This window comes from Paroedura picta, chromosome 4, assembly GCF_049243985.1.
Source record: "Paroedura picta isolate Pp20150507F chromosome 4, Ppicta_v3.0, whole genome shotgun sequence".
NCBI classification, from domain to species: Eukaryota; Metazoa; Chordata; class Lepidosauria; order Squamata; family Gekkonidae; genus Paroedura; species Paroedura picta.
In genome coordinates this window covers 122917546-122989129 of record NC_135372.1, presented here as the reverse complement: position 1 = coordinate 122989129, position 71584 = coordinate 122917546, and the positions used below count along the sequence as shown (strand labels likewise).

Below are 71584 nucleotides of genomic sequence, written 5' to 3'. Positions count from 1 at the left end.
AAGATTTTGCTTCCCCACAAAGCCTTTATACAAATAGAAAATGTACCGTAAGTCTCAGGAGTAACACAGGAAGGCTTGGGTAAAATTAAGTCCAGGAACTAAGACCCCAGTCCTGAGCACCCTTGCCCTGAAGGAAGCAGCTTTGAACACTCAGGAGTTTGCTTTCAGATCAGCATCCTTGGAATTGCGCTGCATTGTACAATTTATGCTGCAATCATGTGCACACTTACATGAAAAAAGCCTCATTGAACAAAACGGGGCTTAGGTCTGAATCAACATGCCTAGACCCAGGCCTCATTTGCACATGCTCCTTAAAGAGCTAGTCAGCCCCTCTCTCAGGTGGAGAGCTGAGCTCAGCTGGCAGGCAACAGGCAAAGCAGGTTTCATCCCCTGAACTGCAATATGCAAAGAACCCAGTAGGTGGCAGAGTGGGATATCCTCAGATTTGGTACGAATGTTGAGGAGGGAGTTCCATTTTGCCTTTCATGAAACAGATAAAAACACACCCAGCGTCCCACAGGAAATTAGAGCAAATGGTCTAGCAAAGATCCCCTGCCACTGAGAAGCATCTTATACATTGCGCATATTTAAATATTTGGAGGCATATAGCATTACTCTGACATTGCAAGAAAACAGTTATGAAACACCCTGTATTGGGTCTGAGTGTGTTTTGAACCCAGGCACCTTATTTATTTATTTTATTATATTTATATACCACCCTCCCCTGAGGCTCTGGGTGGCTTACATCGAACTTAGCGGAACAGGGAACAGTATTGTCATGTAGATCCATTTGCTTGTCTCAAGCTGTTTTGGGTTGTTTTGGCATAACAGCATTCCTTTGAAGGGATTTATTTCGCCGGAAAGGTGCGTTTTATTTAGCTACGATTCTTCTTCAATTTTGTAAATTTTAAAAAAGCGAAAATTTTGTGAATCAGCAAAAAATGTCAAAGAACATACCTGAAAGCACCATATTTGCTCTAAGTACAATTCAAAATGCCGGTTCTTATCTTTAACAGCATTTACAGGTTGGAGTCAGGGTGCATGAAGGACTAATTCCTCCTATACTGTCCAGCACACCAGTTAAGATCTTCCTTACAAGCCTTCAGAGAAGAGGCAGGTGGCAACCAGAGATAATATAAACCTGACATAGATATCCTAAACTAGGGGTAGTCAACCTGTGGTCCTCCAGATGTTCATGGACTACAAATGCTGGCAGGGGCTCATGGGAATTGTAGTCCATGAACATCTGGAGGACCACAGGTTGACTACCCCTGCTAATTCAGTTTATCAGTATTCAGAAGCTAAGCAAGGTTCATCCTGATTAATATTTGGATGGCAGACCACCAAGGAAGATGAAGACGGCAACCTGGACTTTCGATTCAGAAATGGAACATTTAAATGTGTTTAAATTTTACAACATGTTTCTTGCCTGAAAACTGTTTTCGATACTTTGTTTTTCCTTGTATTACCCCCCCCCCCCCCAGTTCTTCAATCCTAGCCCCACGGCATTTTTTATGCATGAGAGATCTTTGCTGTTTCATTGAATTGTTTTATCATCATATTTTATAATCCACCTTGAGTCTCAACGAGAAAGGCAGGCTGTGACTGAAGTTAATGAGGCTGCTGCATAGTTTAGGCTGTTTGTATGCTGGTCCTAGGCTTTATTTAAGAGTCTCTTGTGGCGCAGAGTGGTAAGGCAGCAGACATGCAGTCTGAAGCTCTGCCCATGAGCCTGGGAGTTCGATCCCAGCAGCCGGCTCAAGGTTGACTCAGCCTTCCATCCTTCCAAGGTCGGTAAAATGAGTACCCAGCTTGCTGCTGGGGGGTAAACGGTAATGACTGGGGAAGGCACTGGCAAACCACCCCGTATTGAGTCTGCTAAGAAAACGCTAGAGGGCGTCACCCCAAGGGTCAGACATGACCCAGTGTTTGCACAAGGGATACCTTTACCTTTACCTAGGCTTTATTTAATAGTGACGTCTTTTATGATGCTTATGTTTTTATTATGCCTTACTTTGTAAACTGCCTTGATTAGGCTGTATGAAAAGGTGACATAAGAACTGGCTGAATAAATAACGATCTGTCATGAGATATCCAGTGAAGCATAAAAGGATAGGAACAGAGCCAAAGGTGGAACAAGGTTCACCAGGGCTATGCAAGAATAGCAATGACAAACAGGGTGAGAACCAGGGAGGGATGCCAGCCTCCAGGTGGGAACTGGAGATCCATCAGAATTACAGCTCTTCTCCAGACTACAGAGATCTGTTCCCCTGGAGAAAATGGCTGCTTTGGAGGGAGACCTCTATGGCCTTGCACCCCACTGAGGTCCCTGTCCTCCCCAGGTTCCCCAAATTTACAGGAGTTTTCCAACCTGGATCTGGCGATCCTAACCCCATTCCCTACTGGTGGCCAGGTGGAGCCAGGCACGTCTAAAGCCAGTGGTAGAGTGTGTGTAAAATAACACTGGGGAGAGAATCTCGTCTCTCAGAACCTCATGCTCAAGAGCAGGGGTAGTCAAACTGTGGCCCTCCAGATGTCCATGGACTACAATTTGCTGGCAGGGGCTCCTGGGAATTGTAGTCCTTGGACATCTGGAGGGATGCAGCCTGACTACCCCTGCTCAAGAGAATGCTCAGCAGAACACTCATCCCCAACCAGTCCCCTCCAATGGCACCCCTAGAGGTACATCAGGAACCATGCTAAGGAGGCCCCAAGACCCTCAATGAGGCCAGGTGGGCAACCAGGATCAAATGACCAACTGTGTCAAATGCCATTGATAAGTTCAATAATATCAGCAGCACAGACCCCCCCTCCTATCCAATTGATGGCAGAGACCATCCTCCACGGCTACTAGTGCTGACTCAGCTCCAAACCCTGGCCTGAATCCAGACTGCAAGGGATCAAGGGCTGATGTCTCCTTCAGAAACCCCTGAGGCTGTTCTGCTATTGCCCTCTCCATCACCTTCCCATGACAAGAAAGATTTGATATTGGGCGGTCACTGGCTAGGTCCACAGGATCTAAGACGGCTTTCTTGGAAAGGGGTCTAACTAGGGCCTCCTTCAAGGACCTAGGGAAGCAACCCCAGGAGAGAGAAAGATTAATAATTTCTCTCAGGCGGGTGCCAACCACTTCACAGCAGGGTTTAACCAGCCATGAGGGGCAGGGATCCTAAGGGTAAGTGGTTGGCTTTACAGCTAATGGGATCCTGTCAATGTCGGCAAGCAAGAACCGGTTGAAGTGGTCCAAAAAAGGCTCGTGATGCAAACAAGGACACGTCATTCACCGCTACACCAAGGAGAGCATCACTGGCTCAGTTCCCAAGAACTCAGCTTCTGTTAAAGGAAAAGGGTATTCTTCTCCAGGCCTGTTGGCAACCCTAACGTTTTCTGTACATTCCCCCTGTCAGCCATCATTTGCACAGCCACACCACAGGAGGACTGTCTGAGGACTTTTTAAATGACTGACACTTTCTAGCAAGGACCCTTTTTTTAAAGTCCACAGAAAGTCCTTTGGGGACCCTGTGCAGAACACGGTGGCCGGTTGGGCCTGCAAGAAGGGAAATGGTGCCAGTGATGGGTGGGGCATTAAAAATGTGCACTTTTCCTTCCAGAATGTGTGCTCACAAAGGTGGCAATTGCAAAGGTGGCAAAGGGGAGCAACTACCCTCACCAAGGTAGTCATCTGGTCAGAGAAACGCCCTGTCTCTAGAGGCTTAATGACAGTAAAGGGATAGCTGAAGCCATTTGTTTGTTTGTTTGTTTGTTTGTTTGTTTATATACTGCCATCCCTGAAGACTCAGCGCAGTTTACATAAGGCAGAAACGATACAGACAACTTAGTTTAACAATAATAAAGTGATAATAACAAGCAACATAGAACAATAGAAAAATATGGAGAGCATTAAATTAATGCATATTGATAGCCCAGTGGGTTGGGCGAAATTGTAGTGGGTGCCATAGGAGGGAGGCTCAGGGGGGGGGGCTGTGGGAAGTGGTGGTTCAGGTCAACCTCAACCCAGTGCTTGGTGGAGGAGCTCCCTTTTGCAGGCCCTGCGGAACTGTTCGTTTCATCCCATGAAAGTAAAGAACCTCACCTGGTAAATAATATCCCATTAAGCTTTCTTAAAGGGTCAGCTCTTTTAAAGGTTCCCCCAGACCAGTTTATCCTACACACATCAGCTTTTAAAGCGGATGGCTACCTCATCCAAAGAAAACCAAGCTCAGGTAGTATTCTCTCTTCCATGTCTCTTAACTCAGGGAAACAAATATCCTTACAACTATGGCGGCCAACTTGAGGAGAAAAAAAAAAGTCCTGTTCCTTTGTGTGTACATGAAGGGCCACCTATTTGCCACTGACTTATGGGGATCCCAGAGAGGTCAACAGAGAGAGTCAAGAGAGTCAACAGAGGTGGTTTTGCTGAGGCCTAACTCTGCATTGTGACCCTGGACTTCCTTGACAGTCTCCCACTATGACTACCAACCTCATGGCACCTGGAGATCTTCGATGGTTACAACTGATCTCCAAATGGCCAAGATCAGTCCCCCTGAAGAAAATGGCTGCTTTGGAGGGTGGACTCTCTCCTCCCCAGGCTCCATCCGAAAATCTCCACCCACTTCCCAACCCAGAGCTGGCAACCTGTTTCCCATCCAGGAGCTAGCCAGGCCCAGCTCTACTGAACAGCTAGAGCTTGTGGGATCAGGCTAGCATCGGCCACCCTGGCCAGGGCCCTGTTCTCTTAGTACAAGATAAATATCAGGGCCAAATAAGATCACCTGATAATTGCTATGCATCAAGCTGCTTTGGCAGAGACATCTAGAGAAATCTGTTTAATAGCTGGCAACCCTCATCACAGCAAAATTGCACCTATGGACCTAAACAACAGGTCCCTGGAATCTGCCTCTGCACCCTGTTTACTATAGATGTTTTTTTATATACTGAGAAGCATTCAATCATGCGAATGTCTATCTAATATCTCAGCAGTTTGACCATGTGTTCTGCTGATCGTGCAGTGCTCTGCCCTTTTAATGTTTATTCCCAAAATAGCTTTCCACAGGCCGGTGTCCTGATCTAAACAGGCCATAAAACCTTAAGGGCAGGGCAAGGTTCGGCTGCAGGCCTAGCAAGGCAAGGGCCTGGTGCCTGTTTATCAACAAACAGCATGCTGGGGCCTGTGCAGAAATGAGAGGTCACAAGGCCCTAAAGGCTGCCATTTAATAATTAAACATGGGCTGTTCCCAATGAAATAAAATATCTGGCACACCCCAGCAAACCAACATTTCTCACAAAGAACACACTACGAGTTATATTTCAGGGTGTAGCTGGCCCTGAATACTAAAAAGCATCTGTGCTTTCTTCTTCCGTTAAACATAACAAGTGTTTGGTTGCAAGGTGGAGAAAACAAATCCAGCATCCTAAGTATGTAGATGTATTTAATCGCTCCAACTGTACTATTCGGACTGCAAGGTTTTATAGTTTCACAGGACTCTTTCTCAGGCAGGCCCACTGGGAGCATCATGCCATTTGAAAGGTTGCTGTTTAGGGATGCCAGCCTCCAGGTGGGACCTGGGATCCCCCGGAATTACAGTTCATTCTAAGCAACAGAGGTCAGTTCTCTTTAAAAGTGGTCTTTTATTTGCCGTAGGTCTGAATTCTGAAATGTACACCCTGCCAGAGCAGAAGCAGAGCACAGATTTAGGTGCAGTAACGATACTCAAGCTTAGGATAAGCGGAATTGACACAAGTTTTTCTCTCCCCCCCCCCCCCTTGCTTTTCCTTCATGAAAGATTTTGTAGGGGCTACTTATTCCCAAACTTCCTGTACTTACTTCAGTATCAGAAAGATCAGCAAGGTGTCCCTTTTCTCTGTTGATGAGATCCCTTATTAGAAGCTGATACACACCACAGGAGTGATTCGGAGTCTCTTCCATCCATTTCCGGACTTCTAGATTTAGTGCACCAATCGAGGACATAGACCTGCTCCCCGCCTACGCTGATAGCTCCACATGAAAGAAGACAACTTCTCCCCCTCCAACCTTCACCCCTGGAGCTCCTGTTCTATCGAGCTGCAGCCAGTCAGTAACCAAAAGCCAAGGAGCTGCTCCACCTCTTGGATTGCAAGCAGCCGATGATAGAGCTCACTTCACTGGCCGAAAAATGACTCTCCAGAAACCAGTTTCATCATTGCAGCAGTACCTAATAGAGGAGCAAAAGCCACTGGCAACCCTCCTGAGACCCAGATTGGACTTTTTGTTTGAATGGGTCAATGCATGCATTTTCTGCGGCATCGGTAGGCAGAACTCATAGAATCATAGAATCACAGAATCATAGAGTTGGAAGGGGCCATACAGGCTGCTCAACGCAGGATCAGCCCTAAGCATCCTAAAGCATCCTAACTCCCCATATTTTTGAGGAAAAATGTTCGTGCAAACCAAAGCTGTGCACAATGAGAAATATGTCAGGTTGCCTAGTCACATAAAATGGTGACCGCACATATCAAGAGGATCACCTGCCAGGTGTGCGCCCATTATGGACAGTGGCAGTGCCCACACTGAATGTCTGGAAAGGGCTCAGCTTTTTTCACAGGTTTTCGTTTTTTTCCTCTCCGCTGTTTTGACAGCGCACTGGAAAAACAGCATGTAAACACTTCAAACCACACTTTAAATGAACCAAGTTTAAATGACAACTGCTGTGATCTCAGGGAGGGCTCCATGGTAGAACATCTGCTCTGAATGCAAGAGGGTGAAGGCTCTGTCCCCAGCACCTCCATTTGAAATGATCTGGTGGTGAGTGATGAGAAAAATATCTGCCTTAGACCCTGGACAGCCTCTGCCAATCCTAATGAACAATACAGGCCTGGATGGACCTCCTTGTATGGCCTGTTCCAACTCTATGGTTCTGTGAAATACAAGGCACGTAACGTCAGGAGAATAAGGAAAGGCCTACACCACATATCAGAGATTTAAAAAAATGGAGGGCCATTGACCAAATCCATCCTACAGACTGTGGCTAGTTTGCCTAGTGCTCCTCGATGCACATTTAGTACCTAAAAGGAAATCTCTTGCCAAGCTCTTCATAGCTACCCCTAGGAAGGAGAAGCAGGCAAACATCCAGCCAAAGCCTAAACACTGACTCAAAATTAATTCCCTCTGACACCACTTGCTTCCAAGAAAATATGCACAGGATTGAGCTGTCAACAAGTAATATATCTTCCCTGCAGTTATGGAGTTTAGCTCTATCAACGGCTATTCATTACAACAGTTAAAGTGAACTTCCAGGTGCAGTGACAGTATATCTCTGAATGGCAATTGCTGTGGGATAAAAAGACAGAGGAGAGCAGCAGCTAGGGTTGTCAGCTCCAGGATGGAGGAAACCTGGGGAAGTCGGGATTTGAGGAGGAGGACCTCTGTGTGGTATAATGCCACAGAGTCTACTTCCCAAGGCAGCAATTTTCTCCGAATCTCTGTAATTTGGAGATAAGTTGTAATTCTGGGCATCTCCAGGTCCCACCTGGAGCCTGGCAACCCTAGCACACACAACTGTAATTGCCTCATATTTTCTTTGACAGCAGGCCCTGAGAGCACCCTGATGTGATCACAAGTTAGTTGAGGTTACTCCTCAACTGAGAGAAGAAGAAAACCCATTCCCTTTGGGGCTCCAATCTGTTGGGTGAGATCATAATAGCCCTACTGGATCAGACCAGTGGTCCATCCTGTTTCACCCAATAGCCAACCAGTCGCCTTGGGAGACTAACAAACAGGGCATGGATGCCCAGGCTGCCCCCTGCTGTTGCCTCTTAGGCCTGACCTAAAGGTTCCCATTTGTTATCATGGACCACTTCTTCATGAATCTGTGGGATCCCCTCTCCAAGCCATCCATGCTTGCAGCTGTCACTACAGTCATTCAGAAGTCAAGGGTGGGCCTTCCTGGAGCTGATGTGGCCCAGAGGTGTCACTTGCATTCAGCCCAAACTCTATGGTTTTAACCAGAGAGAAAATTGCTAGAGCGTCGTTTGACAGGACGTCATCACATCCGGGTTATGCCAGAAGTGACACTGGGATGCTCCAGGGGATGGCAAAGCCTGCATTTCTTCCTGCGCCTTCCCCTCTCCACCCAGGTGATTTGGCAGTGGGTAGATCCAGCAGGGGTCGGACTGCCCTACCTACCTGGGACCCATGGAACAGGGGCCTCTAAAAGGCTGATTCTCAAGGCCCCAGGTTGTTTTGAACAGCTGCCACAAATACAGCAGCTACATGTTTCCCTGGCATGAAAATGCACCAGTGAGAACGAACACTGCCTCCCGAACAGCTCAGGTGTGAAAAACACTGGAAAGGGGCCAGCGGGTCTAGGAAGAAGCTGAAGAGGTGATGCTATTAAAGGTGGTGGGGAGGGCCACAGGGTGAAGTCACACCTTGCCAACTTGCAGTTCATTTCACACACACTTTATTGGCTAGGAAGAAAATACCCAGGCTCTGCCAACGTGTATCCGAAAGTGAGATGCAGGAGAGATGGCTGCTAGGGAACAGGGAGAAGGCGGGAGGGGGGTGGAGGGCTCCTAGCAATACCTCTGGGGCTGCCTGAGTTCGTCCTCCTCTCAGGATCAAATGAGGCCATCCCCATCCCAAAAGGAAAAGCAGATCCCTGTGAAGAGACACGTTCAGGAGAGGAGCAAGAACCGGGGAGAGAAGAGCAAGCAGGGGACCTGCAAGGACTCATGTGGGGGGGGGACACCCTCCTTGGTCTAACTCCACATTCTCCCTCTCCTCCGCCATTGCTCCACTTCTTTCCCTCTCCTCCCCATTCTCCTTGCTAGCTGCTTTCTCCACCTTTCAGTTCTACCCCTCTCCCCACAGCCTCTATGGTTTCTCCCCCCCCCCACTTCCCTACACTTTCTTCTGGTGGTAGCCATGGTCACTACCACAATACTAACTGCAATTTTTAGTTGCTATGACAATTCCAAATGTTCCAAATTTCAGGATCTCCCCAAGTCTGCAAATGCACAGGTTTCATTTTTATCATTTAGGGCAATTTTTATGCCAGTGGGAGGGAGGGGTTCTCAAAAGCTAGTTTTTACTGCGAATTTGGAAGCTCCCCTAGGTTTATCTCTCCTACATTTGCCTACGTCTTCCCTTGGCTGGTTGCATTATGCAGATTTTTTTGATCCCCCTGGACATCTATGACTATCCAAAGCTGTCTTTTAATGAAGCAGATTATGAAGTCAGACTGGCAGTTGATCTCCAGGGTTTCTGGTTAGGTGTTTGGCATCACCTGCTACTTGATCTACCTGGTGATGAACCTGCTGGACCACTCAGCCACTCTCTTGGCCCTACTCTTCGTCTATTGGATATCAAGTCCAGCAGAGCCGAATTTCACAGCTTCGTGAATAGTGAACATCTTGTGATAACACTGTCCATCTCTTCCATCCACTATTCTTATTCCGCATCCAGAGTCTAGTTACGCTCATGCAATCATTTCCCGAAAGTTCTGCACTAAAACTTTGCTCAGATGAGAGAGATGGAAAGGATCTCCTCTGTGTCCAGGCAAAGGAGAAGCTACTGAATTGCTCCTTTGTGCAGAACTGTGAGTCAAAAGACTGGCCATTCCAGGAACAATCAAGGCTGAAATGATTAGTTTTTCCCGTTAGGGAGCTGCAAACCTGAGAGTGATAAGGAAGCTTGACTAATTTTTCAGGAACGTTCCTAAAGTGGTGGGGGCAGAACACGTCTTTCCTGTTCACACCTGCACCATCCAGGTTTGTTTATGTTGTGTATCTGTTAGAGATACACCCCCAGGGACAGCTTAGAAATGCCTCCCAGGTTGTCGGCCAACCAGCCAGCTTACGAGCCAAAGCTGCTTATCTGTGGCCCTGGAGCTGCCTTGGGGAACTCAACTTCTTCTCTCATCTTCTCTCATCTTTCACCAGCCCATCCCATATGTTCAGAGAAATTCCTAAGCCGGATGTGACAAGGAGAGCTGTGGCCACAGAGACAGATGGCATTACGTTCTGAGACGCTACTCCCTGTGTGTCACGTCAATAAATCTGTCCATCTTTAAGGTGACCCAAGGCTCCTTTTGGTCCATGTTTCCATTGTTAACACATGCAGTTGCCTTCTACTTAATCAGTCTGTTGGTCCATCAAGGCCTGTATTGTCTACTCAGATTGGCAGCGGCTCTCCAGGGTCTCAGGTGGAGATCTGTCATATCTCCCAGGGCCTGGTCCAGTTAACTGAGGATGCCTGGGATTGAACCTGGGACCTTCTGCATGCGGCTCTTCCTCTGAGCCACAGCCCATTGTGCAATCCACTGGATGTTCAAAAACAGGTGAGCAGTATAGGGTATGCTTGAGGAAGGGAAGGCATTGCTCAGGAGGAAGTTGTAGTGTGACCACAGAGAAAAGAGAAAAACATGCTGGATCCAGGAATTGGGGGACTCTCAGGGAAGGGGCCTTCAGAGTGCCCTAAAGGAAATGAGCCCAAAAGTCACAAACTCTCTTGCCTTGCCTCTGACTTCCCTACTTGCTTTGGGAATGGAGACACTGCTGGGGGGTGGGGCTGTTGCCATTCCGGAGGCCCCAGAGCATGACTGGCATCACCATTATCTAGGTTTGGGCCAGGGAAAAGAGAGGGGATTCCTCTGGAAAGAACACAGTGGCATGTTGAGTCTATGGCATGAACTCCATTACCTCGACCGACCACGAATACTCCCAAATAACTTTAAATTTTTAAGATGATGAAGGTTCACGTTTATTTTCCCTGTACTTTGGATATGGGTCCCAGGCTCTAATTTTGCTGGGCAATGGAGGTCATTCAAGTCTTAGGGTAAAATGTTAGTACTCTGGCCTGGATGGCACAGGCTTGCCTGGTCTCGTCAGATCTCCAAAGCTAACTGGAGTGAGCCCTGGTTAGTACTTGGATGGGGGACTAACCAAGGAATACCAAGGTTGCTGTGCCAGGCCACCTCTGTTGGCCTCTTGAAAGCCCAGCAGGGTTGCCATAAGTCAGCCACGATTTGATAGCACTTCACATGCACAAAACGTTAAGAGTGGGATCAGCCTCTCTTTCACTAGGTGATTGATCTCTGGCAGAGCCAGAGGAAGGTCCAGAAGAGCCCTCATTGGACAGTGGAACATGATTTGCATGCATGCCTGTACACAAAAGGCTGTGTGTCATGTATAATGTTCAATTTCACACCCTGCTGCCACAGTATCTATTTTTAATTACTGATAAACTGTGCTAGACGAATTACCTTTCTCTAGTATACCTTTAACCAAAAAGAACAAACATGCTCTTCTCTGTTACAGGACAGCCTATCACAGAAGGAGGGGATGGAGCGTTCAACGAAGTACCAGCGTGTAATGCAGCCTTTCTCAACATTTTTTACCATTGGGAAACTCCTGAAACATTCCTCAGGCTTTGAGAAGCTCCAGAAGTGGCAGGATTGTGCAGAATATGGCTGGGAAACATAGCTATGTACACACACACCCTTCCCACCCCCTCCAGGCCCATCATTGGCCACTGGGGGGGGGCAGGTCAACATCACCATATATGGTCATATCACCCAATAAATGTTTAACATATTTTTAAAATATATTGAAAATTAATTTACTCCCACCCATTCTGGGCGGTCAAGAAACCCCAGGGCTTCGCAAAACGCTGGTTGAGAAAGCCTACTGTAACAGGAGGAAAAGGCAGAAGCAACAGGGTGTGAGGTCCCTCTTTTCATCTGTGTAATGCTGGAAGGCAGGCAGTGGGTCTTCCCAGGCGATCTTTTGCACAACTGTGTATCCCCTTGCACAAAACTGAATAACTGCAGGAGATCCAGGTATTTCTAAGAGGAGGACTTTTGTGGGATACACAAAATCAAGCAAAAGTCCAAGGCCATTGGAGGAAAAAAGAAATCCACAACTCATCCATTAAAACATGCAAAAAAAATCATTAAGAAAGCCTTAAAAAATACAGCTTGTCAAACCTTGGCAAAAAAATTAATCATTTCAGCCTGGTCTCTAACAGATGTCAAGGACAATGTCTAGTGCAGGGGTAGTCAAACTGCGGCCCTCCAGATGTCCATGGACTACAATTCCCAGGAGCCCCTGCCAGCGAATGCTGGCAGGGGGCTCCTGGGAATTGTAGTCCACGGACATCTGGAGGGCCGCAGTTTGACTACCCCTGGTCTAGTGAATACATCCGGGCAGGCATCTTACAGCAGAGGGCTACAGCCGAGAAAGCAGGTCCTTCCACTTGGCCTCCCAAGGAGAGTATACCTGACCAGAGCTTTCCAGGAAAGCTCTGACAGCCAGGCAGGTTCTTTCAGGAGAAAGCGTTCCTTTGCCCCAGATGAGGCCAGCCTTCTCAGCTTGCCTGTTAGTAAATAATTAGTGGAATGTCCTTGCGGGAGAGAATGTGGTTTTGCAAGCATCACAGGCCCTTTGACATCACATCTGCGAAGCGTGACATGCCCCCTCATGCCATTAGCCTTTTGTAACTTTCTCAGATGTTTGTTGTTGTTAGACAGTAGGTGGTCCTCACTGCGTCACTCTGGTGCTGGAATTCCAAGCAAAGATTTCAAGGGGGGAAAGGGGGGCAACAGCGAAGGACTGCTTCTCTTCTCCCTCTATGAAGAAGGGGAAGAGTGGGTTCTTTCTTATATGCCGCTTTTCCCTACCAGAAGGAGTCTCAAAGAAGCTTACAATCACCTTCCCTTTTCTTTCCCCACAAAGGGGAGGCTGAGAGAGCCCTGACAGAACTGCTCAGTCAGAGTGGCTCTAAGAGAACTGTGACCAGCCCAAGGCCACCCAGCTGGCTGCATGTGGGGGAGCGGGGAATCAAACCCAACTAGCCAGATTAGAAGCCGCCGGCGCTCTTAACCACTACACCAAGCTGGCTATCAGCTCCCATTTTTCAAATCTTTCTGCTGTTTCAGTGCTACTTTTCAGGGTCATCCATTCTATGCCTTTCGTGCATCACAGTGAAATGCCACCCTGTGAATTCTACAGGACAGATCTACTGGTCACCTTTAAAAGAAAGATCTGCCCTTTCTCCAAGGAATGCAGGGCCCCGTTTTATTCATAGTCACCCTGTGAGACTAGTTGGCTGAGTGGCCCAAAACCACCCACTGAACTCCAGGGGAGGATGAGAATTTGAACCTCTCAAGGCCCCCTGTCCGGTCTTCTAAAAAGAAGGCCACACAGGGTCCAAAATAAAACAAACAAAGCCATCTCATATCTTTACCTCCAAGGAGATGAAGGTTTACCTGAATAAGGGAGAGGAGATGGAAGAAAGAGGCAGACATATTGTGGTTGGGGAGGGGGGGGGGCACTGGATGGAGGGGTCTCCTGCCTCCAGCAAGGCTCTGGGAGAAGCATCTATGGGTAAAGGGCAACAGAGGTTCTTGTCAACTCCCCGGGGCAGGGCCGTCTTAACCACATTATAGGCCCCCAGGCAAAGCAGTACCCTGAGTCCCAACCAACACAACTACTCACAGGAATAAAAACATACATTATCGATAAAAATTAAAGTTATATTTGTAGGAACCTCCAAAAAAACCAGTGTTTAAACATTAATAAACATGCTGTACAGAAAACATGAACCATCACAGCTTGCCCCTTCACATATCACAAACTATCGACGCATACATAGATTAGCATGGAGCCCCTATGCTCATGGGGCCCCCGGGCATCTGCCCAGCGTGCCCCTGCATGAATTCAGCCCTGTTCCAGAGGTCATCTGGTTGATTTCTTGCAGGCTCCTTCTTACCCCCTTTAGCAATCATATCACTGGCACCAAATGGGACCTCCCCATTCAGAGGGAGTCTACCTCTGAATATCAGCTGCAAGGGACAATAACTGGTAAGGCTGGCAACTCCAGGTCGGGAAATCCCTGGAGATTTGGGAGTGGAACCTGGAAAGGTCAGTGTGGGAAGGTGAGAAGGAGAGCTCGGTGGGGAGGAGATGCCATCAAATCCATGATCGGCAGCCGCTGTTTTCTCCAGGCAACCTGCTCTCTGTAGTCCGGTCTGTCGTAAATCTGGGAGATCTTCAGGCACACAGGGGGATTTGCAACCCTAAGTGACAGGAGAGGTGGGGGTGGCCTAGGTCTCACCTGTGGGCCTTGCACATCGGGGCATAAGAGAAGCCCTGTTGGATCAGGCTGATGGCCCATTCAGCCCAACTCTCTGTGTCACACAGTAGCCGAAGTCCAAGGGCCACCAGCGGGGCCACAATAAAGCTGCCTCAGAGCATCAGAGCATCAGTATTGTCTACTCTGAACGGCAGCCGCTCTCTGGGATCTTCAGCAGTGATGGATGGAGGGGTCTTATCACTTCCTACCTGAGCCTTTTTAATGGTGGGGGGGGACAGAACCGAGGCCTTTCATTCTCCCAGCAAAGTCTCCACCACTGAGCCATCTCTCCTCACCCCACTTCCCCCGTTGCAAGACGGTCTGATCCAGCAGTGCTCTTCGCATGTGGAAATGCAAATAGGAGAGGTGGTGTTTTTTTCCAGGGGGTTTCCCATGGGGAAAGGCCCTCTTCCAAAAGAACCGAGAAGCCCAGACTTTCTCTGAAAGAGAAAAGGGAAGGCCGCTTCTCTGTATTCTCCCCCCCCCCCCAGTCTTCCTCATTTGCAAAGGGCACGGCGGAAGAGGTCGTCAGGCCCGGCCTAGAAAGCTCCCCCTCCCCCGTCCTCGCCCTTCCTGTTTCGGGAGAGGAGGGGCGTTGCGAAACCAGCAGGACAAAGCGTTTGGCGTGCGCAAACACGCCTTTCTCGCGGGGGCTCAGGCCGTAGAGCGATCGCCTCCCCCGCCTCCCTCCCGCGGGGTGGGTCCCCATGACGCCCGGAGCCAGCAGGGAAGCGCCGGGGACACTCCCCCCCAAAATTTCCTCCGGCCGCGGCAGGCGAGTGCGAGCCCCGCCAGCAGGGGGCAGCAGACTCCAAAACTGGCCGCTGGTCTAGTTGGGCGACAGTTCGCGATGTATTGATTTTGAAAAGTTTCTTTTTGTGTTCTCCCGTCCAAAACGCAGCGCGGCGGCTGTACGACGTGCGCTCCACGATCTCCGCCAGCCGAATTCAAGAGCCTCGAGGCTGTTGACGACATCTGCGTTTGCTGGCAAACACGTGTGATGCTGAGGCATAAAGCCCGGATCACAGCAGGCTAAGCCGCGTAGCTTTGGGGAGGCTCAAGCCGCCTTTCCCTGCTGCTGCTCCCCCCCCCCTTCCCACCTGTGACAAGCAAGCCGCCGCTGGAGGGCTCGCCTCCCGCCCCACCCTGGCTCCGATTTCGGTCACTTGCGCCGGGTCCTTGCTAGACTTTCCGTGCGACACGGAGAGGGAGGAGAAGCGTCGCCGTGTTGGTCGGAAGACTCCCTGCCTTAAGATGGGGTGACTCGGTAGCTTGGCAGGGCACTGGACACAGTCAAGGGCCAGAGGCCTGCTTGGTGGTCTCCTAGGGGCTGTGACTCAGGGGCAGAGCATCTGCTTGGCATGCAGAAGGCCCCACGTTCAATCCTCGGGGGTTTGAGACCCTGGAGAGCTGCTGCCAGTCAGAGTAGAAAATGCTGGCGTTCATGGGCCCAAAGGTCTAGTTCAGTATGAAGCCGTTTCCTATGTTCAGATGGAACCTCCCTGGATGGAGGCAGTGTACCATGAATTCCTAGTTCGTGCTCTCTTTCCAGGATTCCTAGGGGCATCCGTCAGACTGTTGTGTGAAAATACTGTCAGGTTGCAGCTGGCTTAGAGGTGGTTTGCTTTTGCTGGCCTCTCGCAAGGCTACCTTGAACTTCACTGGTGGCCTCCCATTGAAGGGCTACCTGGAGCAGCCCCTGCTTCAGTGTATCCGCATCAGGGATCTAGCATACCAGCCTCTTAGGTCCATAGGTATTTGGGCCCTGAAAGATACAGTGCTGGTGTTCCAGTGGGGAGGGACTAGGAGTTGTCGTGCTCAAGGATGGATTAAGACCAGCAAAGGATCTGAGTCAGGGGAGGCCAGCCTGGGACAGCCGGAGCTCAGGACCTAAGCAGGATCCGCCCTGGCTGGCGCTTGTATGAGGCACCACTGAGACAGACTCTGCAGAGGAAGGCAATGGCCACCCCTCTCGGCTTCCGACTTCCCTTGAAAGCTCTTTGCTGTGGTTGCCACAAGTTGGCTGCCAGCGCGGTTCGATTCTGCACTCCCTCACATGCAGCCAGCTGGGTGACCTTGGGCTCGCCACAGTGCTGATGAAGCTGTTCTGACTGAGCAGTACTATCAGGGCTCTCTCAGCCTCACCCACCTCACAGGGTGTCTGTTGTGGGGAGAGGAAAGGGAAGGCAAATGTAAGCCACTTTGAGACTCATTCAGGTAGAGAAAAGCGGCATATAAGAAGAAGAATTGGTTCTTATATGCCGCTTTTCCCTACCCGAAGGAGGCACAAAGCGGCTTACAGTCGCCTTACCATTCCTCTCCCCACAACAGACACCCTGTGGGGTGGATGAGGCTGAGAGAGCCCTGATATCACTGCTCAGTCAGAACAGCTTTATCAGTGCTGTGGCGAGCCCAAGGTCACCCAGCTGGCTGCATGTGGGGGAGTGGGGCTTGCCAGATTAGAAGTCCGCACTCCTAACCACTCCACCAAACTGGCTCTCCAAACCAAACTGATAAGAATCAAGTCTTCTTCTACCACTACTACTACTACTACTACTTAACGGCACTTTACACACACATGCACACACCTGGGGAAGCCAAACTATGTCTGATTTAAGACACTCCCCAGCAACACCCTAAAAGGTAATTCAGTAATTTTCTAGGTCGTCGTTTTTCTGAGGTATATTAGAATCCTATCATAATTTTTGCCCCTGAACTGTAGCTCACTTTGCTAACAGAAAGCCACTTTGCACGTGCTCAGAGACATGTTTGTTTATCCTTATTTCAAAGGTTGCAGGTCCGCCTGAGCTCCCACACTGAAAAGGCCTTCTGGCCTTGAGTCCTGCCCCCAGCTAAGTGCTGTCCGTCCTGGGCAGTGGGCACTGATTATACCTCCTTTATAGGCCTATAAAAGTCTGCAGCTGAGAAGAGCCATTCACGTGTAAGGGCAAGGCCTGCCACGCAGCTGCTCCCTCCCAGAGGCTCGAGGGAAGGTGTCTGATGCAGACTTGCTCTCGAGCTAAACAGCTCTGGGCTTGGCTGCTCTGGAAGAGACTGGCCTGCGAGCAGAGCAGGCATCTGAACGTCAAAGCTATTGGACTGGACTGGACAAGCAGCGAGCGCTTTGATCCTGGAGGCTTGCCTGGAGTGTGTGTTAGGCACCACCAAATTGCTTCTGACTTACAGAGACCTGATGAATTCATGGCTTCCCAAACAGCCTGTTGTTCACAGCCTCGCACAGGTCTTGCAAACCGAGAGCCTCGATTGAGACAATCCATCTCATGTCCTGTTGTCCTCTTTTCCTTCTGCCTTCAAGTTATCCTAGCATAATGAGTCCATGCTGGCAGGGGATCATGGTCATTGTAGTCTGTGGGCATCTGGAGAGCTACAGTTTGGCCACCCCTGTTCTAGGTAGTGTTCAGGCTTGATTTGATCTGGAACCCACAGATTTGTCTTTTTTGGACGGGGCAACAGTTGTGTGTGTGGGAGGGGGGTGTCAGATGGGGTATTAGGCCTGTGTTCTCTTTCCATTGAGCAATTTCCAGCACGGCAGCCATGTTAGCCTGGTGCACCCCAGCCAAGATCCTTGTGGCACCCTGAAGACTAAAACATTGCTTGCAGCAGCACAAGGTCCTAGGGTAGAGGTAGTCAAGCTGTGGCCCTCCAGATGTCCATGGACTACAATTCCCATGAGCCCCTGCCAGCGTTCACTGGCAGGGGCTCATGGGAATTGTAGTCCATGGACATCTGGAGGGCTGCAGCTTGACTACCCCTGTCCTAGGTTCAAGCCCTCCTCTCCTGATGCATTGAAAAGAATCCTCAGGCAGAGAAATGTTTCTGCTGAATGAAGAAAGGGAAACATTGTGAACCTTCCCTGAAACATCTCGGGTTATTAATTTTATTTCATTTACTTCATTTCTCTCCCACCTGCCTCCCCAATATCCCATGGATTTGCAACACTGGAAAACAAGCACACGGGCTGTTCACAGCCACCGAGACGGGTGGAATCGGACTGGCTCAATTTAACCCAAATACAAACTGAGAAAAGTGATCAGAGCTTTTGATTCCCAGCCAAGGCAATCAGACCTGCTGATAAATTCCAGTGCAGCCGTTTCCTGTCGGAGTCTTCCTTTGAAGTCCCCTTATTGAAGAATGCTGACTTTGAGATATCCACTTCCCTATCAGGGTTAGTTCTTCACTGAAGAACCTGCCTGGGGCACCAACCACAGTGAGCAGGCTGCTGGGGCATTACAAGGGCATTGCTCCCTAAGCCCCGCTTTCACTAGGGTGGGAGGCAACAGGCACCCTCTCTGCTGCAGGGACTGGTGGTCTTCAAGCAGCAGTTGGACAGAAACCCTGTAGTCCAGATTCTGAAGAAGAAGAGCTGTTTTTTGGCACCCTGCTTTTTACTACCTGAAAGAGTGTCAAAGCAGCTTACAATGGCTACCCTTCCTCTCCCCACAACAGACACCCTGTGGGGTAGGTAGGGCTGAGACAGCTCTGAGAGAACTGTGTCTGGCCCATGGTCGCCCAACCGGCTGCATGTCGAGGAGTGGGAATCAAAACAAGTTCTCAAGATTAAACGTTGCTGCCCTTAACCACTACACCAAGTGGGCTATCTTCCCATCCTAAGCCATGACACCATACCTAGTTACACATACTCTTGGCATCACCTACCTCACTGGATCATTGTGATGTGAAAATGGAGACTGGGAGACCATGCATGCCAGCACCAACCTGACATCCTTGGAGAAAGGGCAAGATTTTTTAAAAGAATCAATAGAAACTCTGTTGCACTGCATTGATCGCACTCAGTATGAAGCATAACGGTAAAGGTATCCCCTGTGCAAGCACCGAGTCATGTCTGACCCTTGGGGTGACGCCCTCCAGCGTTTTCATGGCAGACTCAATACAGGGTGGTTTGCCAGTGCCTTCCCCAGTCATTACCATTTACCCCCCAGCAAGCTGGGTACTCATTTTACCGACCTCGGAAGGATGGAAGGCTGAGTCAACCTTGAGCCGGCTGCTGGGATCGAACTCCCGGCCTCATGGTCAGAGCTTCAGACAGCATGTCAGCTGCCTTACCATCCTGCGCCACAAGAGGCCTTCAGCATGAAGCATAGTTCTCCTGTTTTCCCCCTCCACTTCAATCAAAAAGTGGCTGAGGAAGGAACGAGGATGGAGAAGAGAAAGCACTGGGGTTCTTCTTGGCCTTCTCCATCCCGGCTGTTTGCTCAAGAGGTAACATGGCTCTGGTGGCAGAGCAAAAAGGTGCCACAGCCGGCCCAGAGAGTGGTTTTAGCAGCCCAGCTGGTACAAACAAGTAGAACCGCTTCATGTCAACTCCCAGCTTCTGTGTGGCGCAATCGGCCACTCCCTTTGCTCCGCCGACGGTCCTCTTCCTGAAAGATCACTTAATTGTTTTCCACCTTCCCAGGATCAGCTTAAGGTTTCTGTAGCCCAAGGAAAAAAGCCTAAACTGACACACATATATGTATGTATTCATGTATGTATGTAGAATGACCAGAATACATCAAGTTGTCTTGTGCCAAGTTTGACCATTGATTGTCAGTGTTGACTGCTTTGAATGGCAGTGATTCTTCAGGGCCTCAGACAGAGTCAGGGTTGCCAGGTCCCCATGGCTACTGGCTGGAGATCGGGGAACGGGGGGGGGGGGTAGGTTCAGTAGCTGCAGCTTCAGAAGCTCTTGGAGATTTGCAGATGGAGCCTGGGGAGCACAGGGACCTCAGTGGGGTACAGTGCCACCCTCCAAACCATCTGTTTTCTCCAAAGGGGCTGTCATTCTGGGGGATACTCAGGTCCCACCTAGAGGCCGGCATCCTTAGGCAGAGATTGCCTACTACCTGACCTTTTTGTTATCACTGTTACCTGTTACCATATGTTAATTGCATCTGTTCCTGTTTTCTGTAAACCGCCCTGAGCCCTCGGGGAGGGCGGTATATAAATATAATAAATAAATAAATAAATAAAATTTATTTGGAGATGCTGGGAATTGAACCTGGGGCCTTCTGCATGCAATGTAGATGATCTAGCCCAGAGCCACAACTTTTCCTCTGTTGATGGGGACTTGGAACTAATATCAGACCTAAATTTGAGTGCAATGGTACCTTTAAGCCGAACAAAGTTTTATTCAAGGTGGGAGGGCTTGTGCATTCACACTTGCTGAAACAATGCAATAGGAATCACCTGTACAGATACAAAAAGAAAGTAAATTAGCAGTCAGTTAGTAAGCAGCAGCATGAAGATATCCAACAAATATGCAGCATAATGAAGAGCAAACAATGCCTTGCTAGAATAACAAACTGAATTCATCAATTATTTGGGCTCAATTGTCTTTCACACCAGCTTGGTGTAATGGTTAGGAGTGTGGACTTCTAATCTGATATGCCGGGTTTGATTCCCCACTCCTCCCCAACATGCAGCCAGCTGGGTGACCCTGGGCTCCCCACAACACCGATAAAGCTGTTCTGATCGAGCAGTAATATTAGGGTTCCCTAAGCCTCACCTACCTCACAGGGTGTCTGTTGTGGGGAGAGGAAAGGGAAAGTGAATGGAAGCTGCCTTGAGACTCCTTCTGGTAGAGAAAAGCATCATATAGGAACCAACTCTTCTTCATAAGGGGAATAAAAATGTTATGGTTAGTGATTACTGGCAGACGCTTTCCCAATTGTGAATGGGAGTAATTAAAAGAGACCCATCTATCTCCACCTTAGCAGAGAAGCATCTTCACAAGTGACAAGCCATGCTGAGTTCGGTCTCCTGTCCTAAGACCAGAGAGTTGGATTTTACATGACATACTTCATTACATCACATTACAGTCCCATCTCAAACAAATAAATGAAGCGGAAATGGTAAAGAATGCAGATATAACAGCTGAATGAGGTTAGCATATGTCATGAGATAAGAAACCAATATCCCTGTTGAGTCCTGGGGATTCCACTGTTCTGAGTATTGTAACAACTTGCATCTCAGCAATTTCCCTTTCTAGTCTGTCCTTGAAGTTTCTTTGCAATAAAACAGCTGTTTTGAGGTCCTTCACTGAAAAACCTGGAAGGCTGAAGTATTCTCCTTCATGTTTTTGAATCCTGTGTATTTTAATATCAGGCTTGTGTCCATTTATTCTTTGGCAGAGAACAGAAGAGCATTGTTCACCTGTTCAATTGTTACAGTCCTCTGGAGCTCCACATTATGCAGCAACAAATGCCATAACACTGTATATTCTATGAACATTCGGGCTTTCCTTGCCTGACTTAAGCATGTCACTGCAAACTGTCTTGCATAGCACCTGAAAGCTGCAAGAGCTTTCTTCCTGCTCTGCTTGCAGATCCATCTTCTTGCCCTAGTGGGGCCTCCAAAACAAGACTGCCTGCAAAGCCTTTGGATGACAAGTGGAACAGAATAATTGCCCAGTCTGGCATCCCACATGACGCTCAGATGAAGGCGGGCCAAGAGAGCACTTGCCTTTGACTCACAGTTACTTTGGCTGCAAGCAGCTGTGACAGTGAAATGGAGAGTAATAAGAGAAGGTCAGGCCCAGAGCAGGCCAGGAGAACAAAGAACCCAGCAGAAGAAGGCAAATTCGCAAGATAGCCAGACAGAAGGGAAAGGGAGCGCAGGGGCCAATTACACCCTCGGATAAAAAAAGGGATTATAGAAACAAAGGCTCATCTCTTGTGATTTACGGCTCCGTCACACCCAAAGGCAGCCTGCCCAGTTCCTTCGCTGAGTAGGAGTTAAACCCACAGAGTATTAGGTCTCACCTAATCCTGATCGCTGGAAAGATCCCAGGCTTATAGCACCCGATGAAAAGAGATTGCCGAATCAACCCAGCTAGAAGAACTGGAAGGCTCTCTCCGGTTGAAGTGAAGGCTGAGAATGGAGACTGAGGAACTGAGACACACACCAGAAGTTGCCCTCGTCAAGGATCACTGCTCTGTTTACTGTGGTCATCAGTCCAGAGCGGCCGGCCACACACTAATCTGTGGCGACCAAAGTCAACAGGAGTCACCTTGCCAACTAACACGGTTTTATTCCAGCATACGTTTCCATGGCTTTGAGCCAACTTCACCAGAGGAACGCAGTGGATCATCACAGGGGTTCCCCTCCCCCCCCCCCCGCTTTGTAATCTGATGTGCAAATGTCTGCATAGTGTAAAAAACCTCAACACACATCTAATGAAGTAGGCTCCAGTTCAGCAAACCTCTATGCTTGCTTATTTAATCCTGACCTAGGTCCATTATGCACGTGTTGGATAATGCCCTTTCAATGTGTTTTTGCGGCCGAATTTTCCTGTGTGGATCAGGACAACCTACTTCTAAAGCGCATTGAAAGTGTATTATCCAACATGTACATAATGAGCCCTGGGTAGCTCAGGCTTGCTCAGTCTCATGAGATCGTGGGTCAGCCCTAGATAGTATTTGGGAGGGAAACCTCCAAGGAAGTCCAGGATCCTGGCAGAGAGGCAAAATGTTCCTTTCCTTGGAAACCCTATGGCAGTGCTAGTCAAACTGCGGCCCTCCAGATATCCATGGACTACATTTCCCATGAGCCCCTGCCAGCATTTGCTGGCAGGGGCTCATGGGAATTGTAGTCCATGGACATCTGGAGGGCCGCAGTTTGACTAGCACTGCCCTATGGGGTCACCATATGTTTGCTGCAATTTGCCAGCATTTCCTACCACCATTTATTTATTGTTTATTTACTTTTTAAAATCTGTATTCCTCTTTTCTTCCCACCAGGGCTCCAAAGTGTCTGCCAATGTTCTCCCCTTCTCCGTTTAATCCTCACAACAACCCTGTGAACTGGGTTACGTTGAGGTTATCCAGTCATCTTCGATGGCTGGAAAAAATTCTGCTGCTGCTCCTGCTTCTTCTTCTTTTACATGCTGGAATAAAATCTTGTTAATTTAGAAGTGTTTATTTATTTTATTTATTAGATTTTTATACCGCCTTTCCATATGGCTCATGGCAGTTTACATAGAACATCATGGGGGGATACACGAAACGAACTAACATATAACATAGTCAAATACAACAACAATAATCTAACAGTGGTTCTGTATAACACAATTTCAGTGATCTTAAACAACAACAATATAACAGGAACGGTAACTTAGCTAAGGCCTGTAGATAGGCCAGACTGGTTCAGGCCATGGAGGGGATGTCTGAGGAGGACCTGAGGTCGGTCTCAGGCAAAAGTATAAGAAGATTCCAGGTTATTTTTGCTCTTTTTAACCTCCAGATTGTGGCATGTTTACCACCAGTGACAGATGACTTCCGCACTGGTTATCTGTCCTAAGTTCAATTCTTGTGAGAAGCGGGTTTTTTCACTCTCTGCTTCCTCACAGCCCTATGGTGCATTCGTGTACCTCTCTCCTTGAGTTTCTCCTGAACTTTCTCAAAACTACTTTGCTCCAAAGTTTTAGGGGAGATCTCAATGAAGCCTCAGGAGTGGCTGTGTGGCTGGGAAAATTCAGGTTTTCTGGCCTGCGTGGTAGCCATTTCCCTTGACCCTGCTTTCATGGCAACCATTTCTTCCTTCCACCACAGAGGAGCTTTTGATTTTTTAAAACAAATCCTCCACTATTGTGATATTGCTATACCATTGTAACAACAAGTACAGCAGGTTCTCTGAATTCCTAGCTTTCGTTTAAAAATAACTCTCCAGCCTCTCCTCTTACAGAGTTACGACGATAAGGGCATATCTTTGTAACCCAAGGGGCGAAAAACTTATTTTAACTAAAAGTCCTGAATACAGAGAACTTGGCACACATATTGATATAATGCTATATAAATATGCTGCCATTCTATGCCAATATAATGATATCCTAGACCAATTTTTCTTTTTTTAAAGAAAATTTGCAAAATCCCTGTGAGGGGATGGCTGCGGCTGCTGGACTGGAAGAGGGAAACTGCGGGAAACCTGTAGCATGGGAAATTCATCTGCAGCCACACTACCAATGCAGAAGCAACAAAATCCCTTCCCCACGTAAGGCTGCAATTGGATGCCTACACCACAGCTAGCCATTGTGGAGGAATTCTAGAAACATTGCAAGAACCCAGACCCATCCCTGGGCCCTGGCCAGACAATTGTGCTATTCTGGAATTGCAGTAAGAATTCTTCCCCATTTTGGGAGCTGTCCAAGAGGAGAACCTTTTTAAAAGGTAAGCATGCCTCCAATTTTGCTCCTGGGGGGGGGGGGGAAACCACCTCTGTCTCAAAAGTCGGAGAAACTCGCTGCATGCAAGGACATGAGTTGCACAGGTTTCTGGGCAGAGCTCAATCTGCAAGCATACATCTTTGCCCAGGGGATATCCCCGCCACCTCCCGTAGTCCCTGGCTCCTTAAGTTCTGGACCTGACACTGATGGACAGGGATTCCACAGAGGCCTAAACAGCACAAAGTGCAAGGCATTGAGCAAGACGCCTCTTATCTTTCCCCTGTTCAGAGAAGTTCCTCCTCCTTCCCCTTTTATTGGTGTGTCGTCTCCATAGTTTCCATCTCTGCTTAGGCTTCCCAGCATCCCAGATGAGATGAGAGCACCGCTTCAGAGTTGTGAAACTGACTCAGGGGGAGATCCTAATCGGTCCTCTCCTGGGGCCGTTTCCCCACACAGAGGCTCAGTTTAGGCACCATCATGAACCTCTCTTCTGAGAGCTTGGGAAATGGCCGTAGGGCTCACCGGCGTTCTCCTCCTCCCCTCTCAATGCCCCTCCACTCTGGGGGATGTCAGAACTGGCAGCCCATGGGGAAAGCAAGCCATGATTTGGAGCATGAGTTGTGAAGAAGATGTAGGAGCAAGCAGAGACCCTGTTTTTTCAGTTCAGAGATGAAGGCAAATATTAAGGGGGAGCACAAAGTGGAGAATGGAAGCCACGAGAAAGGCCAGAGGGGCAGTGGCTTTGGCACAAGGTTTGTGCTTCCAAACTGAGCCCCAGGCTGGGCCCCATAGGGGACTGCTGCCAATTACAGCTTCCTGGCAAATGTACCTGTGTGGCTGGCAAGCACATATCTGTCCTATGCACATGTTGTTCCTTTGGTGTACATCGGAAAAAAATGCAAGGATGCTTCCTTTCCCTTCCTTGTAAGCCAAGTAGGACATCATAGTATATAGAAGCTTAGCTTAACTTTATGTACAGGAACAAAAGAAACCTGTCAATGACCAGCTTGTACTCTGTATCTGAAGCAATCTGTTTGCACATGAAAACTGATACCGCGAATAAAATGTTGCTGGTCTTCAAGGTGCCACGGGACTCAAACTTTGCTCAGTTGCTTCAGACCAAATACGGCTCTCCACCTGAATTCAGCTAGTAAACAAAGAGAGAGACAGAACACAAAAGCGATCAAGGCAGAACGTTGCACGGCCAACATGATGTAGTGGTTAGAACAGCCTTCTCCATGCTGGTACCGCTGAAGTATTTTCCAAGCTTTGAGGTTCCAGGAAGTGAGGTCAGCTGACCACCTCTTGGTGTCCCACCCTCTTGGAACTGAGAGGAGCCTTGGGTGGCAGAGTTTAAATGGCCAGGGCCCCTCCCCTCCCCATCCCCTGCATGCCCATCATTGGCTACTTTGGGAGGGGGTGGTTCAACCTGCCCAAATAATGGTAGAATTTGTTTAAAAAATGTAAAAATCTTTTTTCTTTCTTCTTTGCTTGGAGCCAAAACAGCAGGAACAGGGTGGGAGGGCTCTCCACCGATGCCATTTTGAGCACTTCCACATCATGGTACCATTGAAAGGCCTTTGTGGTACTGGGTGGCAGCTTGGTATCATAGCTGAGAAACCCCCTGGGTTAGAGAGTGAGCCTCAGTGCTGAGAGACTCAGGTTAAAGTCCCTGCTCTGCCATGGAAGCCTGCTGGGTGATTACAGGCCAGCCGTTCTCTCTGAGCCTAATTTACCTCACAGGGTTATTGCTGTGAGGATCAAGCCTGGTGTAGTGGCTAAGAGCAATGGCTTCTAATATGGAGAGGTGGGTCTGATTCCCCACTCATCAGCATGCAGTTATCTGGGTGACCTTGGACCAGTGACAGTTCTTTCAGAGCTCTCTCATCCTCACCAACCTTGCAGGGTGTCTGTTGTGGGGAGAGGAAGGGAAAGGTGTTTGTAAGCCACTTTGAGACTCCTTTTGGGAGTGAAAAGCAGGGCATAAAAACAAACTCTTCTTCAAATGGGCAAAGGGAGAATGATATTCTAAAACTGCATATAAATTTGTTTTTTGTTTTTTTTTAAAGAACAGGCATGGAGGAAGTTCTGAGAGAATTTCTACACTTCTCTCCAAGAAACCCAGACTGGGAGTGGCTGACAGGGAAATCTTCACAGCCTTGCCAAATCACAGTTCCAAAGACTCTTCAGGGAAACCATGACCGTTCTTGGTATGAAGCTTGTTCTCCAGTTTGCAGGATAGTTACGCCCAGATTCTCCAACAGATCCATTTGCAACGCTTTATCTCTGGATAAAGGTCTGTTAGGGCTGCCAGGAATCCCTCAGCCACCGGCAGCAGGTGGAGAAAGGGCAGGCTGCCCGCCCCAGCTTAAGAAACGGGGAGGGGGGGTGGATCCTGGGGAGGATCCAGACCTCAGTGGGGCACAAACGCCACAGAGACCATTCTCCAAAGTTACCACTTTCTCCAGGAGAAAATAATCACTGTAATCCGGAAATGAGCTATAATTCTGGGGATCCCCAAGTCCCCCCTGGAGGCTGGCATCCCTAGGACTCCTGCATGTCATTTCACCTACGCATGGGTCACCAAGGGCCAAACTAGATGTGAGGATGGCCGTCACGAGGATGACATTATGTCTGAGGAACAGTGCTTGCACTCGAAAGCTCACACCATGAATAAACCTTTGTTGGTCTTAAAGGTGCCACTGGACTCTGATTTTAAAGTGATTTAAGAATGCTGTGAGGGCTGCATGGCATTCTGGGTCCTCTTACCCCCCCCCCCATTTCAAATGCTGAAGTAGCCACAGCGAGGGTGGGGGTGGGTGTTTGCTGCTATGCTGCTGGCCTGATGCATTTTAAAACAATCTTGAACAATCCTGGCCGCCACAGGGATGATTGGTCAGAGCCATTAACAGGGCTAGGCTCCCTGAGGAGACAAGACAAATAGTGAGAGGAGCTGGTGACAAACTAATCAGTAATCAGAACCAGCCAAGGCAACCCCTTGAGTAGAACTGGAGACTCCTGAATCCCTGCCAGAACTAGAGAGCCAGCGTGATGCAGTGGCTAGGAGCAGTCAGTGGCCTCTAATTTGGAGAAGTGGGTGTGACCCCCCAGTTCTCCTTCACATGCAGCCGGCTGGGTGACCTTGGGCCAGTCATGGTTCCCTTGGGGCTGTTCTTGCAGAACGATTCTCTTTGAGCTGTCTCATCCCCACCTACCTCACAGGGTAGAAGAATGGAAAGGTGTTTGTAAGCTGCCTGGGACTCCTTCAGGCAGTGAAAAGCAGGGAACGAAAAAAAGACAGCTCTTCTGTAGTCACCACAGGGACTGTCATGAGTCAGCCAGGGCTCAGTGGCAGTGAAGACTCCTCTGAGGAGGAAGGGGCCGGCACAGCCAGACTAAAGGCAGGAGAAGCCAACAAACAAGAGGAGGAGGTACAAGCATGCCAAAATTTACAGCTTGCCCAGAGCTGCCTCCACCACCTAGCTCTGATCTGGCAGATGAAAGCCACCTACCTGTTTTTAGTCCACCAAGTTCACCTGCACCAGAGGTGAAGGCACTCATTTAGAGTACAGCTGCAGGCAAAAAGGAGAAGAGTTCGCCTTATGGCTACATGCTGTTAGCTACATGCTGAATGTGAGGAAGAGTTGTTGCAGGATGAGGCTGGTGCAGCTAGCATTTACATTAAAAATATATTGAGGGCTGCTGTGGGGTATGGATGTAATGTAGCTAAATGCTGACATACCCATGCCTCTCAGGTCACCATGTTTACTTGACGCTTGAACCTTGAATAGGAATCTCCGGAACTAAAACGACCTGTAGGGAATATGCTGTTTGTCCCGTTGGAATATATACTGTATCTGAATCGTCTGAATTCTGCAGTCTGTACCCAATGCCCACTGGGAACATTTTCTGCATTCCTAAAAAGATTGCAACATTATGTTCAGTCTTTGTCTGGACTGGAAGCAGGGGGATCATACAAGAGGCTTTGCTGCAAGCGTGTTCTTTGCACTGTGTATAAATCATAAAAAGAAAGGCTATGTGCATAGAAACATGGTTATCTTGATTCGGTTTGTGGATGTCTTGGCTTGTTTTGAAAAAGAAGAGACTGTTTTACAGCGAGGGAGGGGGGGGGATAAAGGCCACAGTAAATCTTGTCTCCCTGTTTGTTAGTTTCTACCATGTTTTCTTTTCATCCTCAGACTGCAGCTGTTTGTTTCACTTGGAACTAGCTTTGCAAATAATAATAATAAAAAAAGAGATCCCGCTTGGATTCAGGCCCTAGCTCTGCTTCCTTCCTCTGAAGAGCATACCTGCTGCACACCTGAGAAAGCCACCTCCTCCGCCAGCCCCAGGGCTCCTTCCCTCCCTCCTGCAGATTTAACTGCAGGCAAAATGGATTCCTTCTCAGATCCAATTTGTTAGGGGCTTTAAAAAGGGCTCGTTCTCTCCAGGGAAAGGGAAGGGAACAGCCTGTCTTGCATGGAACAGACAAGCAGAACAAGAATGACATCATCCTTGTTTTAACATAAAGGAGCAGCCCTGAGAATCAGCTCGGCACCTGGAGTGCTTTGCCAATCCTGCACTCTTGGCTTTTTACACCCTGGCTCGCTTCCAGAGAGCACCCTACTCACTACTCAATAAGGCAGGCCAGAATTTCTGGAAAACTCTGAGGAACAGAGCCACAAATTCTGTGAGGAGTTAACTCTTACAGAGATTACAGTGTACTACAACTACCATAGTTCCCCACCCACCCCCCATGGCCTTTACACCTTAAAGACAGAATCAGTAGGGTTGTTTCCACACGGAGATACTTCCCCTTTCAGTTCTTATTGCCACTGAGGCAATGGTGCTTCTGCACAAAAGTATTTCTTGAGGCACCCTCCAGCACCCATCATTTCCCCTTGTGCTTTTTTGCCTGCTCCATAGGGAAAAGGAGTTATAATATATAAATCACGACTGCGGAGCACAGTGCAAAGAAGGGGACATCTGTTTGATGAATTCAAAATCCAGGATTTGCTATTCACCGTACAAAATGCCTTCCACATTCCTAAACTATATACAATTTGCTGCTGACAAAAAAGAAAGACATTAGTGACTCATTTGTGAGATTAGTGACTCAAATTGTATTTTCATATCTTTAAAGGAATAAAGGTACAACCTGCTGCAACCAAATAAATAAATAAATCACAATTGTATACTGCAGGGGTAGTCAAACTGCGGCCCTCCAGATGTCCATGGACTACAATTCCCAGAAGCCCCTGCCAGCATTTGCTGGCAGGGGCTTCTGGGGAATGTAGTCCATGGACATCTGGAGGGCCGCAGTTTGACTACCCCTGCAGTATACTGTATATACATTTCACAGTAACACATGGAACTGAGACCTTCTAATCTACAAAAGTCCTGATGTTCGGAGTCACACACTTGTGTTCTACTCTACCTCACAGGGTCGTCGTGAAGATAAAATAGAATAATCCCCATGTTTCCCACACTGAGTTCCTTGAAGGAAATGTGGACCATAAGCAGACTTTAATAAATAAAAACAAAATAAGACTTCACATATCACAGGTCCCATGGCTTTGCCTCCTCTGTCAAATTCTAGACTTTGAACGAAGAGCAGCTAAGGTGCTGGATTTCCATGTGGGTTTTCCACTGTCTGCTAATCCTCAGTTTGTTTACTGAGAAATAAATCCTACTGAATTATGTGGGACTTGTTTCTAGGGTTTCACATGGCAGCCCTGCCTGCCAATCCCTGCTCATCTTTGATGTGCTCTCACTTGGCAGGTCACTGTGTCTCAGCCTAACTCTGCTACAGAAATGTTGTGAAGGTAAAATGAGGTCAGGATATACCTGAGCCTGCTTTGAACCCTCAGGCTAGGGCAGAAGGGGGGAAAAAACCCTAAGCTGTTAAATACATAGCCTTCTGTCATCAGTCTAGGACAATAACACAAAAAGGGGGCAAACAGCTCTGCAAAAGAACAACAGAAAGCTCACCAAATATTTACTTGTGGCACACAGTTGGAAGGGTCTTAAAAGGGCCCAATGACAGCCTCTTGGGGATACCCCCCAGTTGTCAGGCTGAAGAGAGAGCAAAAGGTGCTGCTGTTTACATTGCTGTAAATGCCTTGCCTAGACTATCTGTTGTATTAGTGACACGGGAATTCTGGTTTGGGAGAAACTGTGGCTCGGTCATAAAATATTTGCTTTGCATGCAGAAAGGCCCATGCTCAGCCCAGAACATTGTTGGCAGAGTTTAAATATGCAAAGTGCCAGCTTGGTGTAGTGGTTAGGAGTGCCGACTTCTAATCTGGCAAGCCAGGTTTGATTCCCCACTCCTCCTCCACATGCAGCCAGCTGGGTGACCTTGGGCTCACCACAGCACTGATAGAACCGTTCTGACTTAGCAGTCATGTTTGTTTGTTATTTGGATTTGTATGACCACCGCTGTCGGCAAACTGGCTCATAGCAGTTTACAAGCATGCAAAATACAGAATCCAGTCCACAACAATAAAACAACACTATCAATAGTATAAAACAAGCTTCCCCATAAAATATCTCTAAAACTCTACAATATCAGGGCTCCTACCTCACAGGGTGTCTGTTGTGAGGAAAGGAAAGGGAAGGTGATTGTACGCTGCTTTGACACTCCTTCAGGTAGAGAAAAGAGTCATATAGGAACCAACTCTGGGGAATAAAAATGTTATGCTTAGTGATTACTGGCAGACGCTTTCCCAATTGTGAATGGGCTAGAGTCTTCTACTAGGCCTTAAGAAGCCCACATTCAAACCCTTGTTTGGCACGAAACTCACTGGAAGAAGCATGAAAGTACTCCTTGGGGAAAATCAGAACAAAAGTATTCCAAATAACATACCAGTTTATTGATCGCTATCACCCTGCATCAAGAACTCATGAAATGAGTCACAGAGAGGCCCTTTGAATCTCTGAACGTTCATCCTATGTAAGTTTCATGGTGTATTTTCTAAGCATATTGCAAAATCTTATTTGATTTATAGGGGACTGGAAGGATCCTACAATGCAGGGGGTTTCAGTTTTAAATATTTATCTATACTTCTTGTCGCCTTTTTAAATGTTTTGAAATTCCCAAGTCCCGGGAAAGACTATGAGATGAAATGTCTAAACAAATTAAAATGAGATTATTGAACTCTGACCTAGAGAGGGCAAGGTTGGGGTGGGGGATTTGGGGTGTCTTTCAGGGTGGCTCCCTTCTGTTGACATGATGTGTGTGGGGGGGGGACAGGGCTGCCATCTGGTCTTCTCTGGGTTTGTCCTCCTAGACTTGGGAGAGGTTGTTAAATGTTTGCTCTTTGCTGAGACTAGGGGAGAGGGGGTGTTGGCCTTGTTACAAAGAAGGAATTTTCCTTTCTCTGGGCAAAGCAAGCAGTGCAGGAGATAAACACCAACATTTGTAACAGTCTGATCAGAAACCACTCCCCCACCTTGTGATGGGTCATGTTTCAGTGTTGCAATTCGACTGTTTCTCCAGGGGCACAATTGAAAACCGAGGGGAATCCAGACCAAAAGCTTCTAATAGCAGCATGGCAGGAAGGGGGAAGAGTAGCCTTGTGGAGTTACACTTCCGTCGTGTTACCATTTAGGGTCCACTGTCTTCACTCCCTCCCCTGTCTTCTCTTGTACGCGTGAGATTTCAATTAAAATAGACATATTATACACTAAATGGAACACAGACTGTTTTCCTTGAGTGGAGAGTTCTACGTACCCTTCAGGCCCTGGCAGCTGAACATCGGTTACCTAGGGGCTGAGCCATATGAGGCACTGGATGCTCCAGGTCTGGCTAATGGGTCCCTAATGCCGTTTTAGATTAGCAAGGCTGCATGTTGGGAAGTCTGAAACTCATGCTTCCTTTCTGACACAGTACCCGTCCATTCCAGAGCTCTGTGCCCAGTAGCAGAATGTTAAAGAACTCCCAATGCCTCCTCAGGGGAAACTGGCCCCAAGGATATGGCACTTAACAAGGAACTTTGGTATGACCTGTTCAGGGCAAATAACAGCCATTACTCCGAAATACCCCTGGATTGATTTAGATCCCACACGGTCCTACATCCTGTTGCTGTCATAAATAATCTATAGGGTTATATAGTCATTGGCCATTATAGAGGATCATTTACCATTGCAGAGTATGGAAAGTCACAGGCTGGTTGCATAATGCTGGAGTTCTGGATGAAGTGAGATCAATACAGCGGCTTGATCATGCTGATTCATGCGCTATAATGCTGTACACCTCCCACATCATTTCTCAGTGCCAAATAACTTTCTCATGAAGCAGCTTTTAGTGGAGCGTTGGCACTGTTGCATGGGAACAGGACAGACATATATGCCCCTTTCCCCATTTCTTCATCTTTTAATATATTGTTTTGGAAATTGCTTTACGTTCATACATAAATGCTGTCAAGTCATAACCATCTTATGGCAACCGCAGCAAGGGGCTTTCAAAGCAAGCGAGAATCAGAGGAGTTTTGCCACTGCCTTGCTCTACAGAGCCTCCCTTTGTGGTTTCCCATCCAAGTAGTGGTGCTGCTTAGCTTCTGATATCTGACAAGATTCAGGTAATCAAATTATACAGCACTGCAGCCAAATAAAACAGACAAGATTCAGGTATACAACGCAACCTTCCCTCTGAGAAACGGCTTTGGTTTGCCCATTTTCATTGTTTGCCCTGATTCTTCGTTGACTTCCCTTCTACAGTGTTTATGTGGACAATTGATTTGTATACCTTACATGGTGTATATCTACTGATGTACAAGTGACGTTAGGAAACAAGGAATCAACAGAGGGGGAAATGATATGAAATAAAAGTCCCACAGGCTTGATTCAAGCAAAGGAGAATCAAAATTGAAACTAGAGATGTTGAGGAGTGCAATAATATTCTTAAGTGCCAGAACAATCTTCAGTTCCGTCCTGAATAGTTAATTGAAGGAAATGATCAGAATTTTAAAAAACCCCTCATCTTAATTCTATTTGCAAAAGTGCTACCAAGGAGCAGCCCATTTATTGTGACCGCATGTAGTTTTCAAGGCAAGAGCGGCTCAGAAGTGGTTTGCCCCTGCCTTCCTCGGTAGTCTCCCATCCAAGTACTAACCAGGGCCGACCCTGCTTCATTTCCAAGATCTGGGCCTATTCTGCACACAATAGATAATAAATAAAGTGCACTATCTATGCACTTTAGAAGCAGATTTTCCTGTTCTGCACAGGACAATCCAGCTGCCAAAGCACATTGAAAGTGCATTATCCTATGTGTGCGGAATGGTCAGATTAGGTTAGTCTGGGTTATCCACATCAGAGCAATGCTATTTCTGCATGGACGTTTTCTCCTCCTTTGTTTCCAAACTGGAGATCTGTTTTGCAGAGAATCTACATGATAATATCCTCTAATCTTCTCAGATTTCCCATTCCTATTAGATTCTCCCAAGCTTGCTTTGCTCTTATCTTTTCAGAAAAACTTAGTCCATGTGGGTTAACATTCCATCTGAATGGTGGAATTTGCATTTTTGAAGGTCTCGCCCAACTCACATCAGCACTATTTTCCTTCAGTCAGCCCCTCAACACCTTGGTTTTCCTTAATTTGCCACCAGGGGGCTTTAGAAAATAGCTGCTGATGAAGGAAAATGCACAGAATAGTCTTGTGAGGGTGCTCCATCGCTAAGGTGAATTATTTGTATTTGCAGTGGTAATAAATGCAAAACAGGGAATCACCATTCTGTAAATGCAGCCAATGAAAAAACATTTTTTTCTTTTTCATCCTCCTGATAGACAAAACAGCATACAAAAAAAAAAATCAGAATCCAGTAGCACCTTTAAGACCAACAAAAATTTATTCAAGTCATGAGCTTTCAAATGCAAGCACTCTTTGTCAGTCTTTGATGTCCAAAGTTGGGATGTAGAACACAAAAATACAGGAAACTGAATCAGAGCACACTGATCAGAACTGTCTACTGGTGACAGCTCTTCAAGGCCCCAGGCAAAGCTCCTTCACATCATCTATTACCTGTTCTGTTTTAGCAGGCGATGCTAGGGATTGAACCTGAGACCTTCTGCATGTCGAACAGATGCTCTGCCACTGAGCCATGGATAGGAAGTCTGGCCAGAGACTGCAATGAAGGTACAAGGAGAAACAAAGCCACCCTAAGAAATGTGTTGTAGAGAAAGGGGAGTTAATGGATATTCTTGGCAGTTTACCATTGCTGATGTGCAGCTATGGCAAACCCAGAGTCCTCATGCTTATGTCAACAGAGCCTCAAGTGGGTGTTAAGCAATGTGGAAAATCCTGCTGAGTTTTATAGATATTCAGCACTTTTCATAAAGTGGAAGTAAATCCATCTGGACTATGGAATTAACCCTTTCAGAAGATGCATTTAGGATTGTAGCCCTAAATTGAGGTGGGTAGTCATGTTGGACTGAAGCAGCGGAACAAAATATGAGTCTAGTAGCACCTCGAAGAAGTTTTATTCAAGGTGCAAGCTTTTGTGTGCATGCACAGTTCTTCAGATACTGCCTGCAAAGCTCCAACTGAACTCAAATTATGTTCTGTAGTCCCACATGTCATTGAAGCTTATTTTTCAGTAGAAATATAGAGCTGGCACTCATCCTGCCCCTTAAAGGGTCCAAACATGTCACATTCATTTTGTGAGCTGTTTTTACAATCCTGTAAGGGAGGGCAACAATATCTTGTAGATAAGATAATGGGACCAGGGACTGTTCAAAGTATTTTGTTGCCTAAAGCAAGGTACCACCCTGATGGCTTTTCTGATGGGCTAGACACCACCACAAAAAAAGTCCTGCCTAATTTAGTGCAGTCAGAGTGAAAAAGGTTTGAGGGAATAGAATCTCAGCCTGGGATCAACCCCCCCCCTCCCAGCATGGACTGATAATTGAGTAGGGATGCCAGCCTTCAAGCAGGACCTGGCCATCCCCTGGGATTATAGCTCGTTTCCAGTGATCAGTTCCCCTGGATAAAATGGCTGCTTTGGAGGGTGGACTCAATGTCATTGTACCCCATTGAAGTCCCTGTCCTCCCCAGGTTCCATCTGCTTTGAGACTCCCTCGGGTATTGATGATAAACAAACCCTGCTCTCTCACAGTTTTCAACCTCACTCAGCCCTCAAAACCTAACCAACTAGACCTTCAGCTATCCAATTTTATCCTTTCCCTGTACCCAGCTCCTATTGGTTGGTTGGTTGGTTCAAGGCACTGCTCTCATTGACTCCTGTGTTGGTGGCATATATTTCTGTGCTCTCCCTGTCACAACATTCAATACATCTTGGGCCCGCACTGCTGTGGGCCACGTTTAGGGGCTGGATTTAGACTCAGCCGGGGAGCGGAAGAACCCAAGGGAAATATACCAGTCACCTTCCATACTGATGACAACTAGGTGCCAGTAAACTCCTGAGGTATTCAGGTGATCCATGAGCAGGATGACACCCCCACTTTATTTTTTAGGCAACTAGGATTAGGGCTTGGGAGGGATAATGCTTTCTTTGTTCCACCTGGACAATCTCAGCCCTTCAAAAAGTTGTTTGTCTATAAAGAAAGTGTGTGTGTGAGAGAGAGGGTTCCTAACACTAGCTCAGAAAACATTTCTGGTGATTGGGGGTGACATCTGGGAAGAAGACAGTGTCAGCAAGGACATAATTCCACAGCGTTCTGCCACCGAAGCTGCCATTTTCCCCTGGGGGTTGGTCTCTGCCGATCAGCTGTCACTCAGGACCCTACCTTGAGGTTGTTTCCTTGTGTGTGTGTGTGCATGCATACACACTGATATCAAAGAACAGCATAGAGATAATAGGGTTAAACCCACCCCTTAAGATTTCGTCATCCTTTAAATACATTGTAGGCGAACCAGTAGTAGGTTTCCTGTAGTGTTTTCTACTCTTGACCATCTTCATAAGCCTAGCATGTAATCCCATAGCTGAGGGGAGGTGACATAGCTCAGTGGTAGAACATCAGCTTTGAATACAGATGAAGTCAAAGACCACCACCTGAAACCTTGGAAAGTCACTGCCAGTTAATATAAGCAGTGCAGGCACTGATAGCCTAGTAATCTAGTTCTATAGATTTACATTCCAGCAAGATAACGAAAGAATTATTTGAATTATTCTTCCTCCACCACCCATCACGGGAGGTAAACTAGAGTGGACCTCATTACCTTGGGTAAGATTACAGCATAGCTCTGCTGGTATTTGAGTCTCTAAACAAGCCAGCATTGGTGAATTTGTAATCATGTTGCTGGAACAGAACAGCTACCCAATTACAATTCGTTTGCAGGGCTCCAGTGCTAACACACTAAAAAACAAAACAAAACAAAAAACACTCTGCTACTCTCCTAGATGTTGGATAACTTTCTTGTGCAGTGCAGTGTACTTTTGAGACAGCTGCCTGCCTACAGCAGTTTTGACTGCTGGGCTGGAATTTGCAAGGGTAAGAAGTTATTTTCTGCAGAGTGGGAAGATGCCATGCATTTTCTTCCAAAAGGAGCTGATCCATGCCAGTTCAAATGCCAGCGGGTAAGGAGGACATTCTCTTCTGTCTCTCAGATCAGTTGTGGGAAATCTTCAGCTTTGCAAAGCACAAGCTGTTGTAAACACACAGCAAGTTGATAGATACAGTTTGGAAAGCAGCAGTACAGAAGCTGGAAAGGGCTTCACTCCCTGGGCTGTGGCAAGACAGCCAGAGTTGGTCTCAGCTTGCTGAAATACCCCCTAGCAGGCCAAGCTACTCGGGGCTTTCTTCGCTGAGCAATATGCCTTTGTGCTTGTTTCTCTGTTCCTTTCCATGCTTTGGGGCATTCAGATAATTTCTTTGGCTCAAAAGCAGAGCAATGTCTGAATGGGAAGCTTCTTTATTCAGGAAAATAAACCCAAACTCCAAACTGTGAAACAAGGTCTTGGCTTTCTCAGACCTCCTGAGGTACAAATCAGAGCCAGAACTATTCACAAGATGGGGGAGGGGGTTCCTTCCAAAAAATCTACTTTCCATCTCAAATGAAGTCATTAAAAGAACCCAAAACTTGAGCATTTTTGATGGAAGTAGGACACTAACAATTGTCTTTGATGCAGGGGTGTCTGAATGCCCTACAGATATCATATGCTAATATGAGGCTGTTGATATGACAGCTTTAAGATTCCTGCTGTCTCAAGGTTATTTCACCATTTAATTTTGGTAAATGAACATGCCATGGAGTGACAGCCTCTTTTCACAGAACCTCCTAGTGGTGCCATGTCCCTGCACATTGATTTTGCTTTAAACCACATCTGCCATTACATTTCCTGATCCAACTTTCACAGATCTGTGAGATGGTCCCAGCTATCACCATTTTGAAGTAGCTTAAATATAAAGCTTCACCAGCTATAAAGTTTCAAGACCTAAAAATCTGCAATAGAAGTTATCACAGGATCATAGGATTTATTTATTACATTTATATTGTACCATTCCCAGCACGGCTGGCTGAGGATTGGGAATTATGCCGCCTTTTGCTGTTTTTTTATGGTGTTAGGGGATCTGTGATTGGCTTTATTGGGGTTTTAATCTGTTTTTGTGTAACCCACCACGGGTCCATGGAGAGTGGCGGGCTATAAATCGAACAAGAACAGTCCCTTGAACTGGGTCCACAAGCACACCACCACCATTAAGCTAGTACAATAAGACAGCCAGTATGAAGTAGTGATTAGTCCAACTAGTATCTGGTCGATTTCCACGGGTTTGGCATGCACACAGAGTAACAGCAGGGTGGCAAGGCAAGGCCACTCAGCAGTGGAAAGGATTTCCTTTTAGCACAACCAGTTTGAGATTTTCTTCATGTCATGTGCGCTTCTGTCACATGATTGCTGTGCCTTTGCTCCTTTATCTGGAAATTCAATGAAAAGGAACTACACCGTTGATTTCCGAATGTTACAGATAAGAGAAAAACGAAAACAGCAGGCCAAAATGATAATTGCCATTTAGAGAGCTTAAAGCCGGGAGATACGTCTTAATTTACTGTTAAATGGATTACAGACTCTGCAGTGGCAATCACTGAAGAAGTATTTGAAAACAGGGGAAAATATACCTAGGAGCCCATTCTGATAGCCCAGAAATTATATGATTTATACACCAAACAAGAGTGGCTGTGAGACTTATCATTTTGGCCTTTGTCTGGAAAGGCTGAAGGCGTCTTGGCCTAATCAGCTTGGTGGGCCATGTTTAAACTGAGCCTGATTCCTTGGCTTTGTCCAACATGAGGCTGTCAACCAGATTCACAGGTCTATAGTGCCACTTGATCTATGAGAAAGGAGCAGAGGCAGCCAAAAATATGGCGGCTGCTAGGTGGGAAGAGGAAATAGTGCGTGGAAGGAGTTGAAAATAGAGCTTTTAGGATCTTCTGTATTAATAGACGAGATAATCCCTCATTAGTAATTGACAGTGTTGTTAATCAAGATGGAGACAAGTTTTAGAAAGTACCTGTTTATTTTATCAAATCAGTGACTGTGAAAACAGAGCAAATATACAAGAAATCTCATCTGAGCAACCAGAGCAGATACGGGATTCATGTTTTTCCAAGTAACAGCTACAGAAAAGTGTTCAATATATTATTTCCCCCCACCAAACAGCTGGACTGTTCCAGAAGCAAAGTTTTATAGATCTGTGCTTACACCAAAGTAGATCCTTCATACAACTTTCATTCCTCTCACCCCATTCATCCAAGCAGGTTTACAAAAACAGATCACATCAGGGTTCAACATCACTAAGAAAAGCGTGTTTCTGGGATAGTATTGGTAAAGCGTTTCTATAGACTGCTCTAATTAAAAACACCAGAGCCAGGAAGCCACCAAGTTTTAAAAGCTACAGCTCAAGGGTAGGGATTCCACAAGTGAAATTCAAGATTATGTCAAGATCTCTGTGATTTAAAGATGATCTTGCACAATGCAAGGCTTGGTTAATTCACATCTTCCGTTGTTTAGAAATTCCCTAAAAAAAAAAAGTTGGGAGAGACATAAGAGGATTCAACAGTGTCAAGCTGTACCCTTAAAACGAAATTCGGAAGTGATTAATATTTCTTGGGATACCCAATCGTACGTTCATTGTCACACACACACGATTCTGCAAGTCACTGAGCTGACACAGCAGGTGCTATGATACAATGTAAAGGTCATTGCGGAAAGCACTGAGCTACATCCTCTCTATGTACCACCCCCAGGACATCAAATCTTCCGGGTGGAGCAGCAACACACAAGCATGCCATCCAAAGGCTGCCTTATTGTTCTGGCAGAAGCAAGCAAGCAAGTAAACTGAAGCTGTGGAGGCAAGTCAAACCTGCACCAGTCACAGCCAAGGAAAAATCACGATTCCCTTCAGTGTGTACAAGTATTGTCAGCAGCATTTGGGGACGGTGGGGGGGAGAAGGTGGAGAACAGTCGTTCTCATTTCCTCTCTTCCATGGAGGAGTAATAGCTAAATCTGCCATTTTGAAGTGTGAAAGCCAATGGCCTCAATTCTAAAAGTAAAACAAGCTTAATACAAGATTTAAGTCTTTTTTTTAAATTTAATGCTGCAAGAACCACAGAATGTGGCTTAGCTGTACCCAAACTGCCAGCAGGGGGATTCATTCTGCCCAGGCATTAGGCACAAGTGCCAGCTTTAGACTCCGCCCCAAAGCCCCCTCTCGTGGAATTGCTCAGCTGCCATTAATTAGATTCAATTAACATACGTGACCCGATTACTGCATTCAGAATGGGAAGACATTAGAGAAAGTCAGAGACAGAATACCCATTACCCATGCAGGAAGGATGCACAAAACCCCATTCCGGTATTTCCTTTTATAAAAACGGTGCACTTTTTACTGAAAAAATATAGTTCTATAGAACTGGTAATATATTACAAAGCTAAAAAAATGACCCCCCCCCCTCAATTATTCTAGTCATGTACAATGAAAATCTGATTTTGCATATAAACATTAATTTTAGCAGAGGTTATTGCCTTCGGAGTACAATACATAGAACAGAGCTTAAATAGTTTTCACAATCATTAGAAGTTTCATTATATTAGTGTTTTACATATAAAAAAAGAAGTTACCAAAAACAGAGCAGCCATCTTAGAAACTATAAATAGTTCTATTAAAAAAAAATCAACATACACTTTCTTTGCTTTTATTCTGGAAAAAATATAAATATTTTCTTCTCAACTGCCTAGGGTAACAAATTATTGGAGCTTAGGAACCTGTAACAACCTGCTGTTGCTGCTTCAGTTCTGGCAATGAGCAATACAAAATATACTATATGCCTCTAGAGATATCTCCAAGCCAGAAGAAATAAGGGATCAAAAATCAAGTCTTACAAAACTTACAAAAAAAGCGCGTTTTATTTGATAATATTTTCTACAAACTTGTATAGGAATTTGAATAAGCAAGCTATTATTTTAAAGGGTTTTTAAAAATTAAGCCCCCCACTAAAAAAATACCTTCGGCTAGAGGATGGGTTAAGATCCCCCTACCCCACCAGCCAAAGAACTTTCTGCTGTTGTAGCAACCAAGCCCTGCTCCCCATTGAAGAAGAGTCCGCTTCCTCCCATGTAGCTGACCCTTCCAACCCTGCTGTTAATGGAGATGTTCAACTCTGCTCACTATCAGGACAAAGTTACTCTGTAGTGTAGGAGACGGCATAAATAAAATTCTTTACGTAAATACCTCGCACAACTGGCCTGCTTCACGACAGTCTTTACAAAAAGAAAAACTGTGGAACTGAATGTATACCTTGCACAAAGCAAGGCAAGTTGGTTTGCAGCAACTGGATGCATACGGCCTCCCTACTTCGAGCCTGCTCCAGCCAACCAAATACAAAAATTTGGCAAAAATTTGCTTTGCATTTTAAGAACACACAGGTACCGCTGCCCCACCCCCACCCCGATGGGGTCCTCTTTAATATACTGCCCTTTTTTTGCTTTGTGTCCTCATTAGCCAGTGGGATGGGAAAGGGCCACCAGATTTTTTTTAAAAAAAAAATCACTTTGACATGAGATCCAAGGATAGGCATTTGTTCAGAGCTTCTTGTCTGCGGTCCAAAAGCTTTTTACAAAGTCTGTCTCTGTCTCCCGAGCGGGTATGAGGCATTGGCAGGCCTTAGGCGTAGAATTCATTTGTAGGCGCTTTCTTGTAGATTGGTTTCTTGCCAAGGTCGTAGCTACCCTCATCCTTTTTCTTCATGCGGTGGACTAGGAGGAGGACCAGGAAGACCGCAAACAACAGCCCGACTGCCCCACCTGCAATAAGGGCTGCCACGAGGCGGGGAGAGAAATAAGGTTAAAGCACTGGAAAGTAGAGCCTTTTCATCCCTACGTCTAGCAAAATTCATACTGCTGACTTGCTGACGACCGCCAGGACTAGAAGCAATTCCCATTGAGCTTTAGGTCTATTTATCAGATTTTGTATCGCTGGACAGGATTTAACACAATTTCTACCAATTAAGGCAAGCAGGGATTTCCCCCTGATTACTTCTAGTTAAAGTGGACAACTGCTCAGCCCCAAGGGGAGCAAGGGCTGAATTTTTTGTTTAATTGCTCATTTAAAAGCTCCCTAATGATTCACTCTACGAATCAGAATGGATTAGCATTCCTGCTATGGAGGTGTACTAGCACCAAAATCTAGATTTGGAATTCAGAAAATCTGAAGTTCTCAAAACTTCATTGAAATCAACAGAAACGGCCATTTTCCACTTTTCTGAAGAGCACAAGGCAGGCCATTATTTACAGTGTTTCCCTCAGCCCACTGACCCTTTTCCAGCACCAATGCCAAGGAGTTGAGAAGATGGAGTGAGCACACACAGCAACAGCCATGGTTGCCAGGCAGCAGTGCCGGACGGTAGGAAATGCCTGCAATCTGGGTAGGAACCCCAAACAGTACAAATGCCTCCAGGGCAGCACTGGGCATGGACAATGGAGCAGAGAACAGCAGATGCTGAAGAGGGGGCAAATCCCCAGGGCAGGGCAGGCAGGCAGGCAGGCAGGCAGCCTGGAGCAGCAGCCTCAATCAGTTTCCTTTCTCAAGCACCCAGATAAGAGGAACAGGTTTCACTTTCCTCCAGGTTCAAGCAGCTTAGTCTGCTATCTGTATGAGTCAATGGGACTCTGAATATCTAGAACTATAAAATACAGGAATCTGTTACTTGGATAATTAGAGCATTATTTGGCAACTCCAAATATTTTCTAATCTAAATCACACCAATTCATACATTATCTCCACAATGGCCCTGTGGAAACAAAAAGGGATCTTCCTGTGCCAGTTACTGCCCCAGCCCTCCTGAGCTTGAGTTCACAACATTCCAGAGTATTTCATTGTTAACTCGCTAGATCAAAGAAACTGGTTACAGTTTTCCTTCATATGTTTTTCATAACGTCTATGAAGCCAAGCAGCCAAAGGCAACTGGCTCAGCAGTGGGACATGAATGCACTCTGAAAGCTCTCTCTTCCCCACTGGGAAAGGGAGGAGTGTCAAAATACACTGCTCCTTCCCCTCAGCCTGTCAGGATTTGCAGGTTTATGGCCTTAAAACAAAATCACCAGGGTCAAAAGAGTTGCAAGAGTATGACCAGAGAGCCAGTGTTTTCTCTATATGCTAAAATTTAGAGCACAGACAGCATGTTCAGAGTATATTCATGTAGGTCAATAGGGGAACTTGTCTGAGTAAAATGTCAGAAGTCATGGACACAACATCCCTCCCCCCCCCCCCCCAAAAAAAAAATTCTGCACAGATCCTTTAAAATGACTTGGCCCCTATTTCATATGCATGGCAAGGAAGAAACTAAACAGCATGGCAAGCAAACCTTAAGGTTTAAACAGCTGGACATGTTCTTTATTTTTTAAAAACATAGGACATGCATTTCTTTAGCAGCATTTCTATCCTGCTTTCCCCATAAGACTCATATGAATGCAATACGTTTGGCCCAAATGTTAACATGGATAAAACGTGTCAGCTGCTGATGTCTAGTTTTAAAGTGGTGTCTATTTCCCTCTTCCTCAAATAAAAGAGCTCTAATTATCCATACAACACTTATTTTTGACTTATCACCCATACCCTCTGCATGCTTGATCAAAGTTTCTCCTTAAAGGGACACTTAGCTCCCCATTTTTGTGGCCCTGCTGTTTTTAGGGAATGTGACGGGTTTAAGGTGTTTACCTGCAAGGACTTCTGTTCTCTCAAAGATGCTGCCGGTGGCTGTGCTGGCCATTGATATCTTATTGGATTCTTCTTCTTGAGGAGGCGCAGCTTTGTTGGGAACGATGATTTCATTGTCTATCATAAATGGTTTACCGCCGTCCTCGTCCTTGCTGTCTTTCTTGATATCAGGAATATAATTGTTCACAGAATCCTGGAAAAAAGGAAGAAGGAGAATTGGCTGTTTTAGTACACAGCTGATGGCAACATGCCCCAGTAGAAAGAAAGAAGGCAGAGCTGCTGGGCCCATTTAGAGGTCAGCGCATATTTCTCTTGCTTTGAAATGATGGTTGCTAGCAGCATCTAGGCACTGTGGCAAAGTTGATGGGCAGAAGCAGACTTGGCTGAAGGGCAGTTCTTTGCTGGAATGAGTGGACAGGTTTATTATACATGGCAGCATCTATACCGCATCCACTGTATACATATGGGGGGGGGGGGGGTTGGACTAATAGATTTTCTACTGTCTCTCGTCCAACTTCCCTTCTGTGTTGAAGTGCCCACTGCACACGACATTTGTCCTCAGAGGTACCTTTGGCCTCAACATAGCCTTTTCTGTGGTCAAAAGTGATTCCTCCTCCCACCTCTGGCAGTGGAAACACTGCTGACTGGCATGGTATATGCCCTTTCTGTTCATGCTATGAAGCTACAACTAAAAACAGCCCCAAAGGTAACCTAGAGGCCTTCAGAATATATCGCTTGTATGTGCCAAGTATTGAATACTGCATATTAATTTAACCACTACTTATCACGTCCAATTTTTCAAGTTATTATGGAGGTCTCATTATATATTTTGATATGTATCACTTCTGGTCTCTTCAAATAATAAGCTATAAAATATACCAGGTTGTCTAAAAGCACATATAGAGACAGACATGTTTGCTACATCAGGCATAGGCAAAAGACATGTCCCTCTCCAAGCAATTAGAGGTAGCTCTCCACCTTCCTGCCTGAGCTACTGTAGTCACTTTCTTATCCTTCCCTTCAAAGCTCCCACAACAGGTTCTCTCCTCTTTCACTTCCGAGCAAGAGAGGAGATGCAGGCAGATGCATTTGGTCTTGATAGGAAAAGGACAGCACCTATAGCCTCTCTCATCAGCCCTCTCCTCTTCCAGACGTGTAAGCATGCAATGCTTGTTTCCTTTTGTCAAGGCTGCTATTTGCTTCTTTTAGGGAAAATTGTATATTTCCCCCCTGCAGGGCAAGATGCAATGGGGGGGGGGGGGGGAAGCACAGGGAAAGTTTCTGTACCCAAGTACTGAAGACCTGTTCTGAGACTACAAGCTGTCATTTGGTGACTTTTATGAATGGTCGCTCCCAAGACTCTTACAAAAGATTCAGTCGCTTCCAGAAACATTAACTCTTTCCCCAGTTCTACAGCAAGTTATGCGACTTCACTGAGGATGCTTTAGCGGAAGGATATACATCATGCAGAACGTATCTGTGAGGAGTACTTACATCAGGATGGGCAGGGACTGAAGACAAGACATCCTCCATATCTGCATAGCCAGTGGGGGGGGGGGGGAGGAGAGAAGAAGAATTATGTGATCAAAGTGAATACAAACCAGAGCAATTTACACCCTCATTATGTTTATTTGCTACATTCATAGGGGTTTTTTTTGCCAGGCTACGTCAAAGTGCACATAGCCACGCAATGCATGTTCCTTATTCCATAAGTTCCTTCCCCCACTCCAGCCTACTGGAGGTGACTCCCAGCAGCTGGTTCTGAGGAGTTGCACTACAAGTCTACACAGTGTACAGTTTTACTTGCTTTTAAGAGGAGCTGCCCTCTTTTCAAACACTCATACCTTGGGGATAATTGGCTCATGAAAGAAAAAAAACAACACCAGATCTGCCTCAACTTGTTCTTTTGCTAATTTCAGAGATTATTTCTCTCCCCCCTCCACCTGAGAATACAATGTGCAAGAGGGCAACAAGTTGTTGAAGGCTGGAACTTTTTTTAAAAGAAAAAATGACGACATATGTTGACTATCTTACAATAAAGGGCATGGAGTGGCAGTGGAAAGATGGACAAAGCTTTGGGTGAGATACAAAGAGCAGCCCAAAGAAACTCAGAGAACACGTCCCCCAGATACAATATTCCTCAGTTGGGGACAGGGCATCTGCCTTTACATCTTTGATACCTTGTAGTTAAAATTATCTGGGCTATGTCCAGTTCTGACAACAAATGACGTCAGCAGCAGCAGCAGCAATAAAAACCCAACCTGGAAAACAGGCGAGAACCGCCAAGGCTAGGGATACAACTAAACATAGAAAAACAAATGATTTATTAGCGTTCTAATAATAAATTGTTTCTAGCAAATAACTGGTTTTATCCCTGACCTTTGTGGTTCCCACCTATGTCCAGTTCTTCCAGATAAACTGAAAAGCATCTGTTTTAAGACTGGTTGCTTCAGACCTCTTTAAAGCTTCTGGAATTATGCAGAAAAGGAACGTCTGGTTTAATTCTAAGGCAGGCAGGTGCATCGCAAAGCTCTTCTAATCACTTCTCCATGCCACCACTCAAAAAAAAGGCTACTCGGCTTGGATTAGTAAGTGAAGAATGAAGACTCTCCTTCCTTCAAATACCTTCATCATCTCCTGAACCTGATAATTCATCAGCACCTTCTTCATCAATCGTGAAGTCAGGCCTTGCATCTTCATCATCTGGCAAGTCACCAGATGCAAACTCTTCTGGATAGTGCTGTGGGTCCATCATCTCTGTTTCTCTCACCTTAGAAAGAAAAAAAGCAGAGGCAAAGATCAGCAGATCTGAGAGACCAGAGTAGTGGCAATTAGGAACAAAAAGGAGCAAACAATTCAGGGCTGCAGCCATGCATGACCCAGCAGCACCATACCTGTTGCTTCATGCCTGCAGGCCTGCAGCGGAACAGAGCCAGGAGAGCTGCCATTATCTGACAGGTAGAGGCTGGGAGTGGCCAAGCAAATGACTGGTAGTGCATATTGTTCCGCTTTGCCAGCATGCAAATCACATGAATAAGTAAGATTCAGTTGCCCAATGATCATCGGAAGGTAGCACCTGTCCCCTGAGGAGCCAAGAGACAGCTTGGGGGGGGGCACAGTTGCTTCCTTAGACCTGCATGCTGTAACAGGCAGGGAGAGAAGGTGGGTGAACGGGGGGGGGGGTGGCTTTTCACCAGGCAGACTTCCATCTTGCCCGCACCATTCATGAGTTGAACAAACTTCTGTCTAGTCTTCCCCACCCTGCTGATGCTTCAAGCCAGCCATGTTTAAAGTGGCATTGTTTGCTTCACTAAGGCTTTTGAATTTAAATGCCATTATTACACAAAGGCTAGAACTGATAGGTTTGTTTGCTTCCCCATCTGAAAATTCTGCTGACAGAGGATCAAAGGATGTTTTTTTTTCTTTTTTGCAATAAACACTTAACTAACTTGAATTAAGTGCTCCATCAAGAACATACAATTTAAAAAGCAAACTCAGCAGCTGGTCTTTGGAAATTATAAAATGCTGGGGCCCAATGCAATGACAGATATGGGCATTAGTACTCCACCAGGGGCAACAGATAAGCTCGTCTACAGTACATAAAAGCCAAAGTGACTTTGCTGTGGGTCAGATGTCAGACTGAATGATTTCATCATAGCCCATTTGCCCCAAGCCTTCAAAGAACCGGAGCTTAATTCTGAGATCCAGGCCCCATTTCAGTTCAGTTGTTGTTAGTTGCAAAGTCGTGTCTGACCCATCGCGACCCCATGGACAATGATCCTCCAGGCCTTCCTGTCCTCTACCATTCCCCGGAGTCCATTTAAGTTTGCACCTACTGCTTCAGTGACTCCATCCAGCCACCTCATTCTCTGTCATCCCCTTCTTCTTTTGCCCTCGATCGCTCCCAGCATTAGGCTCTTCTCCAGGGAGTCCTTACTTCTCATGAGGTGGCCAAAGTAGCTGAATTTCAGTTCAGTAGTTTTTGACAAATCAGAACTGCCAGCAGCTTACCATTCCAGCATCACCAAGTTGCTTGGTAGTTTGTGAGCTTAATCTGAACTGGGAGCATATGACTGAGGAACTAGCAAGCCATCCTAGTGCAAGCCATCTTAACATGCTGAAGAAATAGCAGCAGCCAGCTAAATAGAGCTTGCTGAGGACTAAAAGTAACACTGCATGCGGCAGCTTTGTGCAAGAAGAGCTGGGTTCCAGAGAGGGCTGCCTGAATCAGTGGCGCTAATGTGCACGTGTGTGTGTGTGGGGGGGGGGGAGTTTACAAAGAAAACCTGGAAGGGGAAGTCAACATGTCTTCTGCCATTCCTTGATACCAAGAGTTACGTAACTCTAGAAGATTAGATGAAAGTCCGAGTTCTGTACCAAAGGTGCAAATCACACAATGGTAATAGGCCAAAATTGCTTGGATCCCTAGTTTCTGCCCTGTTCCCAAAAGATTCCTTGCTTTGGCCTCTCCTCCTTACAGTCTTGACAGAAAATTCCAGTTTTGTCAACAAGGCCATGCAATAACTTCTAGAGACTCTACACCAAATTGCCTTTCTTTTAAGGGAAATTCTGCACACAGGATGAAATTTAAAGAATACAGGCTTTGGATGGATGGGGTGGGAGAGAAGAAAGAAAAGAGTATGAGCTGTGAGCCTACATACTGTAGCAGACTTTTGTCCTCTTTGTAAGGCAGACAGAAATAAACAGGTGTCGACTGCCTAGACACACCTATTTGCCAGCTCAGGCTGCATTCATTGCAGTGAATCACAGATATGACTTTCCTTTGTGCCCAGGTTGCCTGACAAGAGGCTTGAGAGACCCGGCAGGAGGGCCAGTAAATGGCTGAAAAGGAATGGGCGGCATTATCAGAGCAGAGGATGAGCAATGTAGACTTGTTCTTGGGCACTTTGATTGCTATTGCAGGAGTACAGAGGGACTTTTATGACTGTTTTACCAACAAAAGGTTTCGACGGGGTGGGGCGGGGGTGGGGGGATGAGATAATATAGTTAGCCATTAACAAGCCATCAGTTTGTATGACCTGGTTCTCCTAGCTACAAACCCCTGCTCAAGTCACTCCTTCCACTCCTCCCCATCTGCAGATTTTGAGCTATCGGGACCGAATCTTCTATAAGAAACTTTAAATCAGAGGTAGTCAGACTGCGCCCCTCCAGATGTCCATGGACTACAATTCCCAAATGCTGGCAGGGGCTCATGGGAATTGTAGTCCATGGACACCTGGAGGGCCGCAGTTTGACTACCCCTGCTTTAAATAGACGAAGCGGGGCAGAGAACAAGCGGAAAGGCAACATCCATTACCGAACGAAAAGTGCTCACTGGAAAGTCACTGATGGGAAACAAGACGGTTTGGAAGGACTCAGGGATATCCAGATCGACCCTGACAGGAAGCCAGATCAAGGAGCAGGAGTTCATTCTGAATCTCTACCCTAGCTGGGGCCTCAACCACGGCTCCCAAGGAAAGGCAGCCAGCCCTGCCATGCCCTGAGGAGGGAGCAAGTCCGGCCTTGCACAGGCGCTGCCTGCTCCTTAAAGGAGGTTAGCTTCCCCGAGTGTGCTCCCCACGCCTACTAGGTTAAGCTGTCCTGCAGGGATTCATGCATAGTTCTTTCAAGTGCACCAGATCCAGCTCATAGAGAACTGCAGAGCCAGTCATTTAAGCTCCTGGCAAGTTTATTTCATACCAAATGTTCATTAACACTGGGGTAAGGGGACACACACACCATACTCCTCCATGAGCAGGCATTTCTCAAAGAAGGCCGTAAACAGGTAGCCTCACCCGCAAGCGGTCGTTTTGTTCCTGCTGCCATTCTTCCTTTTCCAACTCCAAGAACCACCCTGGAGGTAACTCTCATCTCCCTGGCCAATTAAATATGTCCCTATTAATGTTTAGGTCTGCCAGCTGATGTGCACATGCAGTGAAGCTTTGCTAATTTTTTAAAAACCCATCATATTCCTAGAAAAGTTCTTCTTGAGGACGGCCCTCTGACACTTTTGCTGTGGGCAGAATCAAGCAGATGGCAAGGGCACACGGGAGAGGGATCCTTTTCATCCCTCTGGCTTTGACATCAATCTGACAAATTCGACTGAACTTCCTTTTTGCTCCCACCAAATAGATTTTTACAACTTTTATCAAGCTTGAATTCTAAATTATTTTCTAGTGAACCCATTCCTAATGCAATCTTTCATATGGATCTGGCACCCAGAAAGGATTTTTTTTTTTGGGGGGGGGGTTACACAGTAGAAGACTGAGCTGCATGATCCCCCTGGCCATGACGTAGCACATCCTGAAAGCTCAGTTTCAGAGACCTGTCTCTGGGATACTGACTTCCTATTCTGATTTTTCCATAATTCCACCACAGTATCTGAACCAGAATAGGCAGGAATGCTTCTTATAATGGACAGATCTGACCATGAAATGATGGCAACATACACAAGCTTTGCTATTAATACGTTCCCTTTGGCAGAATCCTTTAACTACAGATGCCTGTCACTTTGACGTTTAATCCGTTTGCAGCATTTTTTCGGAGCATAAGCAGCTTTTTACGCAGAACGGGTGTCAAGAGAGATTTAAAAAACACATCACTAGGAGGAACAGGGAGGGAGGGAAAGAACTTTTCTGGTCTATAGATTGCTGAAAGGTTTCAATTCTCAAGCTGTGGGCCACCAAGTATGCACAAACACGCACACCCCCTTTTGTGCACTGCTAGCCCAACGTACTATTGCACAGCACTCGTACTACTGAGCTCTGTGACAAATAATATGCGCTAGAACAAGGGTGTCAAAACATATGATCCGTGGGCCAGAACTGCCTTGTCCAGGGGCCTTAATTGGCCAGTGAGCAGCTGGTGCAAGGGCGAAAAGGGACAAGGCGGCTCATGGTGGCGGGGGGGGGGGGGCGCTGAGCGGGTATACACAGTTGCCATGAAATACAAAGGAAATGGCTAGGGGGTGGAATTAAGAGGTTGAGGTAAGATAATGGGGGGGGGGTGGCAACCAAGGAAGAAAAAGAGGAGGCCTGTGAAGTCATTACGGGGTGGGGAGTGGCACAGGTAAGAAACTGGTACTGCCACACCAACCAGATTCACATTTCTCAAATGATGGCCATGGAAGGGAAAATATTTTAGAGGAAAATATTGTTATTAAATTATCTCCATTCTACAAAACACCATATTTACAGCCGATTTTTCAAAATATATATAATTATTTTAGGTACAGATCTTTCAAGTAACTAACTCCAACTTACAAATTACACAATTCAACATTAGCAACTTTGAAAATTATGAATTACAAGAGGGCTGCAGAGCCCAGGTACATGGAGCATCAGTCTGCCAATGAAGGGATGGGGCCTGTGATGAAGAGGACAGCCAGTCCGTAGAGCGGGAGGCAACTGAGCTACCTTCTGCATGCTGCTCTGACAAGGAAAATATCCTGGCCTTGGCAGCAAGTGGTGGAATGAAAGGAGAAAGGGGTCTGGTATCACTAATGCATGTTAAAACAGGCATGGAGCTGGAAAGCAGAGCACCAGGGTGGCTGAGGATGGCAACCTTCCTTCTCCTCCCTGCCCCCCCCCCCCCTATTTTTAGTCCATGAGGGAAAAGGGGACATGGGAAGATTAAAAGTGTTCCCTGATGGCTTCAGAAACAACCTCTGTAGCAGACCTTCTCCCTCATCCTCCTATGGGAAGTACAGGAGGAATTAGGGGTGGGGGTGGGGGTGGGGGTTCAGACTCCCCCCACCAAATCAGGACCCTGTCATCTGGGTCACCTGGTGCCAGTTGTTCTGCCTGGCCCCACCTCACAGGGTTGTTGTTGGTGGGGACGGGGCAGTGTGGGTTGTCTAGTGTGCCTCCTTGAGATCCTCAGAAGCAGGATGGGCAAGGAAGGAACCAAAGAGCACGGGACAGATGGTAGCCATATTCAGATGCTGAAGCTGGGCACAAGGGGGTACTGAAAAATGACTTCACTTGCAAGGAAGATGACTCATCTCCTAAGAGTGCTAAATATACAAAGTAACTAATTTGTATGGAAATATAAAATGGTATGGAAATGTAAGATGGTATCTTTCATGGCATCCCTTGGGAAAAAACAGTCTTGCCTATTATTAATTACATTTATAGAGGCTTTTGTAGTTCCCCAGTAAATCAGTTCCTTTCACGGCTAGGAACGAATTGCTATTGTTCGTATTTTGAGTAAAAAAATCATACTGTTAATTTGGTTTGCCTGCATAGAGTTTATATCTCTGCTACCTGCCATTACATTTTATGGTGTCAGTCCCAGGCATCGGAGCTTGGCACTTTTACACTAGAACATGGTGCATTCGTGGAAAACCCCCACTTTTTAGCCCTAATCAGAAACAAATAGAAACAGAGCTGGAAGGGACCACAAAGGTCTTCTAGTCCAATCACCCTGCACAATGCAGGAAAGCTGCGACTATCCCCCCCCTCCCTCAGTGATCCCAGATCTAGGCCCTCCAGGGCCCAAAAGAATCTCCAGGATTCCTGGAGATATATAGGAAATATAGGTAAGCTCTTTTCTAATCCCAAAGTGGTGATATGCATTATCCCAGGCATGCAAGAAAGGACCACCATAGCTGGACACCAGCTTCCGACTCTCCCTCCCTCACATGATCTGTCTAAATTTATTGTCTCTGCATTGCTGTCAGGTGACCATTTAGCCTTTGCTTGAAAACTTCCAAAGAAGGAAAACCCACCACCTTCTGAAGAAGCTTGTTCCACTAAGGAACCACCTTGTCAGGAAGTTCTTCCTAATGTTTCACCCAAAACCCTTTGGGCCATTAGTTCTGGTCCGAGTATCAACCCAAGTGGTATCTTCAAAGACAAGTGGATCTTTTTCACACTGAATCCCTTGGGAAGCTGTGGTGGATACTATATTAGAAGTTTACTTGCAGACTATAATCAGGCTTCTCAAAAAGTCTACCCCAAACATATAGTAGATACATTTGCCAGGCAAAACAATTATTCTAGTTTTGCCTGGGGTTCAGCTTTAGCCAACATTAGTAAGATGAATGTGCAAGCAGCTCCAAGAGGGTGCAGAAAACATCCAGCCAATTGCTTGTGTAGGGCCAAGCAGCTTTAAGAGCCGTTCAGTAAAGGGTATTGATTCTAATGGCCTTTATAATTCTTGCCAGTCTCATTCCTTTAGCATGCTTGTTCTTGACTCTCTTCTGACTCATGCAGGAGCGTATCTGCAAATGAGGAGGGGCACCCACTGACTCCAGGTCAACACACCCCTGCCAGGTGGACTAGAACTGTCCCATGAAAGGCCTGACAAGTATACCCTTCCTTTGACTAGCTCTCAAGCGTGTACTTTGGTTTACACACCTTTGTAGGATTGCTACTATCCAATACTTCTGCTAGCTTGTGCCATCACCACCCAATATTGCATTAATGGCCCATAAGCCATTAGTTTATAAGCCATGTACCTAAAAATTCAGGCATTAAAAACCCAGCAATACAAAAGTTTGTCGCATCTACAATTATGACATAAAAAAGGAGCCTGCAGACTGTAGCAGATTCATCCTATCCTATTATGATTTGATGGAGTGGGTAACCAAAGTGGCTCAAATGAGTTCTCATTTCTCATCATTGCCCATCCCAGCCATTACTCCATCCTTCCCCTATCACCTTTATGTTCCCCCCCTTTCAGCCTTCCAATGTATGCATGCTCCCTTTCATCAACAGACAACCCAATCAGCTTTACATATCTCAAGTTGATTTTCTTGTACATACATCCTTCTGCTTACTTCCTGAGCACACACAAGACCACATATTACATTCAGAACCTCAGCAGTAAAAGGCAATGCCAAGAACACCCCCAATACATACATACTGCATGCAACATTTAACAAAAGCAAAAACGAAGAAAAAAGCTTGCCCCAAAACTCATACTATAGACTTCACTGTCAATTAAGGCAGACTAACAGCTAAGGCTTTGCATGAAAAGAATACACACACCTAGAATGTGACCCAGAATTGTCTGTAATATACAGATTCTACAAATCATAAAATGAAGTAGCATCACATCTATTGTACACTACTAAAGGTAAGGTAAAGGTATCCCCTGTGCAACGACTGGGTCATGTCTGACCCTTGGGGTGACGTCCTCTAGCGTTTTCATGGCAGACTCAATACAGGGTGGTTTGCCAGTGCTTTTCCCAGGCATTACCGTTTACCCCGCAACAAGCTGGGTACTCATTTTACCAGCCTCGGAAGGATGGAAGGCTGAGCTGAGCCGGCTGCTGGGATTGAACTCCCAGCCTCATGGGCAGAGCTTTCAGACTGCATGTCTGCTGCCTTACCACTTTGCGCCACAAGAGGCTCTATGTACACTATATAATGCTGATGAAGGGGTACTCGATATGGATGCCTGAAGATTGTTTCTCTGACTAAGCACAATATTACCATCACAATAATAATATATAACAACCAAAAAAGTAATCCTGCAGTCCAAAGATCACTCATGCTGGATTTCAAGTGGACCTGCTTAGGATTGCCTTGAAGGATGATCACTCAGAAACAGATTCAAATTTCCATGCACAAGTTAATGTGCCCAAATTGGCTACCCCCCCAAAAAAAAACAGTATTACCTTTTGGGGGCTAAAGAACAGTTTCCCCTTTCAACTTGTGATAATGTAAGTTAATTTTCACATTGTGCTATACCACTGGAGATAATTAAGCGCCACAAAAACCTGTTACATGACCAAGCAGTAAAGTAGGTGACGCTAATGTCATTACAGTAGTGTAAGCGATCCCACTAGGTGTCAACACTGATTACACACACCGTGGATTGTAAAGCCCTGTCAATATGAATGTTAGCTCTCTGGTCACAAATTCAGTGTTATGCATAGATTTCTCATGAATCCCATCAGTTTCAAATCCTTATAGATTAAGATGGAACACAACAGTACATAATCCTGATTCAATAATGTGTACTGAACTTCGACTCTTAAGAATTTTTATTGAAAACAGCAGGTCAAAAGCTAGCAGCTGTCTCTTGTCTCTGGTTTCCTTGCCACCTGTGCCTTTCCAGTTCAGCTGAGAGGCTCTCTCTTAATATATCTACTGCAGGACAAGTAAGGAAGGTACATTAAGTTATGCACACATTTTGGGTCAACAACGCTCTTGGCCATGTTATGTGCAACAATTTAGCCCCAAACATTATCACCAACACCATTTACTTACTCCATCTGAGAATCTAGGACAGAAGAGCTCTCATGGTTCCTGGCACTTCATGAATTAACTCTAGCTCTGAGTTGTTGACTTCATTGTTGGTTCATGCAGACCAACAGCGAAGGTTTTGCATGAGTAGAACATGCTCACCTAGGATACAACCCAGAATTGTCTGTAATATACAGATTCCACAGGTGAGGAAAGGTTTTCCCAAAGGTGGCAAGTTTGAATGATAATGACATCCATTACCTTCCCATTCATAATGAGATCATCACAAGGAGAATATGGTTTCCCTCCATCTGAGTCCTCATTTGCCTTCTATGCATGAATAGTGTTATTCTGAGCTTGGGGCATTAGCCTATCTGCTGCTAAAGTCACACATTCTCAAATCATCTTCCATCAGACACAGCAAAGCTGTGCGATTTGGGTGAAGATTAAAGAGATTCAACCTCAGCCATCTGCATTCCTCTGCTTAAGAACTGTACTCAGTTCCTCTTAGCATCTTGTAGTTCTTTAACAGTTGTCAGAACTTTGTGCATGATGTTCTCCTGTCTTGCTCACATCTTGCATAGGACAAAACTATTGCAGGAGAGCGAGCGGGAGAATTTTCAACCATCTGTTCACATAATGAAAAGGATTCATACAGCTCAATATTTTTTTTAAAGAGAACAATTGACAATTTATTATTTATTTATTATATTTCTATACTGCCACTCCCTGACCAGCCAGCCATTGCTGGTTTACAGCATAATTCAAAATATTTGATTAAAAGAAGAAGAAGAGTTGGTTCTTATATACCACTTTTCCCTACCCGAAGGAGGCTCAAAGTGGCTTACAGTCGCCTTCCCATTCCTCCTCCCATTCCAACAATTTTTAACAGGGCAAACACAAGATCTATACTGATCAGGGTCACATCCCCATATCATAACAAGGCTGACAAGGAAAGAGACTAGAAGGAAGACTAGTCAAAGCTGTTTAATAGCTAACATCTTCTCACACTCCAAAAATGACCTCTAACAAACATCTGCTGCCAGTAATGAAGGCACAAAAGTACTGAAGGCCAGACTGGCCATAAAAATCTAGTTCCACCCACCCCCAACACATTCCTAGTGTCTAACCCTAATGATAGAGAACCCAGCTACAACCACCAAGTGTTATATCAAGATGCCACAGACTGTAGAAGAACGTCCCTATAGCTTTTTATTATTTGTACAATCAGAACTGGCCAGACTCTTGTCCAATGCTTTAATTGCCGTTTTTTTAATATTTTGAACACAGTTCAGTTCTCTTTGCTTGTTTTAATGCCGTGTGTTTTGGAGGGGTTGTTTTTAATTGTTTTAAAACTTAATTTAATCATGTACATTTTACTTTGTAAGCCATCTGGATGGCAGCTGTGAGGGCATATAAGAGGAAAACAAATTTTGTAAAACAAGTACAAACTTTTTTTTTTTTTGCAGGGATGCAGTAACTTACTCTCCCACCACCACCACACATAAACGAGAGGGGGAAAAGACACGTAGGCTGATGACTGAGGCCCAATACAAGCACAGGATGAAAAGGAGGAGGGCAGAATTCAGCTTTCCATATCTGAGATTTGAGCACCTTATTGGCTCTCCCTACAGCCACAAGGATTAGAAATATGACTTAAAGTGAAGTCAAGATCCTGGCGTTCTATACACACAAAACTGGACAGTTATATAATTCTCCACAGTGCATAATTGTAGGGCTGGTAGTTACCAGACTCCTGACCATAACAGCATCTTAGCATGCCAGTAGCAGCAACCCCATTGAAGATGCAGACTAACAGACTACTGACTGGTACCCTTGCCTTCATGAGCAAAGATTTAAAATACAGGCATTTATTTAGGTAATGTGTAACAGCCATTTTAGCTGTTCCTTCGGGGCAATTTCGTTTGTCTTTAGCTATTGGGTAAAGTCTCTAAATTGGCTGTGTACAAACCTAGCTAAGCAGCATTCTCTACCTCGGGGGTAGTCAAACTGCGGCCCTCCAGATGGCCATGGACTACAATTCCCAAATGCTGGCAGGGGCTCATGGGAATTGTAGTCCATGGACATCTGGAGGGTCGCAGTTTGACTACCCCTGCTCTACCCCATTTCATTTATTGCTCTCAAGCCACAGTGACGCCAAAGGGTTTTCATGGCAAGAAACATTCAGGGGTGGGTTGCCACCGCCTGCCTCTTTGCAGTGACCCAGGCATTCCTCGGGGGTCTCCCACCCCAATACCCTGCTCAGATCCAAGATCAGATGAGATCGAGCTACCTTGGATTATACGGGGCTTCAAAACATACTAGCCAGTATCAACAGGCTTCAGTGCAGCCTTACAACAGCGCTAAGCTCACTAGGTTTACCTAACGTGACTTAAGTAAACAAAACATGCTGTTTAGACAGGACCCTATTGACAGAGCTGCAAAGGCAATCCTTGCAGGCCAGGGGAGGCCCTCCCTTCCATTTCTCCTCCCCGTCATGGGTGTCACGTAACCACTTGGCTGAGGCACCCTCGGGACCACACAGGCTGCCAAGGTAAACTTAAGTGCTGCTTCTCAGATTTTGAAGTTTAAGCTCAGAAAAGTGCCCCTTGTGACTTGCTTCCCCTTTGGAAAGTCTGTACCAAGCAAAGCAAGTTAGAATTCTGACTCAAATTTCCTTGAAAAACCCTGGGGGGAGGGGGGGGGGAGAATGACAGGACAGATACGAGGTCATGGCTTACAAGAACAGCTGAGAAGGAAAAGAGAAGTATCACTTGATTCACTCTTATGACTGGCCAGTTCCTGTCAGCAGACCCTCTGGTGAAATTACAGTCATGCATTTATTTGAAGCGCATTTAAGTACCAGATACAAGGGCTTACTGTGCAGAAAGCTGGACGTTACTATGGAAGAACATTCTGAAACCGCTCTGCTCTTGATCAAATGAAATTGGTGCAGTGGCTCAAGTGAGGCAGCTGTTGGGCAGAAGTACTTGGACTTGTGTTGTCCTTGTGTGTCGGGCTGCTAAAACCATGATTGGGCGAAAGGAAAGATTTTGACCCCACCCCAATTTATGAGTTTGTGACCATCAACTAGATGACAACAAAAGCAAACTGCAGGCACTCCAAGTAAATCAGAACAGAGGTTGGGCAAGCTGGAACCCACTTTTTTTTATAGTGGGAAAGCAACAAGACAGCATATCCCAGCTAGGGTCAGAACCACTTTTAAAAATGCATTTTTCTTGGGGTAAGGGGTGCTATTTGTCAACAAGAGGTAGAACCACCTTTTCCCCCCAGTCACAAAAGATTCATAGCTGCTTGTGACAGCCATCTAAAATTCTCCTTGATAGGCAAAAAGGTGCTTACATCTCCATTTTTGGTTATTGCTTCATGTTCACTACTCTGAACTAGTTTCTCAACAGCCGAATAACATTCCAGTGCCAAGATAGCTGAGGTTTAATTGTTCATGTGTCTGGCACCCCCAACAGTTATCAGACTCAAGATAGTCAAGGAGATCAGACTTGCTAGAGAGATGTTAGGCAGCAATTTGGCAGCTTCACAGCAGATCTGATCTGCAGGCAACTCAGGCTTGTTTGTACAGCTGAGCTCCTACATGATCTTATATAGGTGTCTATTCAACACAACACACATTAACCTAATCAGGAGGCTCAGGGATTTAGCAGAACCTTCCTCATATAGACCCAATTACAACACCCCAGGCAATGCCTGGCAATTCCGTCTTCCAGAATAACAGATTGAACAGGCACAGGAGTTTTTTGTTCCTAAGGTCCAAAGACCACTAACCAACAGATGCTTCATCCCAAGAGCATGTTAAGTGTTGCACCTGCCACGGAGCTATGTGGCCTTGAAGTTGACAGGGCAAAAATCACATAGGGATTCATTAATGTTAAATAAAGGAACAAGAGTGTGTTAACCGGCAGCAGGCTATGTAGAATAGGACACCAAAGTAGTCCAAGGTAGACTTTGTTAAAGCAGTGGGCTGCAGAAATCTGGTGTAAGAGCTTCACTTAAGACCAGAAGCAAGGACGGTAACTTCACCAGCTTATCTGTTGTGCTTAAAAAAGCCTTAGCTGTTGCAATGGCCATAAAAGTGAAGTGTGACTCGATTTACCAGGAAGACTCAAAATTCCTGTAAAGAATTGTGTTTTTGGAGGGTTGGTTTTTATTTTTTTGTTCTTTAAAATACAGATATTTTACCCAAGCTCCATTTTATTTTGATTCCATAAGGCCACAGCATTTTCACTACAACCATGCTTTCTTGAATATTACCCCTTTGTTTAGTTAGCTAGGATCCATCCAAGGAAATATATATAGCTAACTATATATGTGTGTGTGTGTGTGTGTGATTAGTAGCCCAAACAAGATGAAAAACAAGCACACTTAAAGATAGCTAATGTATTATAACTTTGCTTTCATTATGTCCAGAAAGAGAAGCTTTGCACCTTCAACCCTCTCTGTTGCCTCATATGGCAAGGCTGAATGGGAGGCACCAACAGAGAGCAGAGACTCTCACGGCCCCCAGTATATGCGCCAGAGGGAATTAGCAAGCCATGTTCTAGCCTCGGGTTCACCGTTGTAACTGCACTTCCATCAGTGCAGTTGCAAGAAACATTTCCTAAAAACCGATTTGTCTGCCTAGCACAGTATCAGCACCCAGTCCTGTAGAGGCAGAAAATTAGAAGCCTCATTAACTGATCTCGCGCATGAAAAAAAATGCTGATTAAGAAAGCGACCACCTCAGCCTAGGGTTTTAAACAGCCGCTGCAGCAAGGGCTGAGGTTGTCTCCTGCCTAGAGACAAAAAGGTTTCCCAGACACAGGGTTACCCACTTGAGCTAAAACCAGGATAAGATTCCCAGTGGAAAGAAGAAGGGCCAGCTCTTTGCAGCACCTATTGGTAGAGATGCTGAGCTGTAGCCTCTACTTCCTCTGAAAGTTTTTTTATTGCCTGCAATTATGGGTGCACTAGTGAGCCATTACACTATAAATCTCAGGTAGGCCAGGAGCAGCTGCCAGGAGGTTAGCTACATTGTCTGAAGTTTCTCTCTCCCCTCCTTCCTCCAGGCTCCTAAACGTTACGGCCAGGAATGTTACTGCTGCAACTATCAACTACTACTAATTGCCATACGTGGGGACCTGTTTTCTGATGTGCTGGTTAGATAAGAGCTGCTGGGTTTTTGTTTAAGTGGAATATGTGGCCCTCCAACGTGAGCTCCAACCGTTTCCCCAAATATCACTTGCTCCCAGTCCATCCAAGCTTGATTCCTTCTATGTGGAGGAGCTGTGGCTGACTGGCAGAGCATTGTCTGCACTGCATGCAGAAGCCCTCTCTTCCTGAGAGCCTGGGCAGCCACTGACGGTCAGAACGGGCAATGCCAGCCTTACAGACTAATGGCCTGACTCCGCATAAGGCAACCTGCAGGTGTTCGTGGGACTTCTCTCCTGTGCATATGCGGCACCGACTCTTTCAAATCCCATCTCTGGGAATTTCCCTACCATCCTCACCTTCGGCAAAACTCAGCTTTAAAATCAGGCAACTGCATCTGACTCCGCTTATTCCTTGATAGCCTTGCTTTTCCTCGCAAAGCAGTGCAAAACCTAACAACTTTTTAATGTTAATTACAGTAAGGTAAAGGTATCCCCTGTGCAAGCACTGAGTCATGTCTGACCCTTGGGGTGACGCCCTCCAGCGTTTTCATGGCAGACTCAATATGGGGTGGATTGCCAGTGCCTTCCCCAGTCATTACCGTTTACCCCCCAGCAAGCTGGGTACTCATTTTACCGACCTCGTTAGAATGGAAGGCTGAGTCAATCTTGAGCTGGCTGCTGGGATTGAACTCCCAGCCTCATGGGCAGAGCTTCAGACTGCATGCCTGCTGCCTTACCACTCTGTGCCACGCCTAGTTTAAAAAGGGGGAGAAGATGAAAATGCCCATCTTGAACCCAAAGCCCACATGCTAAACTGTGGAGTCCTGTGCATGACAGACTAGTCCTTTGCCCTCTTTTAAGTAATCATCTTCTATGATTCATGTGCTAGAATTGCAACATCAAGGCACACTGAATCAGCAACTCCACTTGTACCTATGAAAAGAACATTCATTCACATATGGTGCAGCTACTGAATCAAAGAGCTGCCCAAGCATCGTGCAATTCTCAGAAGCCTGAGTCAAGCAAAAGACCCGTTTCCCATTACTAATTATTCCTGGGGAAAAATCTATTTGAACAGTTAGTAAAACACAGCTTTCCTAAGAGCCATTTCTACAACTGCACATTTGCACGTAGACAGTTCTGTGCTCACAGCTCTCTTCCGTAGGGAAGGGCAAACACATACCTCAGTATGACATTCAGCCAGCCCCCATGGCTAATCCTACACACCACCTGGTCACTGTGCATTTGGACTTGCATGAGCTTAATATCCAAGTTCTGCCAGGGACAAGCTCATACAAACCTTAGCTAAGCAGACACATCATTATGATTTTCTACACCCTCAACTTCTGCGTTCTTATAACAAAACATCAGCAAATAATAAACTTTGGGTTATTAAACTTTTTTTTCTAAAAATAAAAAAGGTTTAGACTTTCCATAACAAGCCCAATCCCAAACAGCTGCTGTGACTATCTACCCACTCCCTGCTACCACAGCCAAGAAGGTGGAATAAGGGAAATAATGAAAGAAGGGGAGAAAGTCATAGAAAAGGAGAACAAGACATCAGCCCACCCGATCTCTGGTGAACACTGGGACAGCGCACACCCCAAACTGCATCAAAGGGATGATCATTTATCTCCTATTTTTTGTGCCCCTATCACTGTGCCGTTTCTATGCTTGCCAGGAGCTGAGTCCAGCTCTCTGGGCAAGAAAGGCTCTGCCGTTTGCAGTTCAGTGAGGCCACTAGGGCAGCACTGGTCATTCCTGTAGGGATTACTCTGTGCCTTTACTCCTGTGATGTCCACACACATTACGATCAGTACAGAAGAGGGGTCATGTTTAATGAAGTAATGTGGGAATATCCCAGAGCTATTCTTGGCTTGGCTTCCAAAACTGCAAAATAATACTTTCTTAGGTAGACAGAAGCATCCTGGGAAGGAGCAGAGCACACACTCCTGAAGGAGAGGGAGAAGAGTAAAGCCAACACCTACTCTCATTCCTTCCTGATTTAACTCCTCTCTGTGAAAGCAGCACAGCTATGACACTGCAGTGTAAGGCTTCAGCGTCTTTATTAAATCACTGTCAGGAGGACGGCCGGACTGGGCTGCCTTCTCCAGTGACACGTTCACCTACAAATGGTCATGTAAACACATCTGTTAATAGAGTTAGCTCAGTTCATGCTGCGAGTCCTCGGAATACTACTTTTCTTAACCTCAAAACAATCAATGAGTTGTGTTCTGCTAGGATTACAAAGCCTAGAATTATGTTTTCGTTCTGTGTATATTAATGCCTTTGTGTACCTTGAAGCAATAACTATTGCCACAGCTTAGCGTGAAATACTGTATAGCAGTAGTCCCCAACCCCCGGTCCGGAGACCGGTACCAGTCTGTTAATCAGTCAGTACCGGCCCGCGGCTCCTCCTCCTCCCCCTCCCTGGCTGCTGCCTCGGAGGCTGCCCTGCCACTCTGCTGCCGGCTCACCTTTGGTGCTCTCCAGTGGCTGCCATGGCTGGGGCTCTGCCTCGGCGTGGCACTGCGCAGCTGCTGCTGGCAGCGCCCCCCAGTAGGCAGCAGGAAGTCAGGGGCACCAGTGGGAAAGCAAGCGGAGCAGGGGCTCAGGCAGCGGTGGTGATGTCCCTCGGCAGAAGACTACCCCCCCCCCCGGGCCTCAGTAAAATTGACAATCATTGACCGGTCCCTGGTGATAAAAAGGTTGGGGACTACTGCTGAATAGGTTATCAGGATCAAATCACAGCAAGCCTAAGCAAATGCCCAGAACTGCATCAAAAGCAACTGTCGAGAAGACGAGCTCATTCAGCTAAGCTTTCTTCTTGCAAGTGTGTAATAATGCATGTAGAAAAGGGAAGGAGACATGAGTTCTCAGACCGCATGGACGATCTAGGTATATATGCCTTGACCTCAGAATAGCCTTGACTTCAGAATAGCCCAATCTCACAAGCTAAGCAGGGTTGTCCCTGCTTGGTATTTGGATGGGAGACCACCAAGGAATACTAGGGCCACAATGCAGAAAATGGCAAGCTGCCTCTGAACATCTCTTACATTGAAAACCTTACCGGGACAACATAAGGTGGTTGAAACCTGCCAGCAGTTTCCACCACCATCACCACCAGGTGTACCCAGAAAGTACCCAACTCTCTCAAATACTTCTCATCTCAACTCACTGCTTTTGTTGGCAGAACAAGAGTCACACCATTAAACTAGCCCTCCTACAGTGCTGCACAAAAGTGGGTGGAGGCCACACAAAAACACGGTGCCTGTTCTTCAAAGCTCTTCCCCGATGATGGTGCAATGCAGTCTTTCCCCCGTTACCTATGTGACATAAGTACAGCGCTCGGGGTTAGCATCCACCCCCAGGAGCAAGTTTCCACTAATTCACCTTCCTTCTCATGTAGCAACTTGCCAACAGTACCAATAAACCACAGTAGTGTGTCATATTATTTCCACATGTTTAATCCTTCCCTACCCGGTTTGATGTAGAGACAACCAGGTGTATCAGGCTGAACAAGGTGGATAACATCATTCTATCCTTTCTCAAGCAATTTACACTTTAAAAAAAGAGAAAGGAACGAGAAAGTGGTTATGGCCTACAGCTAGATAGAAGATCCTTGTTTTCAGCGCAAAGTCTGACATACTAAGGGTCTTCTGTTAGCATCAATGATGACAAAGCCATCTGGCTCCTCGTAGGAACTGCTAGGATTTAAGGTATGGATTTACTATGGTCTGTGTTTTTAAAAGAGCAAGGTGGCAGTGTAACTTGCTTTGTCCTTGCTCCCTGCTAATGTCAGCAGGCTGAAAACCAGTTTAATGCTCACAAACATTGATCTGAATTGCTCCCCTTTCACATGCACCTTCAAACCAGCTTAAACACTAAAAGCATTATAAGAAAGCCCCTGAAAACCAGCAAGATTCAAACTCTGGGCTCTTAGCCATGAAAGTCTTGGCAGGGCTTTGAAAGGAAGGACTTCAGCAGCTAAGCAGCCCTAGAAATTCAGCACAGTCGCTAGTTTGCTGCCAACCCATTCAGTTTCTCCTCTATAGACCTTGAGAAGTCTGTCACCACCATACATAACTACCAGTGTCACGAGCTGCTTATGCAGGAGGAAAGTTTGCAAAACAGCACTGAGGGGACCACCCTTCCTACAGTATGCCCCATCAAATGGTGTAACTACAGACTGTGGTTAGCAAAGTTAGGAAAGCAGGTGGCTTACTCTGCCATTCAAATTGCTGCAAAGGGTTAAGATCTTTATCAAGTTGGTAAGGAAGGTTTTCCTAATTTCCCATACAACTGGGTGGCTATCCAAATCAGTGACTCCTTATGAGGAATGTGAAACTAAAAACCATGGGGTTTGGTAGCCAACATCCTTCATGGGACACTATTGCCATCTCTGCTTTCTTCATTAAAGATGCATAGTATCACACATTTGCACCCTCTGCAATAGTTAAATACTTGGAAGTATTCTTCAGGTCTCTTATATAGACTGAGGGGCGGGTCAGGGATTTTTAAAATGTGAATTGAAATCATGCCCATGGTTATTCACTGGCGATAAGGGCATTGTGTAGGACATATATATGCTTAATTGTCATGTTTTTAACTAATCCTTGAGAGAATCTTTTACTGTTCTGCAGGAGCAGATAAGGCATTTTAAAAATGAAACCCACTTATTAGAGACTAGGGGCCAAGCCTGTTGCGTTCAGGAATACAACAGATGCTAGATTGGAGGGATGGGGTGGAAGAACTCTGTGGATGGCCTCCTCCTCCTCCCTCCAGGACCTGCAAAGGCTGCAGGGAGCTGTTATGGAACTCACGGACAGGGGCAGCTCTCACGCAAGCAGGGATCTGCAGCCTCTGAGCCTCAGGAGTGGGGGGTGGAAGGCTGGACAGACAGGCAAGCCGGTTGGAGGAGGAGGCACTTGGGGGTGGGACAGCCGCCCTGAGTGGGTGTTAAGCGCTGAGTGGCACCTAAGCCATGAGACACGCTCCTCCTCCAAGGCCTTACCAGAACTATTAAGTGGAACCTACAGAAAACATATGTGATCCATGCCCAATGTGGACATGTTTAAACTCCTATTTAGTCACCCACTTCTGTAAACAAATAACCAGGAAGTAGTAACAAAACCCCTCCACACTGTATGCAAAATCTCCACTCTATAGCAATTAAGGCTGGGGCAACAGCAGTGACAAAAAAAGGTAACTAAAAAGTTTAGGTTTGAAACACAAGGAATCCTCCCCAATATTAATAGTGGTATTCACCTGGTATTTCATTCCACTGTTGGCAAAGCTTGAATTCAAACTGGGAAACACCATATCAATAGCTGCAGCAAACACATTCTGTTCACTGCTATGTAGCAATGAGGCTGGTAGTGGACATGCCTAACATCTGACTGAGCATGATAAAAAAAAAAGCTACATTATTTGACTTGCAAGCAAAGTGCCTCCTGGCTCACTACAACTCCAGCCCAAGTAGTGGCATTGTTCCTTTAGATCAGCCTTTCTCAATTTTTTTTTTACTGTTAAGAAACCCCTGAAACATTCTTCAGGCTTCAAGAAACCCCACAAGTGATGCAATCGTGCAGAATATGGTTGGGAAGCATCGTTGTGTATATGCCCACCTGGGGCCCCTCCCCTTCCCACCCCCTCCAGGCCCATCACTGGCCATTTTGGGAGAGGGGAGCAGGTTGACATGAGTATATGGGGTCAATATCACCAGTTCCTCCTCCAAGCCCTTACCAGAAATATATAGTGGAACAGATTAATTAACTCCTACCCATTCAGGAAACCCTTCCAGCGTTGTCAAGAAACCCTGCTTTAGATCATGAGCAGGTAAACGTCTCCATCACCATGACTCAAGAGTTGAAGTTCATTTACACATTCAGGGAGCAATATTAAGTGGGCCCAACTCGGAATCCTATTCAAGTCTATTCAATGGGCCTTGCTCCCCAGAAAGTATCTTTAAGATTCTACTGTTAGCAGCTGGGAATCTATGTGGTATTTTCTATCAGCAGCACAAAGCCAGCAGATGCCATGTCATTATCAGTATAATCCATTAACAATTCCGAATGTATTCCCCTCTAGTGTGGAACCTCTGAGGTAGTTTGGTACCCAAGCCTGTCAGAAGTTTAAAAAGAAAAATCAGAGATTTGCTTTGCTATCTTGAACTCTATTTCGTACTTCCTTCCATCTTGCAGGTGGCAAACATCCCAGTCCCTAACCGATGAGAACTAGAAACTTTTACAAAGATTAATAGTTGGGATAAGTAGAATTGCTAGCATGCACATGTCACATTAGGAATCCAAAGACTAGATTGCTTTTGTCAGTTCTAGAGTATAGAGCAGGGGTAGGCAAACGGTGGCCCTCCAGATGTCCATGGACTACAATTCCCATGAGCCCCTGCCAGCATTTGCTGGCAGGGGCTCATGGGCATTGTAGTCCATGGACATCTGGAGGGCCACCGTTTGCCTACCCCTGATGTAGAGTGAGATGCATAAGTAATTTCATGATACTGGCCAAGACTTCAACAAAGGTCAAAGCCCATTTCTTCCCCAACCTCTGTGGAGCGGGCGGTTATACAACATTGGCCAAATGAGGGCGCACCTGAGCTGGATCCCACTGTCTGAGCCTGTTCAAATCATAGGGCACAGGCTGAAAATAAAGGTTACATATTCAGGTTAACAATCCTGATTTGATTGGGAGAGACAGAAAAGAAAGCTGGGCAAGAGTAGAAAGAACAAGCCTGAGGGTTTCATGGCAGTAAGACGGGCCAAACCGGTTTGATCATTAAATAATACTGCCCTACTTTTCAAAAACATTAAACTCAGCCAATCTGATATATTTATATATTTGGAAATTCGACTACTGTTTTAACACTTCATGAACATTAAGTAGGAAAGCCAAACTGGCATGTGTCACTCAGGCACCTTTACTTCTCCCAGCATGCAAGACTTGGAGATAATTTTACGCGGCATACCTTCATATACACAGAAAACTAACAGCAGCTGGAAATAGCCGCTACTGTTTAAATCATTTCTATCCCACCTTCCTCCTCAGTGGGAACTCAAAAGGAGCTTATACTGTTTCCCTCTCCTCCACTTTCTCCCCACAACAACCCTATGAGGTAGGGTAGGCTGCACGTACCTGGGACTGAACCAAGGACACCCAGGAAGCTTCAATGGTAGATTGGGGATTCAGACCCAACTCTTCTAGAGATTATTTAGGTTCTGCTTTACAAACATCACACATTTAGGTTTTCTTTGAAGTGACCTGGCCATTTCAAAGTTCCAAGTGCCAGCTGTAGCCAGGTGTGATCAGGAGCATCCACTGCATACAGATACATCTAAGTTGTACATTGTGACAGTCCATCCTCATTCTAACTAGCTAGTTTACAGCACTTCTGTCCAAAACAAGAGATTCTTCTAATTACCATGGCCAAATACTAAGATAAGATTCCAGCACTATGTCAATAACACTTGACTGATAAGAGAGCTGCAGAACTCTGAGTTAAAACTGCTGATTTGGCTTGATTTTTGAAAAGTCCTTGATTTCTTGAAGGTTCCTTACTAAAGGGGGGGAAGAGCTGGTCATTTGGGTGTCCCTCTCTAACAGGGTTTTTGAACTCTGGTTTCCATGGTCTGCCAGTTTACGGAATAAGAGTCATCTACATGATTCTCCCCACCCCTGTCAAGGACAGAACCATGATTTAATTCAGCAGATTACGTATTTCACTAACTAAAGCCAACACAATCAGGGCAATCAGGCAAAAAACGTTCAACAACACAAGAAGCATTTTGCACTCAGAATAACTCCCAGGTTTTCCATTACTATCTATGATTAATCAGCATGTCGGGAAACCTCAGTAGTCTTCATTCTACCAGCCAAGCAACACCAGTCCTTTCTAAGTATGGGCCACGGGAGCCATAATTCATCCAGACAGAGCCTCTACTGCTTTCTGTCTCATTTTGCAACCTCTGCATCCCTCTGGAAGTTCCTCTTATTCACATACATACAATACTACTAAATGAGTTGAGACAAGGCTCTCTCACCACCCTTCTCTGCCTTCCCAAGTCTGCTCTGGATCAACAATACGAAATTTGGCCAAAGGTCGAGAGGGAAGGGTGTTTACCGGAGAAATAACTACCTGTACAAACAGCTACAGTTGCATGAGGCGAGGGAAGGGGGAAGAAACCTCAGAAGAGGGAAATGTATTATTACCAAACTAGAAATCAAATTCAAACTGGAAACCCCCAAATTTGCAACTTGCCAAAGCCCTGGGAATTTCACTTAATGGGTTCTCTATGACGTTAGGGAATTGCACCAGAGCCAGGCTTTGGGTCAGCGGTTACTCATTCCACAGCTATGAGCCTCAGGAAGTGCTAAATAAGGCAACAGTGCACGTTATTTGCCAAATGTGCTGGGATTTGGAGATTTTTGAGTAGAGGAGGGGGAAGGCGCAGAGGACCCATGGCGCAGCCAAGCGAATGACCGAAAAAACATCCCGGGCAGAAGCGGGCGTGGGGAGGAGTGAGCGTCCAGGTCCCCGTTAGGCCCTACTTAATAAGAGGAACCCCAATCGGGTGCAAGGGGGGAAGTCGAAGAAGCCCCCTCGAAGAATGCAGGCACGGGAGCAGACGAGCTCATGGAAAAGAGTTTAATTCGAATGAGGAGGGGCTCCGACCTACCCCTGAAATCACGCACACCTCCCCAAACCTGGGGGGGGAGAAGAGGAATCACATCCAGACCCTTCGCAGTTTCTTAAAGAGGAATTAAGGGTCCCCCCTTCTCCCCCCCCATGCCATAAAGAAGAGTTACCCACACACACACACAGAGCCATGCCCTAATTCCAAAGCAGCGCGTCCCGCCGCACTTCTTCTTGTAAAGAGGGCGACTCCCACCCTCCCAACTCTCCAAAGTTGCCCCCTTTTTCCTGCTGGGAAGCAGCGGCCCGAAGAAGCTGGGCGCAGGACTCACCGACTCCGCGGTGGTGGTGGCGGCGGCGGCCACGAGTAGCAGGAGGAGAGCGGCGGCCAGGCCGGCAGGGCGACTCAGCGGCATGGCGCTCGGGGGTGTCTCCGGCGACGAGCGAGAAGCCAAACGAAGGGCGGCTGCCTGGCGATGCGGCCAAGTGGTTTCCCCCGCCGGCGCGCCGCGCTCTTATACGCCGCCCAGCCCTCGGCGAGGAGGAGCCCGAGCCCCAACCCCTCCGCGCAGGAGGCGGAGGAAACTCCCGCCCCTCCGCCGCGCATCGGCCTCCGCCTCCCAGGCCGCGAGAGCCGCCCCGGGCCCTGGCTGCTGACGCGCTGCAAAGGCTTCCCTCCGCCGGGGCTTCGCGGGGCGTCACGCCTCGCCTGCTGACGGGGGAGCAGCGGCCGGCCTGAGGACATGGGGTGGCCCTGGCCGTGCTCGACCGCCAGAAGGAGAAAGCAAGACAAAAGCCCCCTGCCCGCCCGCCTGCCTCCCTCCCCTGAGGGCTTTCGCCAGCCAAGGTTTCCCACAAGCCGCAATTTGTAAAGTTCTCCTTGTGGTTTTCCTTGGGGGGGAGATTCTGGGTCGGCTTTCCACCCAGATAGGGTACCTGAGGCAGCCAGCACGGAAACATTTTAAAGATTAAAACAGAGAGATGTATGCATACATATATGTATGTCTGTAAGATATTTAACAGTTAAGAAGATTGGTTTTTATATGCCGCTTTTCTCTACCCGAAGGAGGCTCAAAGCAGCTTACAATCGCCTTCCCTTCCCTCTCCCCACAACAGACTCCCTGTGAGGCTGAGAGAGCCCTGATATCACTGCTCTGTTAGAGCAGCTTTATCAGGGCAGTGGCGAGCCCAAGGTCACCCAGCTGGTTGCATCCGGAATCAAACCCAGCTTGCCAGGTTAGAAGTCAGAACTCCTAACCACTACACCAAGCTTTATGTTTGTATGTATTCGTGTCTATGTGTATGTATGTATGTAAGATACTTAATACAATAAAAACAAGCTGTCCACTCCATTCTGGGAAATTCCTGGAGATTTGAAGGCAAGACAAGATCTATGGAGAGGGATTTCCCATAGGATCTGTGGTGGTACCATTCATACATGCTCTTGCAAACTGCCACTTTCTCCATGGGAACTAACTTCTAGGCTGGAGTTTCTGGGCCCCGTCAACCACCTTGTTCACTTATTTATTATTGACCAGAGCCTCAGGGTTAGCGTATGGCACTCCCAGTTTCTGCCTCTGCGTAGTACAGAATTCTGGAAACTATTGCATAGTGCTGGAAACTACTGGATTTTTTTTTTTAGTAAATATACCATCAGCACTCTAGTCAGACCAGTATATGGTGTTTTGAGAAATTGTCGTCACAGCATGTGTTTTTGCCTCTCTGTTATTTTTCAAGGTTTTTTTTTTCCTTGCCAGTAAGTCCTTGACATAATTGTATTGAATGTGGTATTTATTTTCCTGTCTTTTCAATTACTGAACCCACTGGTTACCAAATGCACCTTTTAGCTATATAGGATAAGGTAGGAAGCACTGGGGATGAGTTTATGGAACCAAGAGGGCAGTGGCCCCAAAAAGTTTAGGAATCACTGTTTTGTCTAACCCAAGAGAAAATTTGTCCTTAGTTTGCCCTGGCTCATCCCAAAGGCTAATCTATGCTTGCAACATCTTTACAGTAATATAAAATGATTGTTATAATTATTACTCATGTATGCAGTGCTATAAAGTTAAATATGTTGCCCAATTAAGTTGTTTATCTGCAGAATTATTCCAGTTTTACGTGTATAGCATGTGGGACAGAAGCAAAATGACTTATGTCTTGACCACAATTATTATTTGTTTACATATTTATATCCTGCTTTTCACCCCAATGGGGATCCAAATCAATTTACAACATCATTCTCTCCTCCTCCATTATATCGTCACAACAAGCCTGCGAAGTAGGTTAGGCTGTGTGACAGACAAGAACTTTCATGATAGTGGGGATTCGAATTTACATCTCCCAGATCCTCGTCCAACACTAATCACCATTTTATGCTGGCTCAGTGTCAGGAGGGGATTTGGGTGCCGGGTTATTTACTCAGGATCATTTTTTAATTAATTACATTTAACATCTTTTAACCACCATACTATATTCATAGCCCAAAGGTTTCTTCCAGGGCATGATTATACATAGAGTGAAGGTTCTACTCTGGGTTTGCAATTGTGTGTTGTTAAGCGGCTTCCAATTTATGGTGACCCAATAAATTATTGGCCTCCAAAATGTCTTGTCATTAACAGCCATGTTCAGGTCTTGCAAGTACCGTAGCTTCCTTTTATTGGGCCAATCCATCTCATGTGAGGGTCATGCTGTTTTCTTGTGGTATTCAACTTTTCCTAGCATTATTATCTTTTCCAGTGAGTCTTGTCTTCTCATGATATGACCAAAGTATAATAGCGGTTGTTTAGTGATTTTAGCTTTTAGGGAAAGTTCAGGCTTCATTTAATCTAGAACACACTTATCTTTTTTAGTGGTCCACAGTATCTCCTCTAACGCCACATTTGAAATGAAGCAACGTGTTTGCAATTACGAGTATACCATCTGGTGAGGAAGCATTATTGTTGTACACAGAAATTTTGTGTCATTTTCTTGTGATTTTCTCCGTTTTTAAAATATAATGATATGTTTGGTTTAGTTAACCTAATTGTGACTCCCCCCATCCGACCTGCCGCCATATTCGGTGGAAATTATATTCTCAGGAATTGTAACCCTCACGCAAAGTATCTGCCCTGCCA

At 46.2% G+C, this 71584-nt stretch overlaps 1 protein-coding gene and 2 long non-coding RNA genes across 3 annotated transcripts in view; 1 reads left to right on the top strand and 2 right to left on the bottom strand.

The window, feature by feature from the left end:
* Nucleotides 1-11528, top strand: part of LOC143836874 (uncharacterized) — a 22271-nt gene extending 10743 nt beyond the window's left edge. The window contains exons 2-3 of the long non-coding RNA XR_013230806.1: nt 9919-10050; nt 11296-11528. This is a non-coding gene — a long non-coding RNA (uncharacterized LOC143836874). The remainder of the gene's footprint in view (nt 1-9918; nt 10051-11295) is intronic.
* Nucleotides 11529-15020: 3492 nt separating this feature from the next.
* Nucleotides 15021-22084, bottom strand: LOC143836873 (uncharacterized). Its single transcript, XR_013230805.1, has 3 exons — nt 21892-22084; nt 20239-20317; nt 15021-15094 (listed from the first exon to the last, which is right to left on the bottom strand). It is a non-coding gene; the product is annotated as an uncharacterized LOC143836873 (long non-coding RNA).
* Nucleotides 22085-38746: 16662 nt separating this feature from the next.
* SDC4 (syndecan 4) lies at nt 38747-68979 on the bottom strand. Its single transcript, XM_077335471.1, has 5 exons — nt 68804-68979; nt 46090-46234; nt 44959-44999; nt 43465-43657; nt 38747-41564 (listed from the first exon to the last, which is right to left on the bottom strand). Exons 1-5 carry the CDS (start codon nt 68885-68887, stop codon nt 41413-41415), a joined length of 615 nt encoding a protein of 204 aa, XP_077191586.1. The 5' UTR covers nt 68888-68979; the 3' UTR covers nt 38747-41412.
* Nucleotides 68980-71584: the final 2605 nt, after the last annotated feature.

What these genes read in the sequence shown, in the direction of transcription:
- SDC4 (XM_077335471.1), bottom strand. Translation starts at nt 68,887, where the DNA reads ATGCCGCTGAGTCGCCCTGCCGGCCTGGCCGCCGCTCTCCTCCTGCTA. An exon ending in CCACCACCACCGCGGAGTCG is followed by an intron (nt 46,235 to 68,803) that starts GTGAGTCCTGCG and finishes TTTCTTTCTAAG; the next exon opens with GTGAGAGAAACAGAGATGAT. An exon ending in GAGAACAGAAGTCCTTGCAG is followed by an intron (nt 41,565 to 43,464) that starts GTAAACACCTTA and finishes GCCTCGTGGCAG; the next exon opens with CCCTTATTGCAGGTGGGGCA.